General features: G+C 39.0%; 12 non-coding genes across 12 annotated transcripts; all 12 read left to right on the top strand.

Moving 5' to 3' along the window:
* The first annotated feature begins 6,694 nt into the window (after positions 1 to 6,694).
* LOC129230814 (U1 spliceosomal RNA) lies at positions 6,695 to 6,855 on the top strand. Its single transcript, XR_008581214.1, has one exon. It is a non-coding gene; the product is annotated as a U1 spliceosomal RNA (small nuclear RNA).
* A 20,729-nt stretch (positions 6,856 to 27,584) lies between these two features.
* LOC129230783 (U1 spliceosomal RNA) lies at positions 27,585 to 27,745 on the top strand. The gene has a single exon (XR_008581185.1). It is a non-coding gene; the product is annotated as a U1 spliceosomal RNA (small nuclear RNA).
* Positions 27,746 to 27,962: 217 nt separating this feature from the next.
* On the top strand, positions 27,963 to 28,118 carry LOC129230795 (U1 spliceosomal RNA). The gene has a single exon (XR_008581196.1). It is a non-coding gene; the product is annotated as a U1 spliceosomal RNA (small nuclear RNA).
* A 2,431-nt stretch (positions 28,119 to 30,549) lies between these two features.
* Positions 30,550 to 30,710, top strand: LOC129230785 (U1 spliceosomal RNA). The gene has a single exon (XR_008581187.1). It is a non-coding gene; the product is annotated as a U1 spliceosomal RNA (small nuclear RNA).
* A 206-nt stretch (positions 30,711 to 30,916) lies between these two features.
* On the top strand, positions 30,917 to 31,077 carry LOC129230792 (U1 spliceosomal RNA). The gene has a single exon (XR_008581193.1). It is a non-coding gene; the product is annotated as a U1 spliceosomal RNA (small nuclear RNA).
* A 697-nt stretch (positions 31,078 to 31,774) lies between these two features.
* Positions 31,775 to 31,935, top strand: LOC129230782 (U1 spliceosomal RNA). The gene has a single exon (XR_008581184.1). It is a non-coding gene; the product is annotated as a U1 spliceosomal RNA (small nuclear RNA).
* A 217-nt stretch (positions 31,936 to 32,152) lies between these two features.
* Positions 32,153 to 32,308, top strand: LOC129230794 (U1 spliceosomal RNA). The gene has a single exon (XR_008581195.1). It is a non-coding gene; the product is annotated as a U1 spliceosomal RNA (small nuclear RNA).
* A 2,430-nt stretch (positions 32,309 to 34,738) lies between these two features.
* LOC129230784 (U1 spliceosomal RNA) lies at positions 34,739 to 34,899 on the top strand. The gene has a single exon (XR_008581186.1). It is a non-coding gene; the product is annotated as a U1 spliceosomal RNA (small nuclear RNA).
* A 206-nt stretch (positions 34,900 to 35,105) lies between these two features.
* On the top strand, positions 35,106 to 35,266 carry LOC129230789 (U1 spliceosomal RNA). Its single transcript, XR_008581191.1, has one exon. It is a non-coding gene; the product is annotated as a U1 spliceosomal RNA (small nuclear RNA).
* Positions 35,267 to 35,963: 697 nt separating this feature from the next.
* Positions 35,964 to 36,124, top strand: LOC129230775 (U1 spliceosomal RNA). The gene has a single exon (XR_008581177.1). It is a non-coding gene; the product is annotated as a U1 spliceosomal RNA (small nuclear RNA).
* Positions 36,125 to 36,341: 217 nt separating this feature from the next.
* Positions 36,342 to 36,497, top strand: LOC129230793 (U1 spliceosomal RNA). Its single transcript, XR_008581194.1, has one exon. It is a non-coding gene; the product is annotated as a U1 spliceosomal RNA (small nuclear RNA).
* A 2,430-nt stretch (positions 36,498 to 38,927) lies between these two features.
* Positions 38,928 to 39,087, top strand: LOC129230763 (U1 spliceosomal RNA). The gene has a single exon (XR_008581171.1). It is a non-coding gene; the product is annotated as a U1 spliceosomal RNA (small nuclear RNA).
* Positions 39,088 to 57,394: the final 18,307 nt, after the last annotated feature.

Raw genomic sequence — 57,394 nt, 5'->3', positions numbered from 1 at the left:
ATTAGAAAGTCTGCAACTTGAAACATCGTTTTCTTTCGGGAACACCCTAATATACCCACTTTCCAGCATTGATAGTTCTCTTACTATACTAGGCACTGAAAAGAGAAGGAATTTCTTCAAGATCTAGTTTGTTGATTTGGGGATAGCTCTTGAATTTCTTGCCAAGTCCATAAATTCTAAGCAAATATGATGTCAATACAGTGATGCACTGAATCTACTAATGCCCCTATATAGATAAGTCATTCTGGATTGGAGCATGTGTTTGAGTGGTTGTGTTTCCTGGCAAGTTATTGAGTTTTGTGATTTTTCACTGCGAGCAATCATTAGTGGCACATGAATTGTTTATTAAATAAAATGTTATTTTTGGCTGATTTGGAAAATCAAAAACTTTGCTCTGCTAACCCTAGCTCTTCAACAATTAAAAATTTGATCCAAAATGGATTAGCTGATGTGCTGGCCTATTAATATAGTGACTAAATCTAGCCAATGAAGGTGGCTAATGTGATATACATTAGTGTACATACATTACTTTGTGATATACACAAAGCCAATGTTGTGCTGTTACTTTTGTGCATTAATAATACTGATATTACACTTCTGTTTGTGAAAATTGCAACACCACGAAGGACTTAACGTGAGTGAGCTGAAAATTGCAGGAAATATAAAGTAGGGCATGATATGCAAATGATTAGAATTGCAGACCGGTAGCGCATGCATATGTTGAGCAGCGCCCTCTGAACCGCGGATCAAACCGAATATAAATAGACGGCTGTAGCGAGGTGTGTATCATTATCGGTGGTTATATGCTGGAGTAAACGTTAAATGAATCTTTACTATGCCTCTTCAACGAAAGAAAGCGAAATTTGAACGGGGCAGAATCGTTGGCCTTTGTGAAGCTGGATTGTCTTATTGTGCAGTAGCCACTCGTGTCCAGCGTAACAGCAGCACAATAATGTGTGTTTGGAAGCAGTGGACGAACGAAGGTCAGACAGTTTGGAAATCCGGGAGTGGACCCCGAAATGTGACGTGAGCTCGCGATGACAGACACCTGGTGAGTATGGCGCTGAGGGACTTCACAGCTTCTTCTAGACAACTGGCAGCACAATGGTCAACAGCTGCAGGTGTTTGATTGTGTGCTTCATCAATTTGGAGACGTCTGCTGCAGCGTGGGCTGAGCGCAAGGATTCCTTTATACAGGATTCCTCTCACGCAAAACCATCGCCGCCTGTGGGGGGCCAACAATGGGCCAATGTGCATAGAAGCTGGCATGCTGATTGGCAGCAAGTCATCTTTTCTGACGAATCCCCCTTCAATCTGTGGCACCATGATGGTCGAATTCGTGTCAGGCACTATGCTGGTGAACCGCACATTCCATAGTGTATTATCAAACGCCACAACGGATGAACACCCGGAGTTATGGTTTGGGGTGCCATAGCATATCATGGACGATCATAATTGCTACTAATTGTGGGCAATTTGAACAGTACCCGATACATAAACGAAGTTTTACACCCAGCGTTTAGTTCCCAAGCATGCTTGGTACTTGTTTTATCAAGCCACTGAAGGTATGAAAGGCTGAGTTGACCGTGGCCAACCCGGGAATTGAACCTGGGTCTAGTAATCTGGATGGGATCTAGTAATCAGGAAATCTAGTACATAGATGAAGTTTTTTTATTTAAGTTTCTCACTATACACTTGTTTTTTCCTGAAAAAACATTTACACAAAAAAACTTTTGTTCATCTTAAGTCTATTTGCAGTAAGCCTTGGAAAAAAAAAGACCTGTGACCCACTTTCCCCAATCAACTGTAATTTGAATTCTGGAACTTTGAATTCAAATCATGTTTTTCGCAATCACGAGTTGCGAAAAGACCCTACTCATTGGAGTTTTTGTTCCTAGAAACGGCTCCCCCCCCCCTCAAGCATATGTTGACCTAACATTCGAGTCTAACTCCTGTAACCTTAAAAAGAAGATAAACTCCTCAGGTTTAGCAGTTGCCTTCGATGTCACATCTGTGTCGCTATCTTGAGAATGAAATATCAGAACTAAAATTGAAAACTAACTGCCTTTTATTTATTAATCAACAACTGTAAATAATAAAAACTTTTGTAAATAGTAAAAACAATCATGAAAGATTTCAACAACATTCAAATTAATCTTTAAGTTTCAAAAACATGTTTCCAAAAAACCCCGATCTGCTTCCAATTAATAAAAAACAAATATTGGAAATTTGATTCTGAATGAAATTATGCGTAATATTATAAATTAAACATTACATCTTACGGACGAAACCATACTGTCTATTAAACATATGTACTATGCTCAATAATTTGAATTCAGAATTTTTTTTTTTTTTTTTTTTTGAGTTTTATTATGCCAAAAATTAATTACATATGCTTTATCAAGCACAATTGAAAAATATATTTATCAGTTAAAACAGAAAACAAATGATAGTAGCTATTGTTTCTCATAATTATTACTGACCCAGGCAATGCCGGATATTTTTGCAACTTGATAAATATATTTATGGAAACATTCAAAAAGCTTTTAGTAATTTGTATTCTTACTTTAAAGTTTATTAAAAATTAGTTAATTTTTTAAGACATATTCTGAAAATAATGAATAGCTCAATTTTATATCTTAATTTTTTTCACAATTAGTACTAATAAAATGCACCAAAAAAAAAAAAAAAAATGCATAGAGATACAATTATTTTAAAGAAAATTATGTAGAAAACATATCAAATAAAATTTTTGCCATGAAACTGATCATTAGTATCGATCAATACAATTTATATCATTAAGTAGTACGTTGTATGTAAAAGAACAAGAAATTTAAATCATTTAAAAGTACATTGAAACAATAATGAATTCACCAGGAAAAACATGCCAGTAAAAATTTTTAAAAAGGAAAAGATGGCAGCTTTTCATTTAAAGATTTTTATAAACCTACATTCTAGCATTTAAAAAAATAATAATTCCTTCTAATTTTTTTTAGAACAAAACTTTTGCTTGTTGAAAAAAATAAATAAATAAAAATAATAATAATAATTAAAAAAATAAAAACAAACCTTTAGAAAGTTAAACTGTATTCAAATGCTTACGCATTGTGAGGAAATTTAAAGGAGAGACACTTTGTCACATAAATAAATTATGCCGTAAAAAAACATGAAAAGTTCCACAAACTTTTAAATTATTTGCTAAAGATCAAATTTAAAGACAAAAAAAGCCATTAAGTTGCATAAACGTGACATTAAAATGAAAAAAAAAATATCGGAAAATTAAATTAAGCTATTTAGTAATCCGCCAAACCAAAACTAAACAGTATTAGGAAGCAACCACGTTACTGTAATCCAGCCAAAGATCAATTTAAGTGTAAAATAATTCGCCAAATAAATATCAATTAATTAAAAAACAATAAAAGTTCCATCAAAGTATCAGAAGAACAAACATTGGCGGTAGCAATTTTAGCAATAGAAAAAGTTTTCGCCAATTTCACATGTTCCGCCAGGAGATAATTCCCCCATGATTTTAATGTGAATATTAAATGGCAAGAAATGTAATGCTGTCAAATTTTGTGACGCCAAAGGATTACATATATGTGCGTCACGATGCATTTCAAATCTTGGCGATTATTTTTCATTTTATTTGTTGCCCCCGTATTTGGTTTTTTGGTTTCAATAAAATGAAGCTTTTATTATTGTCAAATATAGTTTTTTTAGCGGATTTTTTAAAATTTTACTGAAACTTTTAATGTTGTTTTATGGGTGGTTTCATTTACTGGGAGGATTATTGAAACTTTTAATAAATATATAGGTAATAAAGCTATATGTAATAAAGCTTTAAATGCTTTCGATGATCTAATTTATTTATTTGTCGAAACTGTATGTTATTTTGTCTTTTTCGTGGATATTTAATTAAAACAAAGTAAAAATAATTCGCCAAATAAAAAATGAGCTATTGAGAAATCTCGTTAAAATATTTCGCTAAATCAATTTTAATTCTCTATTATTATGTGACATAATCAGCTGAATAAATTAACCGAGTCATAAATAAAAATTGAAAGTGTGTAAATTTTATAAAATTAGAAAAAGGAGCAAACATACGATGATGTAAGCTTCATTTTTCAATTTTCGCCGACGATGATATAAGTGCAATTTTTCAGTTTCGCCAAGGTAAAGAGAAAACTCACCAAGCCAAGTGACGTACCTATAACGAAATAATATCAAAAGTTTAAATATGTATTGAAGTCTTACCAATATTGTGAGAATAAAACGATTATTGTCGAAATCTTGACGATTGCGCCAAATTGACCTCCTTTAAATATGCAATAAAATACTGTATAATTTATAAACAGCAAGGTTTCCTTCTTAGACTTTTTTTTTTTTTTTCATTTAGAGGAAGAGTAATGTTTGAACCCTTCTCGATATCAACTCACATTAAATGTCTCCAAAAATTTATGCGCAATCCCTGGGCCCGAAGTACTTAAAGTGAGGTCCAAGGCCCACAATGCTTTGGAGACCCCTGTGCTTCAGGGATGCATTTTACCAGAAGTGAACGGCAATAAGAAATAGTTGAATCCTGAGTTGGGACCAGCTTTACCTGAAAAGGGAATTTATTTTCCCTGAAAGACAGACCTGGTATGCCGTTCCGGCGCCTTTGAACTTTTGAGTAATGACTGAACCTGATAAGACGCATATCAAGTGAAGCCTTTTAACTCTTGAGTTCCGAAACGTAAGGACTTGACCATAGTTACTTGATCCCGCTCCCTTTCCCCCTCTTTCTTTAACTATTTCTGCATGAAATTAAAAAAAGAGCTTTGTACAATATATTTGTTTTAGATATTGAATTCAATGCCTTTTTAAAGATTCTTTATTTCAGAATAATTGGTTTTCATGGAAAGGATTTTAGTTTCACATTTTAAGGTGGAATACCTCTTCATAAAAAAATACTCTTAGGCAGATACAAGGGAGGGGCGACGGGGGCCATCACCCGTAAATTTCTGGACACAGAAGTTCCAAAAGTGTTTTAAAGACACTTTTCGCTGAATTTAAAGGAGCTCTCAGCTGGAAATATTTCAGAATTGAAGTCTTAAAAACGCATCGGCGAGCCATCTTTGATGACGTTAAGAGAAAGGAGGAGGGTTAGAACTCCAAATTTTTGAAATTGGGGCTTTGAAAACTGAATTTTATCATCGGGGTATAAGGTGGAGGAGAGGTTCGAATGCTTGCAACATTTTGCAAAATTGAATCTTAAAAACAGGATTTTAAAACACCGTTGGTAACGTTATAAGGAGGAATGGTTCAAGCACTTCCCCCTGCTAATTTTTCGAAAAAAAAGTTCCAGAAAAAAATGCAATTTTAAATATGTTAGATGGTGTTAGAGGGGGAGTGTTAGGAAACCATCCTCTGTAATTTTTCCAAAATGGATGTTCTAAAAATGCAATTTCGCCTCTCTCTTGAAGAATTCCTGGATCTGCCCTTGATTAATCGGTACCCTGTTGTCAAGTTTTGACAGACATAAAAGTTTGATTCATTAGAGATTTGAGAAGTATTTAGAGCGGCGTTAACTTTGATATTTTAAATATTGTCTTTTTCTAGAACACATTAGCAACTCAGAATGGATACGTAGCTACGAAACTCGAAATAACTTCGAAACAGGAAGAAAAAACGTACAGTGTATCCAAAACTAAATATTTACACATTGTTTTTTTTTTTAAATAAATTAAATGTGAAACGTGGTTTTTTTTTTTTTTTTTTTTTTATTTTATATATATCATATTTGCCTTTAAAAATTCACTCCAAGTGCAAACTGTATTTTCCGCACACGCTGCTGTATAAAGGCGTTCAAAAGATATTTGCACGACGGCGACGATCAAGCTGCGAAAATTCAGGCAATTATAGTAATAAGTAGGCTGACCGGAACAGTCCCGGATTTCAGACAAAACACCGGTGTCCCGGCCGGTTTACTTCACGTCCCGGAAAAAGATAAATTTGGTTACAGATGATTAAAAAGCCTAAAAATAATTAACTAAAGGATTATTTTGGATAATTACTTTGTCATTCGTAACATTGACTTGTAAAATTAATATCGAAACAACTTGTGAGGATTCAAACCAAGATTAAAACGAAAAAGAATTTCTAAAAAGAGGCCAAATCCAATAAAAAGTACAGGTAAATATTGTTCAATTTTTCCCCCATTCAAAGTTTCTTTTTAATGAAGTAATTTAAGTAATTTATGAATTTTATCATATAGGAAAAGTTTAAGTTTAACTGCATTGTGTTATTTATTATTAGCCCTGATTTAGGTCCGTAGTTTGCAATCATTTATACATATCACTGAGAATGAACTACCCTCTGAAACACTAAAACCCTGCCTAGAGTGTGTACCTTTTCAATCCTCCCAACGCCTTGCGACTGGTGTACGGGTTAAATATTTCAGAAATCTGACAAGCCTAGTATAATTACTGTAGAGAGTAAAATTTAAAACCTGTTGCGCGTAAACCGCGGGTGATTTTTAGAACACGCATAGTTTTGATGTTTTTGAATAGCAAACCAAACAGCTTCAAAATCACTGAAAATGTGTTTTGGTTGAAATTAGAAGTATTTTTGTACTACAGCTTTACCTAGGAAACACGCCACCAGTTTATTTTGAGATGAAGAGCAGTATATACATGTGTTCGTGATGTCTTAGAGCATACTTACCTGGTACTGGGGATGCCTCGATCAACAAGGAGGCTCCCCCGAGCAGAGGCCCTTCATTGCACTTCGGAGGGTTGACGCTCGCCACATCCGCAAATTGCGGTTGCTTGGGGTGCGTAATTTTTGGTAGCTGGGACTGCGTTCGCGCTGTCCCTCACAACTGAAGAGTAGGAAAGTAAAGGTCGACTATATTATGAGTTGGACAAATGCAAGAGATCTAAACCATAGACTTACTAATAAGAGTAGACCGAGCTTTCTCATTCTCGAGATTCATTTCATTTTCAAACTCATTCACTCGATTCCCGCTTTGGATCCTGTTAGGAACGGACGTGGGAAAATGAGGGTTAAAGGAAAACCCGCCGCTATAGGAGTAGCGGCGAAGAGGAATGCGGCGCCAAACACTAGGAAGAAGCTTTCCGGGAGTATTCCCGGCTCGCGGACTCCGGCCAAGGGGGCCGGCTCATCGCACAAACTCTCCAACGCAGTCCACTTCATGGGCGGACATGACCCCATCAGATGACGAGATGGAAGTTAACATCGCTGAAAAGTACGACTCGCCCCTGTCATACAGCGAGGTGACCGAAATCATCAAAACAGCTAAGGACATGTTTAGGTACACCGACATCTTCTTCCCAGACGGTGAGGATGAGACTCTCCGGGAGATTCTCCAACTCTTGGGCCAGGACGGGTAGAATTACGGTAACCGGGTCGCGGCGATAAATGTTTGATTCTGGCAACCCGCTACCTTAATTGGCGACAGAGCAATATAGCAACCCTACAACAAAGTTGATTCGCTATTCGTTTGGCCAATCGGCGATACACAAAACTGTAATTGATTTGTCTCATAAACCTTTTTTTTAAATTCTATAGAATTATATTTTTAAATTTCTGAAAGTTGATTTTTTTTCTGAAAATTGGCAACGTAAACTATCTTTTCAATTTTTAGATCGTCGAAACATTTTATGAAATTTTACATCGTGGAATGTTTTTCACTCTTAACAATTTTAAGTTGTTGATTTAAAAATTAGTCATTCATATCTTTTGGATACTTTTGTTTTAGATTTTGCTTGCCGTAAGTACTTTCCTTCATGTTTCATTGTTCCATCTTTAATTTAAAATTTATTAATTATTGTAATTATTCAGTAAGGTAAAATTAAAATTTGCAGTTATGATAACGTTCTGTGACTGGAACTTTTCGTTTAGTTTAATTTCTCTTTATAGATTTTTTTCGTTTTACTGTTACACTTTAACTGTGCTTAATGATGTTTTCTGTTTACTTGACGATTTATTTTATGCTTTAATGTCGTTTTCGATCCCACTTTTAATGTTGGAAAATTTTGTTAGAATTTATTTTTCATTCTTTTGTTCCTTAGAATTTGTTTTGGTAGATGAATTTAAACTTTAATGGAGTTGTTGAATCATTTAATTAGAATGTTATTTTACATTTTAACAGAGGTTTAACGTCATTTTGTAGTATTTTTAATTTATTTAGCATTTTTAAAAAAAAATTAATACACTGTTAGTGTTACATTAATGTTTCGTTTGCTTTTTGCTCATTTCGCTCATTGCTAGTTATGTATTCTGCTCGAATAAAATGTGCACGCTAGCCAAAAACAGCTTAAGTTACTTTTTTTTTTGCATTAAATGATTTTGAAAACTAACAATTATCTGTTCCAAATATCCACTCCCCCACTCTTTTTTTTTCTTTCAAGTATACTCTATGGTTTCCTAAATTAGGTTTAATAATATGTTTCTTTGTATATTTTGCTACATTATCATCATTTAAAAGAGGAAAAAGAATTTTTTTCTTTGCGGTTACGATCAGAGAAAGAGAGTTAACAGACTCTTCGTTACCAAGGTGATAGTTTGCGTCAGCCATAGCTCCGCCCATTTTCTAGGGGTCTATTCTTATTGGTGGATTTCCTTTGTTTACATTGAAGTACTTTGTTTACGTTGAGTCGTAGGTGCCAACTTTGGCTGTTTTTGAAAAAAGCCACCAACGCGACCCGGTTACCGTAATTCTACCCCAGGACGGGATCCCGGACGCTCAAGTGGCGGAGGCCCTGGTGAGTCATGCATTGACTCACAAAATTAAATTCCTTTCTTTTCAGAAATTTTTTCACATTTCTGATTATCTTAATGCTCAGGAATTCCAGCTGCCACGTAAAACTTTTAAAGCGCCTTCGCCCGTAAAGGCTGCGCCTGTAGCACTGGAAAATAAGTTCTCCACCCTCCCCCAAGTCTCGAATCAAAATTTAAATTCCCAGGAATCTACCTCTACCTCTCCAACTAGAGGAGTTAATCAGCTTGCCCCCCTTGTGGTGGAGACCCCCCCCCCAACTACCTTGATTTCATCCGCAAGCTAAACGATAACTGTCAGAACTTTAAACTTAGAAATAGAAAGGATGAAACAGCGATTTTTGTGGATGACCCCACTGATCGCAATAAAATTATTAATCTTCTCAAGTCTAGTAACATAGACTTTTACATTCAAAGGGCAAAGGGACCCAGACTTTTCAAATATGTCATCAGAGGACTACCCTCATGCACCGACACTGAGGAAATTACGAAAGCACTTTCTGAATTAAATTTTCCTGTTGTCAAGGTCGCTCAATTGACCAAAAGGGACGCTACTAAGCTCCCACTATTCCAACTCCAGCTCTCGTCCGGTGAGCAACACACTAAAATTAACGAACTAAAGACACTCTTCCACACTGCCATAACCGTCGAGCGTTACCGGACCAATCGACGTGTTATACAGTGTTACACCTGCCAGGGGTTCAACCACCTGGCAGTTAACTGCTTTCGTAAAGTCCGCTGTGTCATTTGCGGGGGGGAACACTCTCGTGACAAATGGCCGGCCAAAATTAATAAAGAAAAGCCTAAATGTGTTAATTGTGGGGGTGATAACGTAGCCTCTTATAGAGGTTGCGTGGCCTTCCCCAAACCCAAAATCAATCTGGAAGGCAAGCGAGCCGTTAACCGCGGAAGCGGTGCTAGCCGCAGAGCAGGATTTTCCTACTCTGAGGCCACTTCCAGTAATTTACCTGAGCATTCCACCCCTAATATTAAGGAGCCTAACTCCAGCAACGAAATTACTGATTTCATGCAACTTTTTGCTGAAATCAATAAAATATTTAACCTTTCAAAAGTCTTTTCCAAACTCAGACGGCCCTCCCTATTCTAAAAAGTCAGGAAAACCTTATAGGCAAAATTTCAACTTTAGTCCAAATCTTTATTGATGAGGACTAAGTTTTTTTCATTTTTATCCCCTTTTTCATTCTTAAATTCATTTCTGGACTCCAAAATTCTTAGTCATGTTTTGACCGCCAGGGGAAGCTCCTACATCATCGGCTTAACTTGCCGACCAATCAGCTTATTCCTCTCCGGAGGATCCATCCCACCAATGACAAGACTTGGGAGGTGCGAGGCTCCGCCTCAGGTACTCCCCAGGAACGTGCATCTAGATTTTCGTCTCATTCTTGCTGATGAAGAAAATTGATTCAAATATGTATCATATGACTGGTGTGGGGGTTTGGCGAAAACTTTGGCAGCATTATCTATAGTTTGGCACTCGACATTTATTTTAAGACGGAATCGACTGTCATAAGTTTCTTTTTTCTTTCCCCCCGGTGCAGAGACTGAACTGTTTTTCTTTTAGTTATGAATTATTTTAACATTAGTAATTAGTTTTAGATAACAGTTTTCAGTAACTTTTATTTCATCGGAAACTCATCATTTTAAGTGTAATGTTATGTATTGACTTAAAGTATTCGCCGCAAACAAGTTGCAGTGTATATTATGCTGAAACAATTACTGCCTATATTACATTTCTAGCAAAATTGAAAGAAATTAGGAAATACTATGTTTCTAATGAATGCCGAAGGAATTTAGAATTTCAAAAAGTTTCTGTCTACGGAAGTTGTCCACCGTATACTATACTAGATATTAGCCAATTTAGAAATCCGCCTTTGTAGTAAACTTAACACTGAATTATTTTCCCACTTTACATTCTTAAATCAATATAATAAAAATAAGTTGTCTTCTCAAAACGAGTTTGGTGTTTCAAACTGTCTAAATAACGTCAAAGACAAAGCATTATTAAACGGATGTCACCACAAATTAAGAGGGATCAAATTTGACAATCCCGAAAATTTTAAAAACATAGAAATACGAATTATTTAAGGATAGTATGTGTGCATAAAAGAGAAAACTAAAGATCAAAATTGTTTTCATTTTAAAAAGGGGATCTTTCAAATTGACGGAAAAAAAAAATTTTTCGCCAACATTAAGACTAATTTGCTAACACTTAAAAACCTTTTCAAAATGCATTTTACTTCTCTGAGGATAAAAAAATACTTCCAGAAACCAGAAAATAGTGTATAAAATGTATTCCTATGAGTTTCACTGATATAACTTGGTGTTTAATAGAAATAGTTATGAACTTCATGTCGAAATACGGCTCGGAAAAGAATAATTACAAGAAATGGGCAGTTCTCAAAAGGTGGGAGCAAACACAGACCTCAACTTTGAAGCTTCAACACCAAATAACTTTCATTTTAATTAACTCAAAAATTTTTGAGTTAAATTATAATACTGTATAGAGACAAGAATTTACATAAATTATGGAAAAAATGCTCTTTAAATGCCCTTAAAAAATATTTTCTTTGCTAAAAGGCGCAATTTTGGACATACCAAAACGTTAACTGAGCAAATGTACCATTAAAGAAAAATTTTTTTTAATTATTTCCATACGTTTGAAAAAAAATTTAAAGGTATAAATCTTACACTGAATAATTTTTTGTTAATATTTTACACAAATAACAAAAGTAAAGACAGATTATTCACTTTGTAAACGATTTTAGAAAATAGTAAGTTTGAAATTTGATGCATGTCCAAAATTTACGATCTTTACAATGCTATTTTTTGAGAACTAAGTATATGATGTTTTCATTTTAAAGGTGTTTATCGAGCCTCGGAATCAATTTTTAATTGTTTAAAAGTGTTTTCATAAGCTTTTATGCAGTATCTTAGAAGAAAAATAATTTTTTTTAAACGTACATGTGAGATGTCCAAATGGCGTTACGATCTTGACGCCGATAATTCTGTCCATTTATTCATAATTTTTGATGATCTACTGTCTTCTAACCTCAATAAAAAACGTTATTATAATGTTATCTTCTTTAATCCATCGGTATTCTGCATAATTAATACGTTACACATTGAACAATACATAAATTACAGTAGAAACATGGCTGCTTATGATCGAACCGAAAGCCATTTTGCGCTAAAATCGCCAAGCAAACCTCCGTTGGCGACAACACAGTATACGATAAGCTAAAGGTTACCAGAGGGGAATTCCAATTTGACAAATGTAGTTTATCGTCAGCTGTACCAGTTTTGGCGACTTTATCACCTGCGCTAGCATTTTTTTTTTTCCCGCTTTTATTATTTTAGAATTCTTTTTCTCTTCTTTCTTTTGGAAACATAATTTAACGATCTCCAAATAGAAATACGAATTTCTTTCTTCAATAATTTTTTTAGACATCATTTTAATTCTTATGACATTAGAAAAAATATTCATTATTAAAACTGATGTCACTTTTTACAATTGTATTATTTTTAATTTGAAGCTTTTTTTTAACTTTGCATCAATTTCTTCAAAATCATTCCAAAACTTTATTATATGTAAGGAGCAGCATGTATAGCCATTCAAGTATTTCATTAATATCCTCTTTATTATTAAATTGCAAAATTTAAAAAGTAGTAAATAAAATTTTCATTGGAAAACTTAAAAATCAGATTAACAATTGTCAAAATTGGTGAAACTTACGTTATGATGATGTCCAAAATCCGTTACCTACAGGAAAATAATGTCCAAAATCTGTTACCTACAGATTTCTGATTTAATTTGCTAATTAACAATTTTTACAAATACCTGCTGTCTTTTCATGTTCATATATTGTGTTCTAGGTATGCATACTATAGAATAAAATCAAAATTGATGTCAAATTCGAAAATTTTTGAAATTGCTCAAAGTTAACTTTTTTGTTCCCACCTTTTGAGAACTTCCCAAATGAAATAAAATGTAATATTAATAGTACTGCATTACTTGTGAAATGTGAAAGGTAATCTTTTTACAAATTTTTCTATGCAAGGAAATGCGCAGCAACAGTAAATCATTTTTCTTGCACTTGTGTGTTATGAAAAAGAAAATAAATTTAGCGGTTGGCAAACATGATTTCTTTAGATATGGAAGGAGTCGTATGCTAAAAATGAACACTCACTAGGATCAACTAGGTTATCCATTAGTCACATGCTTTGGTTTGTGAGCAGCAAAAGGGTTGCCATAGCTTATTATTCGCAACTTTAGCGCTCGAATACGCTACCTTGCGGTGATTTACAAAACTGCCGAAGAAACTAACACATTGCCACGTTGCGTTCCACGTGTGTCTGTTGACGTAAACACAGGCAGTTTAACGCAATCAATGTGTCTTAGTTTGCTTTCAGCTACAGAAATTAATTCGTCGCTTAGTAGTATTCTCGAGCTTCTCAAAATAATGTTAGTTTTCCTTATTTCCTTCTAAAATATGAGTTGACTGAGAAATGGTGAAAGCGAAAACTCTGGATTAACAAACTTGGATAACGTTATACAAGGTAAAATTTTTTATTGTTTTGTATGAATTTGTAAGAATATGAGTTTTTTTAATCTTAAATTAATTTAACTAACCATATTTTACAGCAGCATTTAGTTGGAATGGACAGTATGCAAAATATTTTCTTGACTATATTATCGTAGAACAAAATGAAAAATCTTTAACTGAGAAAGAATTTACTTTATTCCTTTTATTTTCAGCTGAAAGGTTTCGCTAAATTTGTTTAGGGTTATAGTTTTAGTATTGTGCAAGCAAAGTAGCCTTGGCGAGATTTCGCGTTTTTAGTTAAACCATTTTTAATTTTTATCATGAGTGGAATAAAATGGTAGTAAGATTACAGAATTCGATAAGTAAAAAAAATAATGGTCAATCAACTGAAAAGAAAACTACCACCATATATCCATAAGAATTTTTGTAGATGATTTGCATAATATGACATAATTAAATCGTAACTCAGAAATTAGAAACATCGAAACAGAAAATTTTTAAATTAACTGATTCGGGAATTCGAGAGAAATAACTCAGCTACAAATGCAAAACAATAAGCGCTAGCCAAGCAAAGCAAAGAAGTATCATCTTCTTTTGGTAATAATTTGTAATGTCATATTAAGTTTTCTAGCATTAATTATTATTCTTGTCAGGCCACAATTATTATTTAGTTTTATCAAGAATTGATAAATATCGAATTCAACATCGTGAAAATGGCTGCTTAGAACTACGAACTACGTAGTTTGCATTAATGTTTAACTTTTAGTAATGCTTCTTGAATTCTCATTTCTTTCTACGTTGGTCAGAATATCAACAAGACTTTGAAAATTAATTTAAAAAGAATAAAGCGAAAAAATCATGCATACGAACAAAATTTACTAGGCTTATTAGCATTTTCTTCGTTACCACTTGCGTTTGTTTTAGTGTTTTCGTCCGCCATTAGACAGTGACTGCAGTTCCCCTATAGTTCGTTGGAGTTGCGAATTAGTGTATGATCTAAACATTATTGAATTTGTCGCGTTTTCAGTTTTTGGCATAATTTTGTGCAAAAAACTCAACTCCTTCTTTTGAACAATACCGACTACAATGATTTATTATACTACCAGTCTCCAGAATCCCTTGCAATGATACTAGCTAGAAACGAATTTTACTTTCGCGTGCTCCCGGATTCAAGAATATAGTGGGTTACTCAATGAAAGACAGACTATTATTAAATTTACGTAGAATTTAATTCAATAACTTTTTTTTTTGTTTAGCTTCCGCTACATCGAGATCCACTCAGATGAGTAACGCAGTTGATTAGCCTTTGATTTTTTTTTTTTTTTAAATCATGAGACGTTGACGAAATTAAAAGAAAAATTCCTATTCCTATTCAGAGTCACAACTGACTACAACTGTATTTATGACGAGGACTGCATACTAAGTGCCTTGCCTCCATTATTTTATATACCGATAGATGGCAGCACCATCACCGGATCCTAAAAGAAAAAAAAACTTGAATTCTGAAGTTTTGAATTCATTTGAACTCAAATTATGCTTTTCGCAATCACGAGTTGCGACAGGACCCTGCTCATTGGGGGATAATGTTTCTAAAAACTAGAGGTGTGGGTAATGTCGTTCTTTATAATGATCCGTTCATCAGAGGCTAGTTCATTCATTTGGTCCGTTCATTTAACTCGTTCATTTGAACGACTTCGTTCATTTAAAAAAGTTGCAGACGATCTCTCTGCACGACACACTCACGTAAATTTGGGTATAACTTTGATATACACCCCCAAAAATTATGCGCCAAATCTGGCATTCCCTACGGACTTTTTAGGGTTGCTGTTCCTTATTTTGGTGATGCCCAATGTAGGTTTTTTCAGCTTTTTGCTCTTGCCAAATTTAGTATTTTCATGTATTTTGTACCATTTTTTGAGTTTTTTTAAAGTTTTGTTACAACAATTTTTGTGGCAACAAAGTTTCGTGTCAACAAAACCAAAAAAAGTCACCAAATTTCCGATTTGGGGGGATATATCAAAGTTGTTCCTAAATTTGAAATGTTTCATTCGATCAGTAATCCGCAACTCCAACGAACTATAGGGGGCACTGCAGTCACTGTCTAATGGCGGACGAAAAAACTAAAACAAACGCACGTGGTAACGAAGAAAATGCTAATAAGCCTAGTAAATTTTGTTTGTATGAATGATTTTTTCGCTTTATTCTCTTTAAATTAATTTTCAAAGTCTTGTTGATATTCTGGCCCACGTAGAACGAAATGAGAATTCAAGAAGCATTACTAAACGTCAAACATTAATGCAAACTACGTAGTTCGTAGTTCTAAGCAGCCATTTTCACGATGTTGAATTCGATATTTATCAATTCTTGATAAAACTAAATAATAATTGTGACCTGACAAGGATAACAACTAATGCTAGACTTCGAAAATTTAATATGACATTACAAATTATTACCAAAAGAAGATGATACTTCTTTGCTTTGCTTGGCTAGCGCTTATTGTTTTGCATTTGTAGCTGAGTTATTTCTCTCGAATTCCCGAATCGGTTAATTTGAAATTTTTCTGTTTCGATGTTTCTAATTTCTGAGTTACGATTTAAATATGTCATGTTATGCAAATCATCTACAAAATTCTTACGGATATATGGTGGTGGTTTTCTTTTCAGTTGATTGACCATTATTTCTTTTTACTTATCGAATCTTACTACTATTTTATTCCACTCATGATAAAAATTAAAAATGGTTTAACTAAAAACGCGAAATCTTGCCAAGGCTACTTTGCTCGCACAATACTAAAACTACAACCCTAAACAAATTTGGCGAAACCTTTCAGCTGAGAATAAAAGGAATAAAGTAAATTCTTTCTCGGTTAAACATTTTTCATTTTGTTCTACGGTAATATAGTCAAGAAAATATTTTGCATACTGTCCATTCCAACTAAATGCTGCTGTAAAATATGGTTAGTTAAATTAATTTAAGATTAAAAAAACTCATATTCTTACAAATTCATACAAAACAATAAAATTTTTTACCTTGTATAACGTTATCCAAGTTTGTTAATCCAGAGTTTTCGCTTTCACCATTTCTCAGTCAACTCATATTTTAGAAGGAAATAAGGAAAACTAACATTATTTTGAGAAGCTCGAGAATACTACTAAGGGACGAATTAATTTCTGTAGCTGAAAGCAAACTAAGACTTATTGATTGCGTTAATAAATACTCAGAACAAACTGCCTGTGTTTACGTCAACAGACACACGTGGAACGCAACGTGGCAATGTTTTAGTTTCTTCGGCAGTTTTTTAAATCACCGCAAGGTAGCGTATTCGAGAACTGGAGTTGCGAATATTCTTAGATGGGAAAATAACTAAAATGATCTAAAAGAAAATATGCATTGAAAATGAATCAAAAAAGCTTTATTCAAGTTTAGATGTATAAAGCAATTCTAGTTCATTTTGTAAGATATTTTTCAGTTGCCAAATGGTAAGATGTTTTTTCCTACAGGGTTGGCAAGTTTTTGCCATGGGGGGGGGGGGGAACCCGTGGTTTTTTCCACTTGGCCAGTTTTTGGCAAAGTGGGAAAAATAGAATTGACTGACTACTTAAAGACGCAGTTTCAGTCTTTTTCTCTCTGTCTGCAAATAAATAAATTAATTTTCATAAAACTTTAATTTTTGTTTGTTTGTTTTCTGGTTAAAAAAAAGTTTATTGTTTAATTCGTTTTAAATTTTAAAAGTTAAATACAGTCGACTCCCGCTACAACGCGATCCAACTTACGCGAAATAGCTATAACGCGATTTTTTCAACAGTAAAGAATTTTAGACCTAGCGCGAATTCCTCGCCCGCAACATGAAATTTTTCTGAAAGGAATCGCGGTGTTTAAGTTTCCACTTTGTTAAGGGCTACTATTCTTTTTTTCTTTCTTTTCGTGAATGGACCTTCATCTCTTTAGCATCACAAAGAGAGGAAGTACCCACACCATACTAGTCTGAACACCGCTTAACTACTACCCATTTTCCATTTTTTTTTTCATTCTAAATGCGAAAGTTAACGAAATATAATGACATCTCAGAGCGATGTTTCATCTAAAGTTGGTGCAGATAGAAAGAAAAAGAGAATGTTTCTGACAATTAAAGAAAAGCTAAAGCTTCTCGAAAAGTGAAGCTCAACTAAAAAATGGACAATTAGGTATGAGTGAATCTTCCATACGTACAAATTAAAAGTCATGAAAAGGAAATCCATAAAAGTTCACGGAGTAATAGTGTCTAAGAAAAATGAAAAAATCTGGAAAATGGAGGCTGCTCTTTATTGTAAATTAAAGAAATTAGGAAGCGGGATATTGCCATAGATGGAAACGTTATAAAAGAACTAGTGAAGCAACTGTATTATATTAAAATAACAGGTTGATCACGCAGCATAAATCGTCATCATTTTCACTTTTTTAAAGTTAAAAATATCATTATTGGATCTACTGTACAGTACAACTGTAGTGCATTTGTTTTTATGTACTGACTTATTTTATGTCTTTCTTTCCCATTCATCGTTGATTTTGCATCATAGCAGTATTTTATGTTGAATAAAACTGTGTTTTTTAATATAAATAAAAGATTTATTTCTTTATGTAAGAAACAGTAATGTATAGTTAAGAAATGGTTTTTAACTGTTTGAGGTGGAGTTTACAAGTGCCTGTAATGATTGGTTATGTTTATAAAAATTTGTTACACGTACTCTTTTCCACAACCGCGAATTTTCGACTTACGCAAGCGGTCTTGTAACGCACTCCTCGCTTCAGGATTCTATTGTACTTTGAGTCCTTTTATTTTTAATTCTTTTGGTAATTGAGACAAATAGATCACTGGTCCAATGGACCAGTAGCTACAAAATTTCACTGGTTCGTACTTTTGGTAGTCCATTCTTGTGTCCTGGATTTAAACAATAAAAAAATTAAAGAAAAGAGACTAAAATACGTAAAGTAAAATTAACATGATCCATTAAATGAACTCAATTAGAAGTTTCCAAAATCTATAGACATGTCTGAGCGACTGGGGAAGAAAGGAAACAACAAGCATATTTTTATTCACCAATACTGGTAAAGGAATTAAGCCAATAAAATCTTATCAATGGTTAATGGGAAGAAGGTTACAGGGTGACCAAAATAATATGTTATAATGCTGTTAAAATTTTTTAATCTGTCTCTTCTTGCAAAGCAAACTTGAACATTGTAATTTACAATTTAAACTTTATCTCATCAGTTTAAATTTTTAAAATGAAAACAGGAAAAAAATTTTACTGGTCCCATGGGCTACTAAAATGTATGTTCTACTGGTCCGATGGATACTTTTGTGGCTAATATCGAGCCCTGATTTGCATTTAAGATAGAAAAATAATAGTTAACTTAAAATGTAAAGGTAGGCTTTCCAGATTTCTTAAATGTTCAACCGGGACACCGGAATGTCCCCCCCCCCCCCTCCCCAGCGTCGCGAGACGGTATACAGTACACGCCTCAGGTCGGATAGAGTCTTTCAGAGGGTAGTTCATTCTCAATGCTAATAAATGGTTACTAATTATGAACCTAAATCAAGGGTAATAATAAATGACACAATCACAGATAAATTTAAACATTTTATTTTCTACATGTTAACATTTATAACTTACTTTAGTACAAAGAAACACTTTGAATGAGGAATCAAAATCGGAATAATATTTATGTATACTTTCAGTGGCTAGGGCTATTTTTAGAAAGTCTTCTTTGGTTTTAATCTGCTTGTAAAAATCCTCACAAGCTAACCAGATATTAATTTTAAAAATCAACGTTTCAAGTGACAAAGTAATTATCCTAATAATCCTTCACAGTTAAATATTTTTATACTTTTTTGATCATCTATTGTCAAATTTATCTTTACTGGAACGTGAAGTACACATGCCGGAACGCCGAGATTTTGTCTGAAAACCGGGACTGTCCTGGTCAAACCGGGATGTCTGGCAAGCCTATGTAAAGGTGATTTATTGTCTTATAGAACTGCATTTTTACAGGTATTTTTAATGTCGTTCTTAATTACTTTTCTCAAACATTAATTCCCTGGTAATGATGAGAAAAAGTATTCCTTTAGTGAGGGAAAAAAGTCCTAATATTTCTGTATATTAGTCGACATCTTCTATCAACAAGTTTAAACATCTTAGTGAAATCAGGAAATTTACTAACTTAAATTAACTAAAATAATTTAAAATAAAAACTTTATAAATTTACTAACTTAAAAGGAATTATTTGTTTAAAAATCAAAGATCTGAACTCATAAGCTGAAACATGTTAGAGCGGAATACTTAAAATCACTTGCTATTTCTTTTTATTTATTTATTTTTTTTTTCAATTTATAAATTAATGTAATGAATAATAAAAATTATAATTGAAATTTTTTTCCACAATATATTATATTTTTACTCTTCCTGAATTAACATAATACAATTCATCTTAATTTGTAATTGGGTTTTTTCCATTTTTGCCATGGTACTTTCCACTGTCCCGGCAAAAATACCTTTTTGCCGGCGAAATTACCAACCCTGATTTTCCATTTCAAAAATCGTAGGTTCCATCTCAGCATGTCAAAAAATTAAGTTATTAATTTTTTCCTGGTACAGCACTGTATATAGAACTATAGTACTGCCAATAGTCCATGTATAACGAAAAAATAACAACAAATATATCGGTAGCTCAGCCGGAGTACCGGAGATCTTAATTTTACTCACTTATTAAGATTCACCTAAAAAACATTAGGGAGCTTCAAAATTATTACCGATGAGAACATGAAAAAAAGCAACACTGTTTTAAATGGAAAACAAATTGGACAGTAAAAATCAGTAAAAAATCAATTGGTAGTTGATAGGGATATTATAGAAGACAAAAGGTTTGGCAGAAATGTGATAAAAGTTATTTTTAGAAATATTTTTGCCGACAGAAAGCATGAGAAGGATTTTAGCATATGCGTGGGACGAGAAGTGGAATGCCCAAACATTTTGTTAGTAACCCAAACAAGTTACACAAAACATTACTATTAGATACCTTGGAAAATTACAAATGAACTGCAACGATTGAATAAAGATGAATTAAGCAGAAAGTAAAAAGGTTCGAATGAATGTATGGTACTCCACTGAGAAAAAGGAAAATTAAGATTGAGTTTAAAATTTGAAGATGAGTGTAATTTTGTAAAAAACTGCAATTTTATCACAAGTGCATCAATACAATGTTCCAAACTGCTCACCGTTCAAAAGAACGATCGTTCATTTTTTAAGTAAACGAACGGATCCGTTCATTTTAAAGATTCGTTCTTTTTGACCCGTTTGTTCATGAACGAAACATCCCTACTAGAAACGGCTCCTGTCCCCCCAAGCCTGCCCCTCCTTCTGGGGTGTGCAAAATTATTTGATTTGGAATGGCAACAGCCATTCAACACTTCCTAGCATGAACTCGAATCAAGCGTTCAGTCGCCACTGAATCACCTTCGATGAATGTAGAAATTCGATGTGAAGAAAGTCACCCCTTTTGATGGGACTCATGTTCCCTATTTTCGAAATAAATTACTTATGTGCACTGTATATACGTTTCAACAAGCAGTTCTTAATTAAAATGTTTTTTTCTACCCTACAATAAGTGTCTGTCGATTTTTGAATTTTATGTGGCAAGTGTTTACCCACTGAACCATTTTACAATATGGTGCATAGCGTCAGGGAAGTAACGCTTGTATTGAACTGAATTCGTTGCGTGTGACATTTGTTGATTTAGAACACTTTCATATGGATTAGCACCTAGTGCGAAGAGTGCAAAAGGTAAGAGAGACATTTTTATTTTCCAAAATGGATTTTGAAAAGCTGAAGAAAAACCGAACTGTTATTAGAACAGCAGTTACGAAAATAACGAATACTATTGAAAGTTTAATTAAAGAAGATCAAATAGATTTAGAGACCCTAGAAGAGCTATTGAATCAATTGCATATTAAAGCAGAACTGTTAAAGAAAATTGATGAAGATATCGAACCGTTGTTAGAATTAAAAGAATACGAAAAAGAACTGATGTCAGCATATGAATACGCTGAAAAGGTTTCGAACACAATATTTCGCGCTGAAAGAAAATTAAAGGAAATTAAATCCTCTAATAATAGCCAAGTGAACATAGGTTCGAACATGAGCGAGAAATTAGTATACGAAACAAAACACGTGAAGCTTCCAAAGTTGAACATTCAAAAGTTTTACGGCGATTGCACCCAATTTTATTCCTTTTACAACACTTTCAAAGTCTCGATTCATGAAAATGAAACGCTTTCAAAAACTGAGAAATTTAACTACCTAAAAAGTTACTTGGGTGGCCCTGCAGCTAATGCAATCGCGGGTTTTGAAATCTCAGATGAAAATTACGACTCTGCTAAATATTAAAAGAACGATTCGGACAAAAAGACGTCATAATTAACAGCCATATGAACAAATTGCTTAACTTATCTCCTGTTTACAAAATTACAGACATTCCAAAGCTAAAACGGATTCACAATGAAATAGAAGTTAACGTTCGGTGCCTTTCCGCTTTAGGATTGGAGTTAAATTCCTATTCTGCGATGCTGTTAGCAGTAGTATTGAAAATAATCCCCCATGAATTTGCACTGGAATATAATCGACAGAATAGGAAAACCTCTTGCGTTCCAGACATAAATCAATTCTTGAATTTCTTGCAAACAGAAATTTTAACAAGAGAACGAACTTATTCGTGTAGGTCGAAGCCATTTGAATCAAGCAGTAAGAATAAAAATTCAACTTTGTCTAATAGACAAGATAGCGCTTGCATTTCCACCAGCGGTTTTTTCGTTGCTGCGAAGAATGGAAATAAAGCTTTCGCTGATAAGAAAACCGATATTTGTTTATTTTGCAAAAAAGAACACGATGTTCTCAACTGTCGCTTAAGTGTTGAAAAAAAGAGAAACGTATTGAAGAATCAAGGTAGATGTTTTTTGTGCCTTGGATTAAGACACCGTTTGAAAGATTGTTTATCGGGAAGGAATTGTAAGTACTGTTCGGGGAAACATAATGAAAATATTTGCTATAAGTTTAACAATTTGGCTAACGATAAATCTAATAAAGAATCTCTTGTGGGCGATGGGACGGAAAATGTAATTTCTGCTGTATCGCATATGGGAAATAAAAATAGGACTCTTTTGCAAACGAGTTACGTGTTAGCAAAAAATGAAATCTTAGATTCGAACTGTGGTACGCGTGTTTTACTGGACTGTGGTTCGATGCGTAGCTTTACCACGCAAAACATAGCTCATAAATTAAAATGCAAAGTTCTAAGGAAAGAAAAATTATCAGTGTACACATTTGGAAGTAAAACCCCGATCGAAAAATACTGCGATATCATCAAACTTACGTTAATCAACAGAAACTCTCCCGACTCAAAAATAGAAATTGAAGTGTTGGTTACAGACGAAATTTCAGGATCAAATATTCCCTCTCCCGAAGTTGAAGATTTTAAGGGTATGAAACGGGCTTAAAAAATTTGACACTCGCGGATTTTCCAGAAAGTAAAGAACCCATTACAATTTTAATTGGTGCTGATTATTATTATAACGTTGTAACGGGAAATATTAAACATTTGAGCGAAACACTAGTTGCAGTTGAAACAATTTTTGGTTGGTGTTTACAAGGGAAAAAGAGTGAAACTAACTTTTCTTTAATGATGAATGTAGTCGTAGAAAATAGCGTGATTTCAGAACAAATTCAGAAGTTTTGGGACTTAGAGACTTCATTTCTTATTGATTCGAAACAAGATGCTGACCCAACAGAAAATGAAATCATGAGACAATTCGAGTCTCAGATCAAATATGAAAACAAAAGGTATACAGTGGGGTTACCCTGGAAATAAGAAAAGCGGGATTTAAAAGATAATAGGAAGATAGCAGAAGAGAGATTTTCTAGACTTAGAAAAAGATTTTATAGAAACCCCGAGTTCTATTTTGAATACAAAAATGATAGAAGACTATTTACAACAGACAATTATTGAACCAGTAATCAACCCAGATGAGGAAGACGAAGCTAAAATTTACTTGCCCCACAGAGAAATAATTAGGAAAGATCGTGAGACGAGTAAATTGCGTATAGTTTTCGATGCCTCCTCTCATGATTCTAATTGTCTATCTTTAAATGACTGTCTTCATATAGGTCCAAATTTATATTCTGAAATATTTGATATTTTATTGAGATTTCGCTTTCACCATATTGCTTATACAACGGACATGAAACAAGCATTTTTGCAAATTTCGCTCAACGAAGAAGATCGAGATGTTACTCGTTTTTTCTTTACCGATGACTCCTCGGACGAATCTATTGCACCCCAGGTTTATAAATTTACTCGCGTTCTATTCGGCATCAGCAGCAGTCCGTTTTTATTGGCAGGAACTTTGAAATATCATCTGAAACAGTATACTGAAAAATATCCGGTGAATACAAAATTTTTGAATGATAATATTTATGGCGATGACATCATCAGTAGTCATGCATCTGTTGATGAAGCCTTATCTCATACATTAGAGTCCATAGCAATTTTCGAAGATGCTAGTTTGTCACTACACAAGTGGCGCACTAATTCGAAGACCCTCCTCGAATTGCGGAAAAAGCATGGAGTGATTTCGAGTGATTATGCCGAACCCTTCAAAGAAGAAAATATGACTTACAAAGTCTTAGGTATAGCATGGGACAACTTAAAGGACATTCTTTATTTTGATGTTGGAGATCTAGTCAAATTTGTTTCTAGAGGAACTGACACTAAACGTTACGTGCTCCTGGTCTTAGGACGCATCTTCGATCCTATCGGAATTTTAGGTCCTTTTACAGAGAGAATTAAATGTTTGATGCAACAGATTTGGGCGTCACGTATTGACTGGGATGACAGATTACCCGAAGATCTAAGTTTGTTATGGAGAAACTGGTGCGAAGAAGTTCCTCAACTAACGGAAATTTCAATCCCACGCCACTATTTTTCTGAAAACCTAAATATTGATATCAAGACTCTTGAACTTCATTTCTTTTGTGACGCAAGTATGAAAGCATTTGGAACAGTTGCCTACATGCGTGTTATATCTCGAAATGAAGACGTTCGAACGGCCTTTGTCGCTTCTAAAAACAGAGTTGCTCCGTTAAAATCTCTTACATTGCCTCGGTTGGAGCTCATGGCTGCAGTATTGTCTGCAAATTTAAGTTTTAATATTTTGAAATCCTTGAAACGTGACATTCCGTGCTATTTCTGGTCTGACTCGAAGATAACAATTTTTTGGATAAAAGGAATTCCTGAAAAATTCAAACCTTTTGTCAAGAATCGGATTGAAGAAATTCGCAAATTCACAGCACCTTCAGACTGGTTTTTTTGCCCCGGAAAGGTCAACCCTTCAGATACCTTGTCGAGGGGAGAAAAAGTTTCTAAACTGCTAGAAGATCCAATCTGGCTGACAGGACCGTAGTGGCTAAAAAATTCTCCAGAATACTGGCCGAAGTCAGAAAGTGATGAAGCAATAAATACAGAAGAATTGGAATACAGAAAGAAATCAAAGGAGATCTTTCAGTGTGTTAAAGAAAAGGAAAATCCAATCAACATTACTAAATTTAGTAACATGGAGAAGTTAGTAAGGATTACAGCTTAGGTGAAGAAGTCGATCATGAAATTTAGAAAGATTTCTAATATAGGAAATACATAGACCGCTGAAGAATTAATAGAAGCTGAGAATCATTCGATAAGTTTAGAACAGAAGATCTTTTTTAAAGAAGATTACTAGTCCTTGAAGAATGGAGATCCGATTAAAAAAGACTCTGATTTGTTTAACTTTTTGCCATCAATGGATGAAAATGAAATTATCAGACTAGGTGGAAGATTAGAATTTGCTGAATTATCTACAGAAGAAAAACATCCTATTATTCTTCGAAAACGGTCCTGGCTGACATTTTTAATCGCAAAAAGAGAACATGAGAAAATGATGCACGGTGGAACAGCTTGCACTTTAGCTCGAATTCGGCAAGGTTTCTGGATTCCAAAGGGACGGCAATTAGTCAAAAGTGTAATCGAAAAGTCTAATCTGCCAAAAATATCTTTCGAAGGCTGCTAATCAAATTACAGCTTCGTTGCCGCTTGACAGAAGTAACACCTCGCCTCCATTCTCAGTTTGCGGATTAGATTTTGCGGTACCAATTTATGTGAAAATTTTTAAAGAAGTTCGAAAATCCTATATAGTTTTGTTTACATGTGCGATTACTAGATCCATTCACCTTGAACTCGTTAGCGATATGACTACAGATTCCTTCTTATTGGCACTTCGAAGATTTTTAGCTAGAAGAGGAAACTGTAAGGTAATATATTCGGATAACGCGAAAACTTTTAAAAGGGCGAAAAAAGAAATAGGTGATTTATCAAAAATTATCTCTGACAAATTACTTTCGCAATTTCTAACTAAAGAAAGAATAGTTTGGAAAAATATAGTTGAAAGAGCAGCTTGGTGGGGAGGTTTTTACGAACGACTTGTGAAATCCGTATAAGATTGCCTGCGGAAAATTGTAGGGAAAGCCTTATTAAATTTTGAAGAAATGACTACATTGCTTACAGAAGTAGAAACTGTCCTCAACTTGCGACCGCTAACTTACGTCTAACAATGAAAATAGTGAACCTTTGCCTTTGACTTTTGAAGATCTTCACTTTTGAAACGGAAAAAATATCAATCTCGTCTTCTCCGGCAATTATGGATAAAATGGAAACAACAGTATTTATTTGACCTCAGATCTGTTCACTCTTTGAATAATCCAGAGAGACAACCGGCACTCAAGATAGGAGATGTCATGTTCATCAAAGAAGATTCCAAAAACAAACTGCTTTGGAAACTCGGAAAAACTTGAAAGAGCGTTTCTCGGACGGGATAATAACGTACGCACATATGAAGTTAAAACTGCTTCTGGACTTTTGCGGAGAACGATACAACACTTGTATCCCTTGGAACTTTGATGAACTTTTGAAATTTGAACTCTATATTAATTTAAATTGAACATTTATTTATATTGATATTTTGTACTAACCTTTAAATTTGGTACTTAATAATATTTAGTTTATTTCACTAACATTTTTTAGGATTATATTTAATGTTTGAAATTAATTTGAAAATGTTTTTGATTCATGCATAACTTTGATTTATTGATTTGTTAATTTGTGTATTTGAAATTTTGAAATTACTGTTTTGTAATTAATACATTATTTGAAATTGAGATATTGATGAACTCTAGAAAGAGTTCATGGTGGGGAGTGTGTGGAAAATTATTTGATTGCTTGTGTGTGCGTAGACCTGTGTATATGCACGTAGGCATGTGTGTAAAGACATTTGTGTATGATAGTGTGTGCAGGACATGGACGCCACCGAGCAGGAGAAACGCTAGCAAAGGCCGACGAGCGGTACAGAGGCCCCAGTCCAAACTGAAAAAGGCTCGGACATCAAAGACGGTCAAATGAGAACAATAAGCAATCGTGATAGCTCAAAAAAAAGTTACGATTTGTGCAAACTTCTGTTTTTACGAGAATATGTAAGGAAGTGCATTATTAAATCAATAACATTTTATTGCTTTGGGTTCCGCTACATCGAAATCCACTCAGATGAGGAACGCAGTTGATTAACCTTTGACTTTTTATTTTAATCATAAGACAAGACGACATTTAAAAGAAAAATAGTTTGAGCAAACTTCTGTTTTTACGAGAATATGTAAGAAAGTACCTTATTTTGTTACACTTCTAAATTTACTGGAATTGAAAAGCATTTCTTGTAACTGCAACACCACGTATACATGATGTTTCATTGCGTTTGTACTCCCAATATTCATTTTTTTTAACTATCAGAATGTTTAGCAACCTTCGGAAAAGGATATAATAATTTCTTTCAATCCTGGCGTCATTTTTTCTCTTACTCATCCGATGTATCACGACGTCTTGCGGACAAGCTGAAAAAAATTCGTTTTGGAAGTTCAATAAAACTGTTTAATTGGAAAGAACTTTCAGCTAAAATTTTATTTTCGACAAGCAAAACCCAACGCTTGACAGAATACTTGATACGGTATTTATCATAGCAATTTCTTTGAGTCCATCTTTAGCAAGAAACGACATTCTGTCGATAGAACTAATTTTTTTAGAACCAGTTTATTTTGAGACGAAGAGCAGTATATACAAGTGTTTGTGACTTTCTTGAGCATACTTACCTGGCATTGGGGATGCCTTGATCAACAAGGAGGCTCCCCCGAGCAGAGGCCTTTCATTGCACTTGGAAGGGTTGACGCTCGACACATCCGCAAATTGCGGTTGGTTGGGGTGCGTAATTTTTGGTAGCTGGGATTGCGTTCGCGCTGTCCCTCATGAGAGAAGGTTAGAAAATATAAAGGTAGCTAACGTATAGGAGGCAAAGCAAGTGATTAGATAAATATAGAATTAGTCGCGTTGCCAGTTTTTGGCATAACTTGTGCAAAAACTGTCAACTCCCTCTTTTAGACGATACTGACTACAATGATTTATTTTACTAACAGTCACCGGAATCCCTTGCAATAATACTAGCTGGAAACGAAATTTCCCCGCATTCTTACTTGGCGCCGGGAATGCCTTGATCGAGTAGGGGGCTTCCCGGGTCGGAGGCCGTCCATTGCACTACGGGCGGCTGACGACTGCCACTTCCGCAAATTGTGGTTGGTTGGGGCGCGCAATTTTTGGGTGTCATCATTCAGATTTCACGCCGAGCGTCCGACTTCGTCGGACGTATTTTTCTCCTCTGCTATGCCAAAATCTCCACCGAGGATGATGACACCGCGCCGGGGATAACAGCGTAGAGGCCCTTGTCAGGGCCGACGGAGGTAACTCCGTCATCGAAACTGTCCCCCAGGCGTCGGCCGCTAATCAACCTCTTTCCCCGGCTAAATCGACCATCTCTACGACCTCCTCTAGGAGCGACTCTTCCGGACGTAGGCTTTCTTCGGCCTCAATTACTATTGACGATGTGTTCACTAAATATGAATACGACTTCGACCATGGTAGGAAAACTGTCAAGCATACTGTGGATTCCCCAGCTCTGGTTGGAACCCTCGACTACCTCACGACTATTGCTAAGGAAATAGAGGAAATTCCACCTCCTGAATGGACTTCCGTGGAGCGACCCCCTCATGAGCAGATCCGTCATCTCATCAAACATACCAAGATCAAGCTACGGTCCCTTAATCGTGAATCCAAGGAGGACATGGAGATCTCCACAGACGGCGACTCAGTCTCCTCTGTAAAGGGAAACATTCCCACCCGGAATAAGTTCACTCCCCTCTCCCCGAAGGAAGACGTCAAGACGAATGCTGATCCTAGTACAGCAGAGGCGACTCCAGCCAGATCGACTGCAAGACGGCGCTCTCCACCCCCCATCACGGTATCAGACGTCACTGACCAGGTCAAGCTGCTAAAGATACTCTCAGATATTAGTGCTGGCACAGTGCAGGGAAAAATCTCGGGAGATGAACTTCAAATTTTCCTTTCCATGGAGGAGGACATGGACCAAGTCAAGCACTACCTCAAAGCACACAACTTCATCTCCCACAGCAGGCTGATGCCGAAACAACGTCCACTGAAAGTTGTCATCCGCGGGCTGCCGCAGACGTTCTCCACGGCAGATATCACCCAGGAGCTAAAAGATCGCTGCTTGAACCCAATCAAGGTGGTCCAGATGAAGACCGGGTCGGAAAAGCGTCTGCTCCCCCTGTTCATCGTGCTCCTTCACAAGTCAGACAAAGCAGAAAAGATCTTTGACCTTACCAGCTTGGGATATCTCCGCATCACCGTGGAATATCTGAAGCCAAAATCAATCCCCGTCCAATGTTTCAACTGCCAGCGTTATGGTCATGCTGCGTCCAAGTGCCATCAAAAACCCAAGTGTTTAAAGTGCTCCGAGGAACATCGCTCCTTCGAGTGTAATAAAGACAAAGATACTCCTGCATGCTGCGCACTCTGTGTCGGCAGCCACCCTGCCAATGCACCGATATGCCCTCAACGACCCAAGCCCCGTCAACCACGACCCGACCGGACATTTCCTGCAGCGACTACCAACGCCTGGACCCGACCCCTGCTTCCGAAGACGAAGGACCCACTGGACTTCACCCTAAGGCCCGTCGCCCTCCAACAGCTTGCCACCCAGCCGAAGCCTGACCCCGCACAGATTATGATGATCCTCAAGCAGGCCCTCGCTCAACTCCATGCCCAGCAGCAGCAGCAGCTCAACCAACTTCAAGAACTCACCAGCGGTCTCGTCGCCCTTACGGGACCATAGCTTCCTCTCCCCCCCCTCTCTTTTTTCCATAGGTTAGCCTTTTGGCTAGATGGTTCTTCTCTACCAACTTCCTTCACGTCAGGTAAACGGGACTAAGTCCCAGTCCTGATCAAAGTATAATGAGATGAGAGATTTGGGTGTCGGGACTGCGTTCTCGCTGCTCCCGGATTTTAGAAACTTTTAGGCTTTATGAGAGGTAATAAGTTTGTAATGTTGTGTTGCATTAGATCATTTACATTTTATTGCTTTGGCTTCCGCTACATCGAAATCCACTCAGATGAGGAACGCAGTTGATTAACCTTTGACTTTTTATTTTAATCATAAGACAAGACGACGTTTAAAAGAAAAATAGTTTGAGCAAACTTCTGTTTTTACGAGAATATGTAAGAAAGTGCCTTATTTTGTTGCACCTCTAAATTTACTGAAATTGAAAAGCATTTCTTGTAACTGAAACACCACGTATACATGATGTTTCATTGCGTTTGTACTCCCAATATTGATTTTTTTAACTATCAGAATGTTTAGCAACCTTCGGGAAAGGATATAATAATTTCTTTCAATCCTGGCGTCATTTTTTTTCTTACGCATCCGATGTATCATGACGTCTTGCGGACAAGCTGAAAAAAATTCGTTTTGGAAGTTCAATAAAACTGTTTAATTGGAAAGAACTTTCAGCTACAATTTTATTTTCGACAAGCAAAACCCAACGCTTGACAGAATACTTGATACGGTATTTATCATAGCAATTTCTTTTAGTCCATCTTTAGCAAGGAACGACATTCTGTCGACAGAACTAATTTTTTTAGAACCAGTTTATTTTGAGACGAAGAGCAGTATGTACAAGTGTTTGTGACTTCCTTGAGCATACTTACCTGGCACTGGGGATGCCTTGATCAACAAGGAGGCTCCCCCGAGCAGAGGCCTTTCATTGCACTTGGAAGGGTTGACGCTCGCCACATCCGCAAATTGCGGTTGTTTAGGGTGCGTAATTTCTGGTAGCTGGGACTGCGTTCGCGCTGTCCCTAATGAGAGAAGGTTAGAAAATATAAAGGTAACTAACATATAGGAGTGTGACAAAGCAAGAGATTGGATAAAGGTTTTAAGTTTTCGGCATAACTTGTGCAAAAACTGTCAACTGCCTCTTTTAAACAATACTGACTACAATGATTCATTTTACTACCAGTCACCAGAATTCCTTGCAGTAATACTAGCTAGAAACGAATTTTCCCGCATTCTTACTTGGCGCCGGAATGCCTTGATCAAGTAGGGGGCTTCCCCGCTTGGAGGCCGTCCATTGCACTCCGGATGGCTGACGACTGCCACTTCCGCAAATTGTGGTTGGTTGGGGCGCACAATTTTTGGGTGTCGGGACTGCGTTCTCGCTGCTCCCGGATTTTAGAAATTTTTAGGCTTTATGAGAGGTAATAAGTTTGTTATGTTGTGTTGCTTTAAATGAATAACATTTTATTGCTTTGGCTTCAGCTGCATCGAAATCCACTCAGATGAGGAACGCAATTGATTAACCTTTGACTTTTTATTTTAATCATAAGACAAGACGACATTTAAAAGAAAAATAGTTTAAGCAAACTTCTGTTTTTACGAGAATATGTAAGAAAGTGCCTTATTTTGTTACACTTCTAAATTTACTGGAATTGAAAAGCATTTCTTGTAACTGCAACACCACGTATACATGATGTTTCATTGCGTTTGTACTCCCAATATTGATTTTTTTAACTATCAGATTGTTTAGCAACCTTCGGAAAAGGATATAATAATTTCTTTCAATCCTGGCCTCATTTTTTCTCTTACGCATCCGATGTATCACGACGTCTTGCGGACAAGCTGAAAAAAATTCGTTTTGGAAGTTCAATAAAACTGTTTAATTGGAAAGAACTTCCAGCTAAAATTTTATTTTCGACAAGCAAAACCCAACGCTTGACCGAATACTTGATACGGTATTTATCATAGCAGTTTCTTTGAGTCCATCTTTAGCAAGAAACGACATTCTGTCGACAGAACTAATTTCTTTAGAACCAGTTTATTTTGAGACGAAGAGCAGTATATACAAGTGTTTGTGACTTTCTTGAGCATACTTACCTGGCATTGGGGATGCCTTGATCAACAAGGAGGCTCCCCCGAGCAGAGGCCTTTCATTGCACTTGGAAGGGTTGACGCTCGACACATCCGCAAATTGCGGTTGGTTGGGGTGCGTAATTTTTGGTAGCTGGGACTGCGTTCGCGCTGTCCCTCATGAGAGAAGGTTAGAAAATATAAAGGTAGCTAACATATAGGAGGCAAAGCAAGAGATTAGATAAATATAGAATTAGTCGCGTTGCCAGTTTTTGGCATAACTTGTGCAAAAACTGTCAACTCCCTCTTTTAGACGATACTGACTACAATGATTTATTTTACTAACAGTCACCGGAATCCCTTGCAATAATACTAGCTGGAAACGAAATTTCCTCGCATTCTTACTTGGCGCCGGGAATGCCTTGATCGAGTAGGGGGCTTCCCGGGTCGGAGGCCGTCCATTGCACTACGGGCGGCTGACGACTGCCACTTCCGCAAATTGTGGTTGGTTGGGGCGCGCAATTTTTGGGTGTCATCATTCAGATTTCACGCCGAGCGTCCGACTTCGTCGGACGTATTTTTCTCCTCTGCTATGCCAAAATCTCCACCGAGGATGATGACACCGCGCCGGGGATAACAGCGTAGAGGCCCTTGTCAGGGCCGACGGAGGTAACTCCGTCATCGAAACTGTCCCCCAGGCGTCGGCCGCTAATCAACCTCTTTCCCCGGCTAAATCGACCATCTCTACGACCTCCTCTAGGAGCGACTCTTCCGGACGTAGGCTTTCTTCGGCCTCAATTACTATTGACGATGTGTTCACTAAATATGAATACGACTTCGACCATGGTAGGAAAACTGTCAAGCATACTGTGGATTCCCCAGCTCTGGTTGGAACCCTCGACTACCTCACGACTATTGCTAAGGAAATAGAGGAAATTCCACCTCCTGAATGGACTTCCGTGGAGCGACCCCCTCATGAGCAGATCCGTCATCTCATCAAACATACCAAGATCAAGCTACGGTCCCTTAATCGTGAATCCAAGGAGGACATGGAGATCTCCACAGACGGCGACTCAGTCTCCTCTGTAAAGGGAAACATTCCCACCCGGAATAAGTTCACTCCCCTCTCCCCGAAGGAAGACGTCAAGACGAATGCTGATCCTAGTACAGCAGAGGCGACTCCAGCCAGATCGACTGCAAGACGGCGCTCTCCACCCCCCATCACGGTATCAGACGTCACTGACCAGGTCAAGCTGCTAAAGATACTCTCAGATATTAGTGCTGGCACAGTGCAGGGAAAAATCTCGGGAGATGAACTTCAAATTTTCCTTTCCATGGAGGAGGACATGGACCAAGTCAAGCACTACCTCAAAGCACACAACTTCATCTCCCACAGCAGGCTGATGCCGAAACAACGTCCACTGAAAGTTGTCATCCGCGGGCTGCCGCAGACGTTCTCCACGGCAGATATCACCCAGGAGCTAAAAGATCGCTGCTTGAACCCAATCAAGGTGGTCCAGATGAAGACCGGGTCGGAAAAGCGTCTGCTCCCCCTGTTCATCGTGCTCCTTCACAAGTCAGACAAAGCAGAAAAGATCTTTGACCTTACCAGCTTGGGATATCTCCGCATCACCGTGGAATATCTGAAGCCAAAATCAATCCCCGTCCAATGTTTCAACTGCCAGCGTTATGGTCATGCTGCGTCCAAGTGCCATCAAAAACCCAAGTGTTTAAAGTGCTCCGAGGAACATCGCTCCTTCGAGTGTAATAAAGACAAAGATACTCCTGCATGCTGCGCACTCTGTGTCGGCAGCCACCCTGCCAATGCACCGATATGCCCTCAACGACCCAAGCCCCGTCAACCACGACCCGACCGGACATTTCCTGCAGCGACTACCAACGCCTGGACCCGACCCCTGCTTCCGAAGACGAAGGACCCACTGGACTTCACCCTAAGGCCCGTCGCCCTCCAACAGCTTGCCACCCAGCCGAAGCCTGACCCCGCACAGATTATGATGATCCTCAAGCAGGCCCTCGCTCAACTCCATGCCCAGCAGCAGCAGCAGCTCAACCAACTTCAAGAACTCACCAGCGGTCTCGTCGCCCTTACGGGACCATAGCTTCCTCTCCCCCCCTCTCTTTTTTCCATAGGTTAGCCTTTTGGCTAGATGGTTCTTCTCTACCAACTTCCTTCACGTCAGGTAAACGGGACTAAGTCCCAGTCCTGATCAAAGTATAATGAGATGAGAGATTTGGGTGTCGGGACTGCGTTCTCGCTGCTCCCGGATTTTAGAAACTTTTAGGCTTTATGAGAGGTAATAAGTTTGTAATGTTGTGTTGCATTAGATCATTTACATTTTATTGCTTTGGCTTCCGCTACATCGAAATCCACTCAGATGAGGAACGCAGTTGATTAACCTTTGACTTTTTATTTTAATCATAAGACAAGACGACGTTTAAAAGAAAAATAGTTTGAGCAAACTTCTGTTTTTACGAGAATATGTAAGAAAGTGCCTTATTTTGTTGCACCTCTAAATTTACTGAAATTGAAAAGCATTTCTTGTAACTGAAACACCACGTATACATGATGTTTCATTGCGTTTGTACTCCCAATATTGATTTTTTTAACTATCAGAATGTTTAGCAACCTTCGGGAAAGGATATAATAATTTCTTTCAATCCTGGCGTCATTTTTTTTCTTACGCATCCGATGTATCATGACGTCTTGCGGACAAGCTGAAAAAAATTCGTTTTGGAAGTTCAATAAAACTGTTTAATTGGAAAGAACTTTCAGCTACAATTTTATTTTCGACAAGCAAAACCCAACGCTTGACAGAATACTTGATACGGTATTTATCATAGCAATTTCTTTTAGTCCATCTTTAGCAAGGAACGACATTCTGTCGACAGAACTAATTTTTTTAGAACCAGTTTATTTTGAGACGAAGAGCAGTATGTACAAGTGTTTGTGACTTCCTTGAGCATACTTACCTGGCACTGGGGATGCCTTGATCAACAAGGAGGCTCCCCCGAGCAGAGGCCTTTCATTGCACTTGGAAGGGTTGACGCTCGCCACATCCGCAAATTGCGGTTGTTTAGGGTGCGTAATTTCTGGTAGCTGGGACTGCGTTCGCGCTGTCCCTAATGAGAGAAGGTTAGAAAATATAAAGGTAACTAACATATAGGAGTGTGACAAAGCAAGAGATTGGATAAAGGTTTTAAGTTTTCGGCATAACTTGTGCAAAAACTGTCAACTGCCTCTTTTAAACAATACTGACTACAATGATTCATTTTACTACCAGTCACCAGAATTCCTTGCAGTAATACTAGCTAGAAACGAATTTTCTCGCATTCTTACTTGGCGCCGGAATGCCTTGATCAAGTAGGGGGCTTCCCCGCTTGGAGGCCGTCCATTGCACTCCGGATGGCTGACGACTGCCACTTCCGCAAATTGTGGTTGGTTGGGGCGCACAATTTTTGGGTGTCGGGACTGCGTTCTCGCTGCTCCCGGATTTTAGAAATTTTTAGGCTTTATGAGAGGTAATAAGTTTGTTATGTTGTGTTGCTTTAAATGAATAACATTTTATTGCTTTGGCTTCAGCTGCATCGAAATCCACTCAGATGAGGAACGCAATTGATTAACCTTTGACTTTTTATTTTAATCATAAGACAAGACGACATTTAAAAGAAAAATAGTTTAAGCAAACTTCTGTTTTTACGAGAATATGTAAGAAAGTGCCTTATTTTGTTACACTTCTAAATTTACTGGAATTGAAAAGCATTTCTTGTAACTGCAACACCACGTATACATGATGTTTCATTGCGTTTGTACTCCCAATATTGATTTTTTTAACTATCAGAATGTTTAGCAACCTTCGGAAAAGGATATAATAATTTCTTTCAATCCTGGCCTCATTTTTTCTCTTACGCATCCGATGTATCACGACGTCTTGCGGACAAGCTGAAAAAAATTCGTTTTGGAAGTTCAATAAAACTGTTTAATTGGAAAGAACTTCCAGCTAAAATTTTATTTTCGACAAGCAAAACCCAACGCTTGACCGAATACTTGATACGGTATTTATCATAGCAGTTTCTTTGAGTCCATCTTTAGCAAGAAACGACATTCTGTCGACAGAACTAATTTCTTTAGAACCAGTTTATTTTGAGACGAAGAGCAGTATATACAAGTGTTTGTGACTTTCTTGAGCATACTTACCTGGCATTGGGGATGCCTTGATCAACAAGGAGGCTCCCCCGAGCAGAGGCCTTTCATTGCACTTGGAAGGGTTGACGCTCGACACATCCGCAAATTGCGGTTGGTTGGGGTGCGTAATTTTTGGTAGCTGGGACTGCGTTCGCGCTGTCCCTCATGAGAGAAGGTTAGAAAATATAAAGGTAGCTAACATATAGGAGGCAAAGCAAGAGATTAGATAAATATAGAATTAGTCGCGTTGCCAGTTTTTGGCATAACTTGTGCAAAAACTGTCAACTCCCTCTTTTAGACGATACTGACTACAATGATTTATTTTACTAACAGTCACCGGAATCCCTTGCAATAATACTAGCTGGAAACGAAATTTCCCCGCATTCTTACTTGGCGCCGGGAATGCCTTGATCGAGTAGGGGGCTTCCCGGGTCGGAGGCCGTCCATTGCACTACGGGCGGCTGACGACTGCCACTTCCGCAAATTGTGGTTGGTTGGGGCGCGCAATTTTTGGGTGTCATCATTCAGATTTCACGCCGAGCGTCCGACTTCGTCGGACGTATTTTTCTCCTCTGCTATGCCAAAATCTCCACCGAGGATGATGACACCGCGCCGGGGATAACAGCGTAGAGGCCCTTGTCAGGGCCGACGGAGGTAACTCCGTCATCGAAACTGTCCCCCAGGCGTCGGCCGCTAATCAACCTCTTTCCCCGGCTAAATCGACCATCTCTACGACCTCCTCTAGGAGCGACTCTTCCGGACGTAGGCTTTCTTCGGCCTCAATTACTATTGACGATGTGTTCACTAAATATGAATACGACTTCGACCATGGTAGGAAAACTGTCAAGCATACTGTGGATTCCCCAGCTCTGGTTGGAACCCTCGACTACCTCACGACTATTGCTAAGGAAATAGAGGAAATTCCACCTCCTGAATGGACTTCCGTGGAGCGACCCCCTCATGAGCAGATCCGTCATCTCATCAAACATACCAAGATCAAGCTACGGTCCCTTAATCGTGAATCCAAGGAGGACATGGAGATCTCCACAGACGGCGACTCAGTCTCCTCTGTAAAGGGAAACATTCCCACCCGGAATAAGTTCACTCCCCTCTCCCCGAAGGAAGACGTCAAGACGAATGCTGATCCTAGTACAGCAGAGGCGACTCCAGCCAGATCGACTGCAAGACGGCGCTCTCCACCCCCCATCACGGTATCAGACGTCACTGACCAGGTCAAGCTGCTAAAGATACTCTCAGATATTAGTGCTGGCACAGTGCAGGGAAAAATCTCGGGAGATGAACTTCAAATTTTCCTTTCCATGGAGGAGGACATGGACCAAGTCAAGCACTACCTCAAAGCACACAACTTCATCTCCCACAGCAGGCTGATGCCGAAACAACGTCCACTGAAAGTTGTCATCCGCGGGCTGCCGCAGACGTTCTCCACGGCAGATATCACCCAGGAGCTAAAAGATCGCTGCTTGAACCCAATCAAGGTGGTCCAGATGAAGACCGGGTCGGAAAAGCGTCTGCTCCCCCTGTTCATCGTGCTCCTTCACAAGTCAGACAAAGCAGAAAAGATCTTTGACCTTACCAGCTTGGGATATCTCCGCATCACCGTGGAATATCTGAAGCCAAAATCAATCCCCGTCCAATGTTTCAACTGCCAGCGTTATGGTCATGCTGCGTCCAAGTGCCATCAAAAACCCAAGTGTTTAAAGTGCTCCGAGGAACATCGCTCCTTCGAGTGTAATAAAGACAAAGATACTCCTGCATGCTGCGCACTCTGTGTCGGCAGCCACCCTGCCAATGCACCGATATGCCCTCAACGACCCAAGCCCCGTCAACCACGACCCGACCGGACATTTCCTGCAGCGACTACCAACGCCTGGACCCGACCCCTGCTTCCGAAGACGAAGGACCCACTGGACTTCACCCTAAGGCCCGTCGCCCTCCAACAGCTTGCCACCCAGCCGAAGCCTGACCCCGCACAGATTATGATGATCCTCAAGCAGGCCCTCGCTCAACTCCATGCCCAGCAGCAGCAGCAGCTCAACCAACTTCAAGAACTCACCAGCGGTCTCGTCGCCCTTACGGGACCATAGCTTCCTCTCCCCCCCTCTCTTTTTTCCACAGGTTAGCCTTTTGGCTAGATGGTTCTTCTCTACCAACTTCCTTCACGTCAGGTAAACGGGACTAAGTCCCAGTCCTGATCAAAGTATAATGAGATGAGAGATTTGGGTGTCGGGACTGCGTTCTCGCTGCTCCCGGATTTTAGAAACTTTTAGGCTTTATGAGAGGTAATAAGTTTGTAATGTTGTGTTGCATTAGATCATTTACATTTTATTGCTTTGGCTTCCGCTACATCGAAATCCACTCAGATGAGGAACGCAGTTGATTAACCTTTGACTTTTTATTTTAATCATAAGACAAGACGACGTTTAAAAGAAAAATAGTTTGAGCAAACTTCTGTTTTTACGAGAATATGTAAGAAAGTGCCTTATTTTGTTGCACCTCTAAATTTACTGAAATTGAAAAGCATTTCTTGTAACTGAAACACCACGTATACATGATGTTTCATTGCGTTTGTACTCCCAATATTGATTTTTTTAACTATCAGAATGTTTAGCAACCTTCGGGAAAGGATATAATAATTTCTTTCAATCCTGGCGTCATTTTTTTTCTTACGCATCCGATGTATCATGACGTCTTGCGGACAAGCTGAAAAAAATTCGTTTTGGAAGTTCAATAAAACTGTTTAATTGGAAAGAACTTTCAGCTACAATTTTATTTTCGACAAGCAAAACCCAACGCTTGACAAAATACTTGATACGGTATTTATCATAGCAATTTCTTTGAGTCCATCTTTAGCAAGGAACGACATTCTGTCGACAGAACTAATTTTTTTAGAACCAGTTTATTTTGAGACGAAGAGCAGTATATACAAGTGTTTGTGACTTTCTTGAGCATACTTACCTGGCATTGGGGATGCCTTGATCAACAAGGAGGCTCCTCGAGCAGAGGCCTTTCATTGCACTTGGAAGGGTTGACGCTCGCCACATCCGCAAATTGCGGTTGGTTGGGGTGCGTAATTTTTGGTAGCTGGGACTGCGTTCGCGCTGTCCCTCATGAGAGAAGGTTAGAAAATATAAAGGTAGCTAACATATAGGAGTTTGGCAAAGCAAGAGATTAGATAAATATAGAATTAGTCGCGTTGCCAGTTTTTGGCATAACTTGTGCAAAAACTGTCAACTCCCTCTTTTAAACGATACTGACTACAATGATTTATTTTATTAACAGTCACCAGAATCCCTTGCAATAATACTAGCTGGAAACGAAATTTCCCCGCATTCTTACTTGGCGCCGGGAATGCCTCGATCAAGTAGGGGGTTTCCCAGGTCGGAGGCCGTCCATTGCACTACGGGCGGCTGACGACTGCCACTTCCCCCCGGGATAAAGGAGAGGCGATTTTTAATTCATTTAGATTTTGAGACGAATATCGATTAGCGTTTCTCGGGAGTACCTGAGGCGGGGCCTCGTACCTCCCACGTCTGTGATTGGGTGGGATTAACATGGGCTGATTTTGAACCAATGACGAGCTGGTATTCGTTATGAGATCAGGGTGTGTAATTTATATTTAAAAAATTTAAATACAGCTTAGAAAAGATACATAATGTTACAAATTGTCTATATAGTAATTATTGTAGTAACGTAACCTGTAAATAGTTTCTTGTAATGAATATACAGCCCCCATAACATTCGGCTGACGTATACGAACCCCCTATTTTTTTCATTGATAAAATTTGTGAATGAAATAAGATAACGGTCTACGAATTTTGAGAAGCATTTCGAATGTTGTGGAAACTTTTCGATGTTTATAAAAGCGTGCCGCGTGATAAAAAGTTTAGTTTCGATTGAGAATTTGTATTGAGAGTGTATTAGCTCAGTTTATTGCGAGGCATTTCGCTGTGTTGTTTTTCGTATTTGGAAGTAAATACGTGTGTAACCGTTGAGTTTACGGTGCTGTGTGATATTTGCTTAATTGCTGATGATTAATTTAGCAGTTGTTGACGATCTTCTTTGTACATAGTGTAAACAAATTTCCTGTATTCTTAATCAAGAACTGTGTCATCCTTTCAAGAAAGTTGGAAGTTGCACCGGATCCGTTACAATATATGAAATAATAAAAAGATATAATTACGAAAAACACAAGTTTTTTTTTTTTTTTTTTTTTTCACGTGAGGCAAGTCAAGCGTAATTTATAGTAAAAAATAAAAAAATTCTGGATTAGAAAAAAAATAAGTAGCCCAGGGGTTGTTAAAAAGATACTGGATTAAATACGGGTATAAAAAGAAAAAAGTGTCTTAGCCAGGAAAAAGTCCCTAATGCCATCCGGAGAAACCTTAACGGTAAACCGTAAGGAGTTCCGTGCAGCTAGTTGCAGAGCAAAGCTCGGGGCCGACGTTGGTTTGCTGGATCAGCCGGGTCATAGACCGGAATGCTGTCTGGCAGGGTTTTATGGGCGCGGGGAATACTTGCAAAGAATCTCCTGGCCAGTGATTTGGAAAAATCATGGAGGGTAGGAATGCCATTTTCCTGAATAAGTTTATCCGTACGAATATACCATTCAGGATTAATAGCATCTCGGACCATAGTGCGCTGATTATCCATAGATAATACGCTACGCCGGTGAATAAGGGGGAATAGGGAGGCTTTTGAGATAAGGTATTTTGACCTAATATTTTCAATATGAGGTCTCCAAGTTAAGTTACGGTCAAGGATTAGGCCCAAGTAGGGGGCAGTACCAGCCCAGTTAATGGGTTTGGTGTCTATGTATAGTTGGAGTGCAGAGTTAACAGTGAAAAAGGGGACGGCAATGCTTTTAGAAGCATTGACTTCGACTTTCCAGGTACGTAGCCAGACATCTAGTATATTGAGGAGATATTGTATTGTAGCAGAGGCTAATTCTTTAGTCGCGCCAGCGGCGAGTATGCAGGTGTCATCTGCGTAAATGGCTAACTGGGTGTTGTCAGTGTGTGGGATGTCGCTCGTGTAGAGTGAATATAGCGCGGGGCCCAATATGGACCCCTGGGGCACCCCAGCAGAAATACTTCTGGGGTCGGAAATTGGGTGGAAATTCACCCGAACGACAAAGTGCCTATCAGTGAGATAGGAGTTGATTATGTTTATGAATGCATGAGGAATCCCCAGGACCTGGGGATTCCTCATGCACCTGGGGCCCAGGTGTATGAGTTTGTATAGGAGTGCTCGGATCCAGACCCTGTCAAATGCTTTCGCTACATCAAGGAATAAAGCTGCAGATTTATTTCCCCTGCGCTTTTCGTGTCGTAGAAATTCCACGACACGGAGAGGCTGATGGGTAGTGCTATGTTTTCTACGGAAGCCAAATTGCTCGGGGGGGGGGGGGATTAGGTTATGTTCATTTATGTAATCTAAGAATTTATTATGGATACAGGCTTCCGTTAATTTTGAAAAGGTAGGGAGGAGACTAATTGGCCGGTAGCTAGCCGGCTCTGATTTAGATTTGCCCGGTTTATGCACCGTAGTAATTATGGCAGTTTTCCAAGAGCAAGGGAAAATTCCAAGTTTAATGATCGAGTTGATAAGTTGAGTGAGATAAAAAACAGTTCTCATGGGAAGATTTTTAATAAGGTTGTTGGAGATTAAATCAATCCCCGGGGACTTTTTCTTTTTGCAGCGTTTGATGTAGCTACATACATCCGAAGGGGAAATTTGGAGTGTATTGTCAGTGTGGGTACATGCAAAATAATTTTGTAGTGTCTGAGTTACAAGTGTCTCTGTCTCGTGATGTCTGATGTTGTTAACTGTGAACTGCGTTTCATAATGATCAGCAAAGCACTCGGCTTTTTAATCATTAGTGAAAGCAGTATCTGAACGGCCGTTAAGGGGCGGGATTTGTTGATACCCCCGCTTGTACCGCTTGACGGCCTTCCAAATAGAAGTGTCGTCAGCAGTCAAACTAGAGATATAATGTTTCCAAGAGTCATTTGTGTGCCTCTTAATTAAAATGTCAACAGCTGCTTGCTTAGCCTTATAGGCGGCAGCTTTACTAGGATCTCTGGTACGCTGGAATTCGCGTTGAAGTTAGTTTTTCTCCCTTATCGCCTTTTTGACGAAGTAAGGGAGTTCAAATTTTGAGGTCTGTTCAGCAGTGATGGGCTTGGAGACCTTATTATGGATTGATTTAATTGAATCAGTAAGGGCGGGAAACTGCAGTGTTGAGCTCCTCCCCCGTGTTGATGTTAGTAAAGTCAAAAGATAGTGTGTTTAAGATGCGCCGAAATTTCGACCAATCTGATATGGTAGCGTTTGGTAGTGTTAACTTTGACCGCGTCAAACACAAACAATACTGGATTATGATCAGAGGAGAGCTTCGGCAAGGAAGTTACCTCAAGATTAAACGGAAAGAGTTTAATCAATCCAATATCGATCGTAGACGACGAATCAGTAGTTACACGTGTAGGTGTAGGGGGAAATGCAACGTGAATTCCCGTCTTTATGACAAAATTGTAAATAGCAACGCCTGTGGGATTACAATCACATTACGTTTGCAATTCTAAAATTTGTGATGTGCATTCAGGTCTCCGCAGACTATTGTACTAAGAGTCGGGCTAAAGAGCATTTCCAGGTCACTAGTGGCCCTTCGACGCTTCTCGAGCACGCGCATATTTAATCGGTGTTGTTGCACATAAGCAGAGACCAGTGTAATCGGGTTAGAACCCTTAGGAGTAATAGTTATATGTGTGGTTTCCGTGGTGAGAAGGGTGGGTGTTGGGTGGTGAAAATGGGGAATGGAGCGTTTAACATAGATAGCAGTGCCCCCAAAGATGTGGTGATTATCAGTGTTTACAGGAATACGATCATTCCTGTAAACGTTGTAGTTAGCCATCCCAGGGGATTTATCAGTGGGTTTGAAGTGAGTCTCCTGTATGCAAATAGTATCAGGAGAATAATCAAGTACGAGTTGTCGAAGTTCAGCGACATGGCCGTGAAGCTTATTGGCATCCCACGACAAGATTGAAAACCCGTGTAAAGGTGTAAGAACCATTACGGGGTGACAATAAGCTCATCGGCCTGCATGAAGACCTGAAAAATGAACCATATTTTATTAATGAAATCGGGCTCATTCCGGAGCAAAGGTAAACAGTTTTTAAAAACTTTTAGTACATTAGGGATGTTTAATCCCTTAAATAAGAAAGGAGCTCTTTGAAAGTTTCCCCAAGGTTGAGGTCTGAAGTGCTTTTTACTGTGGAGCTGGCTCGGCGCGTCTGGCTCGTTTCCGAGGTCGACGAAGAAGGTCGTTTTTTTTTTGTTTTTGTTTTTTTTCCATTTCATTCCAGGCTGAGCGCCAAGCTGAATGATCTCTTCCCTTCCCCTGATATCCCCTCCGGAAATGAAAGCGAAGACGACTACGTTAAGCCGAAAAAAACCTGTCGGAGCCCAATCAAGGATAAAGCGACGGCAATCCCCACGGAAAACATGTTCTCCTCCCTCTCTACAAAAGATGACGAACCAGACAGTCTACGGAATGCCAATCCTAGTATGGACGGAATCCAGAGACACCCTCTGCTCACCGGGAAGCTCCCAACAAGGCTAAGGCTCGCCCTCCCCCTCCCATAACGGTTGCCAACCCCTCCTATCCAGTCGAAATTTTGAAATTCCTGTCCAAGGTGTGCGCCGGAGCAATCCAGGGAAAAATCACTAGCGAGGATCTGCACATCTTTCCTGCTCTTGAAGATGACATCGATCTGATAGAGAAATATCTCCACGAGAAAAGACTCCAGTTTCACAGCCGAGTCCTCCCCAGCAAACGCCCGCTGAAAGTTGTTATCCGTGGCCTGCCCATAAATTTCTCTACTGACGACATTCTCCAAAACCTGAAAGGTTACGGTTTTGACGTAGTCAAGGTACTCCAGATGAAGTCAGGACCTGAGAAAAGACCCCTGCCCATATTCCTGGCTGTGATCAACAAAGACGACAAGGCCGACGACGTCTTTGGGGTCGGAAGCATCGGCTACCTCCGGATTAAGGTGGAGAGACTACGCCCCAACGCTCAAGTTATCCAGTGCTACAAATGGCAGAGATTTGTCCATACGGCGGCCAAGTGTCATCGTTCCCCCCGATGCCTAAAGTGTGCCCAGGAACACAGGACTTTTGACTGTACGAAGGACAAGACTACCCCAGCCTGCTGTGCCCTCTGTGGCGGCCCTCATCAAGCAAATGCTCCTATTTGCCCCGAAAGACCGAAGCCCCGCCAGCCCAAGCCCCCCCCCCGGACCTTTCCAGTACAAGCCGGTAATGCCTGGAACTTACGGACTCCACGCACAGCTCCCAGGACCATTACTGATTTCCTTCCCAGACCAGTTGCCCTGCAACAGCTCACCGCCACTGACTCCAGCCAAGTCCTGGCTCTTCTCACCCAGGTCCTCAACCAGCTTCAAGCCCAACAGCAGCAAATTGACGCCCTCATAAACGGCCTCGCAGCCCTAGCAAGGCCATGAGCTTTCTTCTCCCCCCCCCCCCCTTCTTTTTTCCAACAGGTGTGCTTCGGCACGTTTCTCTACTCCTACAACCCCAACTGAACCGAGGTAAATAGGCTCTGCCTAGGCGTCCTGAAAATGCGATGATGATGCGATAGGGGGGGGTCTCATTTTGACGATGGGGGGGTCACATGATTCCAGGCTGAGCGCCCGACCTTGTCGGACGTGTTTTTTTTCCCTCTCTTGTTCTCTGATGCCAAAGCCCTCGACGCGGAAGAAACCGAGCGCAGCTGGGGATAATGGCGTAGCGGTCATGGTCAGGGCCGGCGGGGTTACCCCCGCCAGCAAAACCGTCGCCCAGTGCAGCGCCTGGTCCTCTCCCGATTCTCAAATGTCGTTGGCCTCTATTCGGAATAAATACCCTTGTACTACGAAAAATGGAATTTCTACTCGCTTTCAACAAATTCTTGATCGCTTCAAATATGATCTTCTGGCAACCAGGGAAAAATATGTTGAGGCTTTCAACCAGCCCATTCTAAAAGGCATTTCGGATTACCTGGCTGAACTTCGCGACTCCCTCTTCATTCTGACTGACCCGAGATACTGGACTATGGAAGAAAACAAAATCTACTATGACGCTGATCTCCTTGCCAAGGAAAATGAAAAGAAGCTGAATGATCTCTTCCCTTCCTCTGATATCCCCTCCGGATATGAAAGCGAAGACGACTACGTTAAGCCGAAAAGAACCTGTCGGAGCCCAATCAAGGATAAAGCGACGGCAATCCCCACGGAAAACATGTTCTCCTCCCTCTCTACAAAAGATGACGAACCAGATAGTCTACGGAATGCCAATCCTAGTATGGACGGGATCCAAACGACACCCTCTGCTCACCGGGAAGCTCCCAACAAGGCTAAGGCTCGTCCTCCCCCTCCCATAACGGTAGCCAACCCCTCCAATCCAGTCGAAATTTTGGAATTCCTGTCCAAGGTGTGCGCCGGTGCAATCCAGGGAAAAATCACTGGCGAGGATCTGCACATCTTTCCTGCTCTTGAAGATGACATCGACCTCATAGAGAAATACCTTCACGAGAAAAGACTCCAATTTCACAGCCGAGTCCTCCCCAGCAAACGCCCGATGAAAGTTGTTATCCGTGGCCTGCCCATAAATTTCTCTACTGACGACTTTCTCCAAGACCTGAAAGATTACGGTTTTGAAGTAGTCAAGGTACTCCAGATGAAGTCAGGACCTGAGAAAAGACCCCTGCCCCTATTCCGGGCTGTGATCAACAAAGACAACAAGGCTGACGATGTCTTTGGGGTCGGAAACATCGGCTACCTCCGGATCAAGGTGGAGAGACTACGCCCCAAGGCTCAAGTTATCCAATGCTACAAATGCCAGAGATTTGGCCACACGGCGGCCAGGTGTCATCGTTCCCCCCGATGCCTTAAGTGTGCCCAGGAACACAGGACTTTTGACTGTACTAAGGACAAGACTACCCCAGCCTGCTGTGCCCTCTGTGGCGGCACTCATCCAGCAAATGTTCTTGTTTGCCCTGAAAGACCGAAGCCCCGCCAGCCCAAGCTCCCCCCCCCCCCCCCGGACCTTTCCAGTTCAAGCCGGTAATGCCTGGAACTTACGGACTCCACGCACAGCTCCCAGGACCACTACTAATTTCCTTCCCAGACCAGTTGCCCTGCAACAGCTCACCGCCCCGGACTCCAGCCAAGTCCTGGCTCTTCTCACCCAGGTCCTCAATGAGCTTCAAGCCCAACAGCAGCAAATAGACGCCCTCATAAGCGGCCTCGCAGCCCTAGCGAGGCCATAAGCTTTCTTCTCCCCCCCCCTTCTTTTTTCCAACAGGTGTGCTTCGGCACGTTTCTCTACTCTTACCACCCCAATTGAATCGAGGTAAATAGGCTCTGCCTAGGCCTCCTGAAAATGCAATGATGCGATGATGATAATGATGCGATGGGGGTTGGGGGTCTGAAGCCGAATTGGCGGATTTTTGTCCCCGAGCACTCTTTCTAATGAAATTTTTAAATTTTCGGCACCCTCTATAGGATGCTGGCTGGGGACCCTGACAATTATCCCCATGCGTTCAATTGCTGGTGAGGTGCTCCTCTCCGCACCGAACGCAATGGGGTGTCATGTGGCAGTTAGCACTGCTGTGATTATACTTCAAGCACCGATGACATTGCGTCGGTCCTTTCCGAGCCTTGTAGGGCTCAATAGTAACGAACGTGTGAAAAAGTTCCACAACGTCGTAGATCTTCGCTACACCTTCAGTAAAGTTCAGGTGCAGTCGGAAGATAGGAAGGGGCATGGAGCCCTTTCGCATGAGTTGGGACACCTTGCTCACGCTAAATCCAATCTCCTCAACAGCCCACTTCAAATCCTCTTTATCAGTTTTGAGAGGCAGTCCCTTAACACCTACCTTTAGGGGTTTATGCTGCTTAGGGAAGTGCACATAGTACTGTATCTTGGATTCCTTAAGATAAGTAAGTGCGCGGAGGTCTCCGGGAAGATCCTCGCAAACTGACCCCCAAGTCGCACTTTAAATTTGGCTCCGGCATCCTTGCTCAATTTTGACACAAAGTCAGTGTAATCATCGGGGTACAGGGCAAGGATAGGCTTAATCTTTGCCTCTGCATCCCCATTGGAGGCAGTTGCCGAAGAATTTTCCTCGTCGACAATGTCCATATTGTCAGTATTATTGCCTTCTTCCTGGCTAAGAGGGGCAAATTTGTTGGATGTATCAACATTCTTAGCGACTTCTTCGACCTTAGAGGCCTTGGAAGTTTTATTGGGGGTGATAAAGCCCCCCTCAGTATGCTTACGTTTGATTTGCGAGATTGGGTCAGTAGGGGTGTCCCTGTCCCTATCATTAACGACAACATTGGTCGTGTTAGTATTATGGTTCACAACGAGCTCGTCAATGGAAAACAGCAAACCATGCTCACCATTCTGGTCGAGAGGCATCGTCCGCTGGATTCCACCGGCGACCTCGTTGATTTCCATCACCCAGTCCATGGAGATGGGGGGGGGGTAGAGGGGAACACGAGTTCCTTGCCTTCATCAGTGGTCTTAGTCTAAGTAGGAGGTCGTCAGGCTCTGGAGTTTTGCCCCTGTACCCGAGGTAGTCGGCAGGGTTGATAGGCAGTATGGGGGGAAAACGGCCAAGCGTTTCTGTCAGGGTGCGTGGGGTCGCGAAAAAGGCCGCGACGTCTTCGCTCGTATACTGAACCATGATGTTCAGCAATTCTTTCTTCGCACGAGGGGGTAAAGACGATGTAGATTTTAATTTAACTAAAGCCCTGGTTTCCTAGAAGCAAAATCACCGAGCTTTGGCGTCGCTACTCAGCGTGACGCTGAAATCAAAGTCAAGTGATTCCGGCGTGGCCACTCACAACGTTGATTTAGCTCGAGCACGCATGCGCAGAAGAATCAAGTTTTCTCTCGGCGAGAAGCGACTCCGAAGGTCGGCGATTCGCTCCTACGAAACCAATGATTTAGATGTGCAACGCAGTTGATTAGCCTTTGATTTTTATTTTAATCATGAGACATTAGACTAAATTAGAAAAAAAAAATTAACTTGAAATCTGAAATGTTGAATTCAAGTTATGTCTTTCGCAATCACGAGTTGCGACAGGGCCCTACTCATTGGGGGCTATTGTTTCTAGAAACAGTTCCTGTCCCCCCAAGCCTACCCCTCCTCCTGGGTGGTTACATGTGTATACTTGTATGTGTGTGTGCAGGCGTGTGTGTATGTGTAAGCGCGCATGCGTGCATGTGTAGGCTTGTGTGTGTGCGTAGACCTGTGTGTATGCACGTCGGTGTGTGTGTGCGTATGTGTGTGTATGTCTGTGTATGAGCACGCGTGTGTGTAGGACATGGACGCCATCGACCAGGAGCAACGGATTCCAGGAGGAAGTGCTCAGAGCCGCGCCTGCAGAGGCCGCTGGGCGGTGGTGCTGGTGTCCCTGCTCCAAGCTGAAAAAGGAACCAAACGCCAAACACGGTGAAATGAAAGCAATAAGAAATCGTGATTGCTCAAAATAAAAAAAAAATGCAATTTGTGCAAACTTCTGTTTTTACGCTAAGCGTAACCTACCAATTAAAACATTACACTTATTTGCATTATTTCAAGCTGTGAATTTACCAGATTTTCATTTTGTAACGTTTAAATTAATTGGAGCATGAATAAAATATCCCACTACTTTAAATTTTTTGTAATGGAGTTAAGCCTATCGAACTGAGTCAATCATAAAAATTAGCCTATAATAAAAATTTTCTTTGACGTTATTTAATGTTTTAAAATCAATGTTTCAAGACCGCTAAAATCTTCATTCTCAAGACATTTTCCTTAAATCTTAGAACGCTTTCAGTAAAATTTAACCATTTGATTCACTCTGTTTTGGAACATTCAAATGAAAGTATTAAATTACCCGATTTATTTTACATTTAATTATTACAAACTTGGTAGGGTGTCCGAGAAAAACGGAAAACATCGGATAGCAGTCCACAGAGAGAAAGAGCTTTGGAACGTCTGGTTACGAGACCATAAATAGTCCTTTTCCGCACGTTGAGTGTTGCCATCTAGTGATACGTTAACAAGTTAACTTCTACTTTGTTACAGTTGACTGCGAAATTAACGAAAAATTATTGACCGAAATTTTGCTGCAACTGTTTTTTGAACACTCAAATAGAGGAAGAAAGCTTTTTTTTTTTTTTTTTTTTTTTCAGAGAAGGAAGGAGGAATTTTGTTTAAATCAATACAATTTGCTATCTGTACAAGTTATCCAAAAATCACTAAAAAATATGACATAAAATACAGTTAACGACCATTTTCCGAACCCAAAAGAGGTGTAATAGATGAAATAAAGCTTTCGATCCAAATTGTGTTGTGTTCAGCGGGGGGGGGGGGGGATTAACGATATTGAAACGTGATAAAAATGGAAAATAAAAATGAATGAAAATTTTTCACATTTTTTTTTTTTTTTTGCCTTTTAACTAATTTTTATATTTAACAATTATAGAAATCACTCGTACGCGAAGAAAACACCTTATACATTAAATGAAAATAATCATATTTTAGATTGTTCATAAGCTAGATTAAAAATAATGACTCTGCGATGAAAAATATCAAACGTTGTAAATGATCAACAAAAATCTATAACACAAAAAGAATTTATTTGTTGATAATTCAAACATTTCTTACTACACTACTCAAAAATTGACATTAGTAACAACCCCCCCCCCCCCCTTTTTTTTTAGGAAAAGACGGTGGAAATGTAAATGAATAAATCAGTTTTACTAAAAAGGAAAACTTTTAGTAATGTTATGCTTTTATCATAAAAAATAAAAAGATTGATATATTTTCCTGAAAGCGAAAATGAATAAATAAATAAATATAAAAAGATGTACATTTGCAAAAACTTGTACGGACGTATTTCGGGGTTACAAGGAACCCCATGTGAGCTTGCGGATTTTAAAACTCTACATCAGTCGATTGTCTCAGCTCACATCTTTTCTGCAATGAATTAATAAAAAAAGTATTCCCCGTGAGTTCAAAACGCGTGTCAGCGAGTTATTGCAAATTTATTCTTGAAAAAAAAAAAAAAAAAAAGAAACAAACTTTTACATGTACACTTTAGTCCTTATTTTCCACTTAACTATTAGTGAGCTGAAAGTGAATGAAAATGTCTCAGTATCAAAATAAATAATAGAAATAATAACGCATTGAAAAGAAGAAAAATATCTGAAATGTAACTAAACAAATAAGTTTTGCTAAAAAGCATAACTTTTAATAATGTGTCATGAAAAATAAAAAGTTTGAAAATTAGTCCTGAAGCAAAAACGAAAACAAGTGAATAAATAAATACAAAATGACAAAACATTGCAAAAACTCGTTGGCACGTGATTCGGGGTTACAAGGAACTCCTTTCTCCTTTCAAAACAGATGTGAGCTTGGGGATTTAAAAACTTCGCCCCAGTCGATTGTCTGTACATAACATCTTTTCTGCATTGAAAAAAGATCTCCCTATGACTCCAAAACACGTGTCAGAGTGATTTTGCAAATTTATACTTGGAAAAAAAAAAAAAAAAAAACTTGGTACTTTTAAGTCTTTATTTTCCACTAAACTATTAGTGAACTCAAAGAGAATGAAGGTAGTTCCACAGTATCGACAAAAAAAGGGGGGGGGGGATCGCTTTTTGGCCACGAGTATTTAAATTCATGGGCTCATATCTGTTTTGCAAGGAAAAAGAGGTTCCTTGTAACCCCGAAACACCTGCCCGAGAATTTTAGCAGATTTATGCTTTTCTCTTACTCTGCTTAATTATTTTTACTTTTCAGAAAATTTTGAAACTTTGCTTCGTTATGATATTTACATGTCTAAAAATAATACTTATTAGCAAAACTTATTTGTTTAATTATGTTTCGGGCATTTTTTTCATTTCGGTGTGTTATAATTTCTATTATTTATTTTTGATACTGATGCATTATTTTGTGCTCATTGATGGTTTACTGGAAAATAAGAACTACTAAAATGTACTAACAAAAGTTTTTTTTTTTTTTTCAAGTATAAATTCGTAAAAACTCGCTGACACATGTTTTGAAGTCATGGGAAACTCTTTTTTATTATTATTTTACTACAGAAAGGATGTGAGCAGAGACAGTGGAATAAGGTAGAGTTTTTTAATCTGCAAGCTGTCATTTTTCTTGAAAGGAAAAAGGTGTTACTTGTAACATCGAAACACTTCCATACGAGTTTAGCAAATTTGCTATTTTATATTTAATTCATCCATTTTCTGTTTTGCTTTCAGGAAAAATATCAAACTTTTTATTTTCCATGATATTTTTATTACTAAAAGTTATGCTTTTTAGTAAAACTTATTTGTTCATTTAAATTTTTGCCGTATTTTCCTTATAGGGTTATTAATATTAATTTTTGGATCACTGTAGTGAGAAAATTTTGAATTATCATGAAATTAATTTTTGTTGTGCTATTGATTTTTTTTTTTTTTTTTTTTTTTGATCATTTTACAATGTTTGATATTTTTCATACCTGTGTCATTGTTTTAACAATTATATTTTAGATTGTTTTCATTTTAATGATTTGTTTCAAAAATTTCTAATTGTAAAAGAGAAGCGAAAAGGCAAAAAAAAAAAAAAAAATCCTTTATTTTCATTTTACATATCTTTTCAATCTCGTTAATCTCCCCTTCCGCCTCCGCTGAAAACAAAATAACTTGGATTGCAAGCTTTATTTTATCTTTTACATCTTTTTAGGGCTCTTCAAATGATCTATACAACTGCATTAAATGTCATATTTTTTACATTACTTTTGCAATGACTTATAAAAACCTCTAACGAAGGTCGTCATCCGTGGGCTGCTGCTGAACTTCCCACTGCCAAAATCGACCAGGGGTTGAAAGACCAAGGCTTCGAAACTATTAAGGTATTTTAAATGAAGATCGGACCCGAGAGACGTCTTCTGCCCCTCTTCATTGCTTTCCCGAGTAGCATCAACTCATCGGCCGATCATCGACCGTTCATCGAAATCCGATCAAACTTTGATCGGCCGATAATCGGCCGATGATCGGATTCCGATGAGTTTTCATCGGAAATTGCTCCAATATGTCTCATCGGCAATAGTAGAATCCGATCATCGGAATCCGATGAATTTTGCTCTCTATACCGATGAGATTTGGAGCAATATACGAGCAGCGCTGTTCCGAGGCGATGAATTTAGGATGAAAGTACGATGAGAAGTAGTAACAACTGCGATATAAGGACAAGCAGGAGGAAAAAAAAATAACAGTGGTAAGGGGGGTCCGCCATCTTGGATGATCACGTGACCCTTCCGCCATCTTGAAAACTTTCAGGAGGGGTATTTTCGGATGACGTCATTTGGGACAATTATCTTACTACTATTATATATGCGAAAGTTTGTCTGTATGGATGTATGGATGTTACTCTTTCACGCAAAAACTACTGAACGGATTTTGATGAAACTTTACAAAAATATAGCTTATGCATCAGAATAACACATAGGGTAGTTTTCGTCCCGTTATGGGGGGCAAAACCCCCTTAGGGGGGCAATAAAACACAATTTTTGCATAAATTCTCTAATATTGGGATGAAAAAATACTTGCACATATTTACATTATATCTCCATCGAAAGCTCTGATTTTTCTGATGAAGATGGCACCTGTTCCAAATTTCTAAGTCGAATAAAAAACGAGTTATGAGCTTTTTAGTTCCATGTTCAAAGGCTTTCCTTAACTCAATACAGTATTTACTGTATCATCTCAACTCCCTGTCGATAGCGACAATTGTTGTATTGATGACTATCTTTGCTTTTCGTAACTGTTCAAGGCTTTTCTCAAGTCAAATCTTGAAGTATGATTTTTATACAAGATTGGCAAATAATACATGATTTGGCTGATCATTTTCCAATTAAACGGAACTTTAATGTAATTAATGGTTTTTATTGATATTTATGCTGATTGAACACTTTACTCATTATCATATCAACCAGCAGATCGCCAAAATTTTTGCAGAAAGATTTCCGTAGCTGATGCATTTGGCAGTTTTTTCAACGTCGCTGTTTTTAAAGCCGAAGACTACGTCATAATGTTTCTCAGCTTTCACTATGTAAACAAAATATCGCCAATCAAAGAATTTTCAAAAGACTTTTTTTACTGTGTTAAATAATCCAGCAACTAAATTAGGCGAATCCATAGACAGCACAAAAACTTCCATTAATTTTCCTTTTTGCACAATTTCAAACAATCACCAAATTTTACTACTTATTTTTGAAACATTTCGGATGAAACTGTTTAAGCGCCATTTTATGGTGACCAAAAGTATCTCAGCATCTGGCGACGATATCTCTGTAACAAAAATTAATATCATATCGTTTTACAAAGTAAGGAAAGAAGGGGGGAGCATCATCGAAGGTACCCGAAAACGACTTTCGCAAATTCGGTAAAATCGCACCAAGAGCCCACAATGATTGAAATTTCCCAAAATAACTAAAGCAAGTATAAGGGGATTACGAGCGCAGCTACTTTTTTTTAACCACTTCGTACTTCATTAGCCATACAGAGAAGGTTTTAGACTCCATTTTAAAAAAGAAGTATCAACAGATTAATCTTTTTAAACATGAGAAGAATAATTTCATGTTCTGGAAATTTGTATATGCTTAAATATAGTGCTTTCGTTTCTAAATCAATACTATTTTGTTCTTTATACTTATTGCTATTTTACTTTTATGGGTAAGGAAGAAACTCGATTTTTAATCACGTCAAAAAGATGTGTTTTAAATTCTTTCACTTAAAACAGAAAACAAAAGCAAGTAACGATTTTTTCTCATAATTATTACAGACCCAGGCAACGCCGGGTATTTTTGCTAGTTTAATATATTTTAATAACTTATTTATTTAATTTAACAACTATTGATGAACGTGATTCATGAGTTGAATCTTAGTCGCTCTAGCCGGGAATCGAACCCTAGACCTCTGGATTACGAGATTCATATGCTAACCACTAGACAAGTTATGCTCTCTCCAAGGAGGAAAATACTGTATTAAATCGAAAATCAATTTTGGCGCCATCTATCGGGTGGCAAGGTCATGACAGATTTCTGAACGGAAAGTGAGAATTTTATTCAGTGAATATACTTGTGGCGCCAGCTAGTGAAGAGTCGGAGTCGATCATTTGCCCTCAAATCGAGTCGGAGTCGGTAATTTTGGGAGTCAAATTGAACGGAGTTTAATTGTTTTGGAGATACAGAGAAATCATTCAAGAGCCAGTCTCATTTTGTTCGCAATTCCAGTGAGGTAATCGGCATTGGAATCGTGGAGTTAAAGTTGCATTGATTTTAACCTCCTTAAGTAAACCCTTCCAAAATCCAGGAGTCGGATTCGGAGTCAAAGTCTCAGTCATTTTTCCTCCGATTCTCAACCCTGAATGTTGATTCGTATGGCCTTACGTTTGATCAATAGTCGGATATTCGAATAATAAAACTTATCCTATTTTAACAGTTGGGAGATTTCCAAAAATTTTGTATCTGGAAAATTTTTATCGGAAAATATAAACGACCTACTTTTTTTTTAAGATGAAATGGAACTCGGCAAATTTTCATCAGAAAATTTGATCGTTACGATCTCTTTTTCCGATGAAATGTAGCTCGGCAAATTTTCATCGGAAAATTTGATCGTTAAGATCTCTTTTTCCGATGAAATGTAGCTCAGCAAATTTTCATCGGAAAATTTGATCGTTACGATTTTGTTTTTCGATGAAATTTCGCTCGGAAAATTTGATCGTTACGATCTCTTTTTCCGATGACATGCAGCTCGGCAAATTTTCATCGGAAAATTTGATTGTTACGATCTCTTTTTCCGATGAAATGCAGCTCGACAAATTTTCATCGGAAAATTTGATCGTTACGATCTCTTTTTCCGATGAAATGTAGCTCGGCAAATTTTCATCGGAAAATTTGATCGTTACGATCTCTTTTTCCGATGAAATGCAGCTCGGCAAATTTTTATCGGAAAGTTTCATCGTAACGATATAGTTTTCCGATAAAAAACAGCTCATCGAAAATCGTTCTCGGATTCTGATCGCAACGATATCAGCGTGCATAACGCGATGAGTTTAGGAGGAGTCGATGATCGGTCGAGCAAAATCCGATGAGTTGATGCTACCTGGGTTGCTCAAAAAGACCGAAGACGCTGACAGAGTTTTCAATATCTCGAGCATCGGTTATCTTCGCATCTCTGTGGAGCTCCTTAGCCGAAGAACATCCCAGTTCAATGTTCAACTGCCAGCGCTACGGACATGCTGCTTCAAAATGTTTTCAGAAACCAAGGTCCAAGGTGTCTGAGGTGTTCCAGAGATCAGCCCAGAACGACCCAAGCCCCGCCAGCATGATTTGACCTTCCAGAAAGCCGCTGCAAACGCCTGGTCACAACTGCTCATCTCAACAAAAAGGATACCTTTGACTTCACCCCACGACCCGTTGCTCTCCAGCACATTCTCCCACTGGACGCCGTTCATAGCGGACGTGTCCACTTCGGTCTATTTGAAAGGGACCGGTTTTTTTTCGCCGGCCCCCACTCTCACTTCACGTCCCCTGTGTGGGCTGAATTTGATCCTCGGCGGTTAGGCCTAATTAAGTTTAACCAGGCCGACGGGCAGGTTAAGCTGAGTGCAGCGGTACGCTCCCTCCCTGCGGTTTTCCCTAGTTCAACATGAGCAAATTCTTCGATGATAACCCTGATAATGATATGGATCTGGACGATGACAAGGACGACGGTTCTCCCAGAGACAAGGCAGGTCATCCAGACACCAGACACAAACTCCAACGGCAGAAATTCCTCAAAGGACGGGTAAGTGGATCCCTCTTTACCACTTTGTGTAGGGACTTCAGATGGAGTAAAGGCCTCTTTTGATACGCAGATTTCTAAAGCTAGAAATGTAAATGAAATGATGCGCATTTATGAGCAATTAATATCAATCGTGCAGGCTTTCGACGATGACTTCGATGCAAATCGATCTAGGAAATACAGGAAGCAAATTGAAGCACACCTTAGTGCTTGCCATGACAAGCAGCTTGCTCATATGACTCAGCTCATGTACGCTGCTTCTCTCCCCCCCCCCCCCCAAGAAAATGAAGAGGATTTTAGAGAGCGCGAAATTCCTTCCAATCAGGAAAAATCATCAGGTGAAAAGAGAAGCGGAGAAGATGAAGATATTGAAGATCAGGATACTGAAACAAATTCCAAATTTTCCTCCCCCCCCCAAATAAGGTTGCTAAAAATGTCTCTGTCGAAGATTTCCCCCCACTTCCTACTAGAAACACTTTTGCTGATCTCCCTCAGGTTAACTTAAATTCTAATGTAGACCCCCCTCTACACATTCCTTTAGAGTTAACCAAAATCGCCCTAGTAGGAAATTCAAAGATCCTGATCGCAAACATGTTTTGCCGGGGATAACAGAGGACCTTGTCAGGGCCGGCGGAGGTAACTCCGTCATCGAAACTGTCCCCCAGGCGTCGGCCGCTAATCAACCTCTTTCCCCGTCTAAATCGACCATCTCTACGACCTCCTCTAGGAGCGATTCTTCTGGACGTAGGCTTTTTTCAGCCTCAATTTCCATTGACGATGTGTTCTCTAAATATGAATACAATTTCGACCATGTTAGGAAAACTATCAAGCACGCTGTGGACGCCCCAACGCTGGTTGGTACCCTCGACTACCTCACGACTATAGCTAAGGAAATAGAGGATATCCCACTTCCTGAATGGACTTCCTTGGAGCGACCCCCTCATGAGCAGATCCGTCATCTAATCAAACATACCAAGACCAAGCTACGGTCCTTTAATGGTGAATCCAAGAAGAACATGGAGATCTCCACGGACTGTGACTCAATCTCCTCTGTCCAAGTCAACATTCCCACTCGGAACAAGTTCACCCCCTCACCCCGAAGGAAGCTGTCATGACGAATGCTGATCCTAGTACAGCAGAGGCGACTCCAGCCAAAACGACTGCAAGAAAGCGCTCTCCACCCCCTATCACGGTGTCCGACGTGGCAGACCAGGTCAAGCTACTGAAGGAAATCTCCGACATTAGTGCTGGCACAGTCCAAGGAAAAATCTCGGGAGATGAACTACAAATTTTCCTGTCCATGGAGGAGGACATGGATCAAGTCGAACACTACCTAAAAGCTCATAATTTCAACTTCCACAGCCGACTGATGCCCAAGCAACGTCCCCTCAAAGTTGTCATAGACGGGCTGCCGCAGACGTTCTCCATAGCCGATATCACCCAGGAGCTAAAAGATCGCTGCTTCGACCCAATCAAGGTGATCCAGATGAAGACCGGGCCCGAAAAGCGTCTCCTCCC

This window comes from Uloborus diversus, chromosome 9, assembly GCF_026930045.1.
Source record: "Uloborus diversus isolate 005 chromosome 9, Udiv.v.3.1, whole genome shotgun sequence".
NCBI lineage: Eukaryota > Metazoa > Arthropoda > Arachnida > Araneae > Uloboridae > Uloborus > Uloborus diversus.
This window is presented reverse-complemented; position numbering and strand designations above follow the sequence as displayed.